Here is a 72,089-nt window from a genome sequence, read left to right on the forward strand (position 1 = left end):
GCACTATTGTAACATCTTGCATCTGCTCCTCATATATTATCATCTTGTTGGCTACTGTCAACACTCTTGAAAAATACTCAAAGACTCCTTCTCCAGTTTTCATCTCTAGAGTTTCAAACTCTCTGCGGAGAGCTTGTAAGTGTGACCCCTTGACTCTAGCACTCCTTTCAAATTTCTTCTTTATAGACTCACAAATTTGTTTAGAAGTATCATTCACAAGGATGGTCTCCAATATCATCCGATCAATGGCCTGGAATAGAAAGTTTTTTACTTTCATATCTTTCAGTTTCAATTCTTCTAGCTTCTTTCGTTGTGCCTCTGTTTGCACTGATTCATTTGTTGGCTCCTCATAGCTAGTCTCTACCAGTCCCCATAATTCCTTGGATCGTAGGAAATTCTCCATCAACATGCTCCAATGATCATAGTGACCATTAAAGCGGGGAATGGATGTTTGCACAAAGCTCCCTTCAGTTGTCATCTTGCTGTTGCAGAGAAGTCAAAGACTACTGCTTTGTTTTCGTCAAGTCCAATGGAGGCTCTGATAACAGAATGTTGAGAATAGAAACACAAAGTAAAAGGTACTAAACAATTATGGAAGTGACTTAGCTTTTATTGGACAAACTTAGGCTTAAATAGCCTTTACAAACTTAACAGAAAATGAGAAAAACCTGCTCACGTTCAACTACTTAACGTGATGAGTGCAACAAAGAAAATGTAACAAATATCCTAAAGACTAGCTTATTCAAATAAAAATCTTAACTGAATCCCTAAACTTTCTCTTCACACATATATATCCACACAACTAGAGAATACTTCCTTAAAAAAAAGGTAGTTTCTGTTGACATGCGAATATAGAATGAGAATATGTTATATTATTCTCATTCTTATTATATTTTAGATATTATTTTATTTCTTGTATTATAGAGATTGCATCAATATTATAATATTTTCTATCATTATATAGCTATCATGTTTTTTTTTTGTATAAATAAGTTGTATATACTCAACATAATTCAATACATACAATTGAAGATCGCTATCTACACAACTTGCCACTTATATTTGCAAAAGCAATCTCTTCTATCTCTACAAGAATTCACATTTCCATATGCTCATCACAATCACCAAAAGATCATCACCAAAAAATCTTCAGAAACAGCTGCTGCAAATGCCAAAAAAAAAAAAAAGGCCAATTAAAAATTGCTCAATCTGTAGACTGTTGATGACCCCCACGTCCATTCCCTAGTCAAATTGTTTTTCAAATTAGTATTGTGTGCAAAGGGTTGAATTTTACATATTAGTTGTTGATCTAAATTAAGTAAATTACCTCCTGAAGCTGGCTAATGTGTGAGGTTTGACATTTGGCTTGAAGATTCACCTATGCCATTTCCAAAATCTATTATCTATTAATTAGAGAAAGATTTAGTAATTATAATAATGTATAAAAAAAAAAAACGAATATTGAATATAAATTACACCAACTAATTAATGAACTATAAATTATGGAATAATGCTACGGACACCGATAATTTGCACCCAATTTTTGTACCGACGTACATGACATCCAGTCAGATGAGGCCACGTTGGAGACAAAACAAGTCTTTCGTGAATGAACGACAATCCAATAATTATGGACGTCCGTCCATATTTGATGAACGAACGTCCACGAAAAATAACAATGGACTCTCGTCCATATTATATGAATGAGAGTCAATTTCCCGTCCATGGTTTTTTTTTTTTTAAATATAATAATGGACGCTCGTCCATATTATATGAACAGGCGTCCATTTAAAATGGACGGCCGTCCGTATTATATGGATGACCGTCCATACTAAAGATGTTGGTTTCATTGAGTTCTTAATTTGTGAATAATAAATGCAGATTCCAAGTTAAGGCAAGGCTGAACAACCACTTGGAATTGTGAGTTCCAATGAATTGAAAAAAAAAAAAAAATTATCCTAAGGCTAACTACTTGGAATTTATGGCTAAAATTAAGCCAAATTACTATATGTAATTAAACTGTGAGCAAAGACATGTGATATTAATTGCATTAACCATTGGAAGGAGAATTTGGAAGCATATGATTTAACTTTCTCTATGGCTACATCATTTCTCATTTATCCGGCTATTTCCTCCATATAAGATAGACGCTCGTCCATTATTTTATTTTTAAAATTTTATGGACGGGCATCCATATGAGGTAAACGCTCATCCATAGTGAATGGACTTCCTTCCATATTATATGGACTGGAGTCCATTGTTATTTTTCGTGGATGCTCATCCATTTGTGATGAACGGCTGTCTATAATTGTTGGACGGTCGTTTATTCACGAAAGACATACTTTGTCTCCAACGTGGCCTCATCTGACTGGATGCCACATACATCGATACAAAAATTCAGTGCAAATTTTCGGTGTCCGTAGCATTATTCCTTGGTATATATGGTCAGCCTAGTGCCTAAATTGGCTTCAAAATTCGTTATGTTTTAGATCATGAAACAGTTCAATGCATGTATACAAGGCATTCCAGAAATCTACCAAAAATTTTACAACCACATTCTTGATCCTGCAACTTTAGAGTGTAATTCTTACTGGGGGTATTGTTATTGTCTGTTACTTCAAATTCATCACTACCACACTACAATTTCGAGCCTTTTCAATCATACCATTTAGCTTCCTATGAATCACTGGTGGTACGTTGTTACCCATTGAGTTCCATCTTGTTTTTTAGCTTACATCCTAATCATAACCCTTCTTCTATAAAGTTCAAGCAAGCTCAAGATGGGTATTCCCTTTCTTCCCCTTACCAACTATTAAAACACTCAATCATGGTCCGATTTTGCATCTATGTCAAAAGCATACCTTCACCAATAATTTGGCTCATTATCAAGAATCCACTTGTGTGCCCTTTCATCAACCTTTTTGATATCGTCCATGGCTATCTGAAATTTCAACCATGCGAAAGACATGTGGCAATCCTAAGATAAAGCTTAGAAAGGAAGCTTTGCTACGTATTACGGTTAACCTGACAACTTTAAGGGGGCGTTTGGTTCAGGAATGTTAGATTACTGGGAATGTTGGATTACTGGAAAGATAAATTACCTTGGAAGATTACTGGGAATCTTTAAGAAAATATGTTTGGTTAGTTGGTGGGTATGTTATATTAATATGTTTGGTTATGGGAATAAATTGGTGGGTATGTTATTTAAATTACTAAATTGACCCTCTTTTAAATATTAATATAATATTATTTTTATTATTAATTTTTGAATAATTCTTTTAACCCCCAATATTTCAGATTTAGCTCAAACACCCCCGCTTATAAAAAACTTTAATTTATGACGAAATCACCCCCACCTCCTGCCGCCACTGCGAACCACCGCTGAAAAATCGCCGAAGCCCCTAAAAAAGAAGAAAATTATGTGGGAAGATCCGGAAGGCTTCGTTATGGCTGTTTCCGGCCATATTGATGGCCGAAAACGGCCATATCAGGCCAGATCCGTGGCCATTAGCAGCCAGTTCTGGACCAGATCTGGCCGTTAACGGCCAAATCTATTCCGGCCAGAATAGATCTAGCCGTTAACGGCCATGTCCGTGGCCGTTAACGGCCAGATCTGGCCCAGACCTGGCCGATAATGGCCAGGGATCTGGCCGTTAATGGCCAGATCTGGCCTGATATGGCCGTTTTCGGCCATCAATATGGTCGGAAACGGCCATAACGAAGCTCCTCGGAGCCTCCCACGGAATTTTCTTCTTCATTAGGGACTCCGGCGATTTTCCAGCGGTGGTTGGCCTACTGTCGGCGGTGGTGGCTGGGTGGCAGTGGTGGTCCGTAAATAATTTTAAATATAAGGGCATTATTGTCCAAAAATTTAATTAAACAAGGGTAAAATTGAAATAGGATATTAATGTAAATTTGTTTTAACGTAGGGTATTATTGTCTAAAATTTTTATTAATAAGGGATAAAATTGTAACAAAAAAAGATAACCCTGGTAATCTCAGAATACCTAAGAAAATGGAGGTAATCAGATTACCTCTGATATTACCAATAGTAACCACTATTGATATTTGAAGATAACCGGTATCTGATATTACTTGACAACCAAACATGGTAATCAAGTAAAATAAGATGACATTACCACAGTAATCCCACTTAACCCCCAACCAAACGTTCCCTAAATGTTAAGGTTTTCAAGGCAGAGAAAAATGACTTCATTACCCTTCTCCCGTCAATTTTAACGTCTTACTTTTAATTTTCAGGTGGGAGGTTGATACTTTCTGAAAACTGGGTTGGATAAATGATCTATTACGATACTTAGGGTGGGCATATGTAATTCAACCTATTCTTTATGTATTTTGATATTTAATTTTAAATACGAAAACAACATCTGTCAAGCCGTAACTGAATCGATGGAATTGATGGCACTCAATGTCTTTCAACTATTCAATGCCAAAGTCTTCACTCTTCAGTAGTAGTCACTAGTCAATCGGGCCACTTCTGCTTTGACATCAAATCTCTGAACTAAGTAACATATTATATATTAATTTATGATTTATTCAAATTCATAATAACACTCTATTTTAATTTTTTATTCAATTAAACGTCAACTAATTATACTGATATTAGATTCACAATAGTTTAATACAAAAAAATACTTTAAAAAAATTATAAATAAAAATAAGAATATGAAATCTTGTAAGTAATGGATTTACTTAAGTTCAAAACGCTTATAGATTGTTAATAAGAGTAATTAAACATTAAAATTTTTACTAGATTGATAATTTCAAAGTCTTAAAAAATTAGTTAAAGTGTATGTAAACTAGTTTAAACATTTTGATTATATTAAAAAAAAATAATAATAAATACAGTAATGGATTTAGCTTTGTTGGGGCGAGTGGATTAGGTTTGTTACATAAGCGAGTTATGAAAATTTTAGGTACGTAAGGAAGGCATCATAAATGATGATAAAAAGGCATTAGGTGAGCGGCAATGCTTGGTGGGTTTTATCTGTTTTTTGCTTTGTAAGGGAACTGTGGAATGTGAAATGTTTTGTGTAAGATGAAACATATTAAAATCAAAACTTCTCAATCTCACCAACCCACCACCAACTCAAGTGGGTCCTATAATCAATCCTTTGGATCATGACCCACCCGTCCACACCCTATTTATCAAACCAAACCCATCAACTTATAAACAACAAAATTGACCTACTCTTTGTATCACCTTATCCATGGAACCATATCCTTTTACTAGAGCCAATCATGCATTGAGGCAAATTTCAAATTAGCTTTCATAATGTCTCTCAATTTATGGAGATGAAAATTTAGTCTTATATATAACAATTTCTTAATGTTTGGCGTGGAAATTTATGTATAATTGTGACACAAATTTTAATAGTATCATTATGTGGCCTCCATATTGAATGTTATTATTATTATTATTATAACCAAAGATGTTTAGGTTAGTTTACATACACCTCAATTAATCATTTGAGATCATAGGACTATCAGTCGAGTATGAGGTCTAGTAACCACTCCTATTAGTAATCATAGAACTCAAACTCAGGAGATCATATTAGATCATCCTCTTACTTTTTTATTATTAAAGAGACTCGAACTTAGAAAATCATGTTAGATCACTCTTTATACTTTTACTATCAGATCATCCAATGATGATTTGTTGAATGTTATTGTAATCAAAAGGGCTCAACATTTTGGAAGATATCGAAGCCGGCTACGGGAGTTGAAATCAAAGAAATATTATGCAGTTGCCAATTGAGTGAAAACGTAAAATAAAAGATGGATTTTCTTTCATTTCCCTTTTGACGTTAATATCCAATCAAATGAATGATAAAATGTATTAACGATGTAAATTGACAAGTGCAGTTTATCCTTCTAGTTTCTTCTATGATCTTCTTACACCAACTCAGTAATGTAAATGGCTAATCCTGTGGGCTTCATTAATTATTATATGTGATTCATTACTCATCATTCCTTTCTCTCCACGCTATAAAAAATTTCATCCTTTCCCTTTCAGTTTTAAACTGCCAACTTTACTCCCAAATTAAATAATTTATTACTTTAATGTTAAACGGTGCAATAAAGTTTTTCATTATATTATCTTCACTCACCTCCAACCATATCATGCCGTCTCAATTTCACAGAAATTGGGGGTTAACTTTTTCTAATTTTTACGAAATAAAATCTGTAATATTTATTTCATCATTTTGGTTATTTGCAATTCCTCTCCATCACAAAACTCAATCCACTAATTTTTGTGTATTAGTAAATCCATTTACGGGGGTGTTTGTTTTCCCGGATTGTACTGCATTTAAGTCAAGTTTGCACAGATTATTTTAGAGGTGGACTAATTTTGAGTTACACGTCACTAACGTCACCGCACTGAGGTGGGTCACGCTTTAGTGCGCGCAATGCACTCTTCTTCTCCCAATAAGTGTATTCCATAAAATAATTTAATTATATTACAATTATATAACTAGATTTAAATTGAATATTTAAGAATTTAATTAATTTTTGTTCAAATGAACCTAATGGGAAATTTTTAATTTATTTGATAATGTAAATAAATCCAATACAATACAACTAGTATAAATAATAAAACAATAAATCTAGTAAGCGTGCCAAACTCAAATTTATCTTTAATAATTTGATTCGAGCATTATAAATTTGATTATTAATGAGTAATTGACTTTTTCCCTCCCAAATAATGATTTAATGATAGTTTTTCACTCGCAGACTTTTAAATTACCACTTTGCTACTCAAATTTATATTTTATTTCTGATTCCGACATTGTTGTGACCTCACACCATCATTATTCTCTTTCTCAATCATCACTCACCAAAACCCCTCAAATCATAATTTCGCAGACCCCTCCAATTGCTGGCAATTAAGCGATTAGGGTTTGCACAACCGTTCGTCTCAAGTTAAATTCCGATCAATCTCAACTATCAAAATCTAATATTCCACCACTAAAAGACTCATCGGTCTTTCCCCTTAAAAAACCATAATAGTTTAGGACGAGTTTGCTTTCTGTATACTGCTAGAATATAGATTTAGATAATAAAGTAACATTTTAAAAATCTATGGATAAAAAAATATCATCAAACTATTATTTGAGTAGAAAAAAGTCGTTAACTCTTTATTAATTGAACAACAATATGAAATTAGAATATATAGTGTGAATGTCAATTGAAAAATATGAACCAAAATTATAGTACAAAGCTTGTGGTGTTTTACTACAGGTTGATGACCAAATAATCAATGGGCGAAGAATAGAAGTCTTCACTGTTCCACCTCACCAACCTTTGATTCCTCTCAAGTCCAAATCCTCGTTAAAGTGTCTCCCTTCACCAACCACCTCACACCTACTGAAAACATTCCCCACTCTCACCTCCAATCCCACGCGCCATTTCATTGGCAAAGACACACCAAGAAAATGCCTAAACTACCCCATACTATTTGCTGAGATGTGTAACATTTTCATTGGTCATCCATCCCAACTACAGAGTACTTTAATTTGTGACTTTCTCATGCAAATTCAATTTCACCAACTCCCTATTCCCTCGCTCATATATATCAAACTTAGCCTTAACATTTCTTTCCCTAACAAAACATCCCTTTGCCTTTCAAACATGGCTCTCCCTCTCATACTTTTATCCATTCTCTCCATCTTTCTTGCTTACAAATTATTCCAACGCCTACGATTCAAGCTCCCGCCGGGGCCTCGCCCGTTGCCCATTGTCGGGAACCTCTACGACATAAAGCCAGTGAGGTTCCGCTGCTTCGCCGAATGGGCTCAAGCGTACGGTCCAATTATATCGGTTTGGTTCGGTTCGACTTTGAACGTTATCGTGTCAGATTCAGAATTGGCTAAAGAAGTGCTGAAGGAGAATGATCAGCAGCTGGCTGATAGGCATAGGAGTCGATCAGCTGCAAAGTTTAGTAGAGATGGGAAGGACCTTATATGGGCCGATTACGGACCTCACTATGTAAAGGTTAGAAAGGTTTGTACGCTTGAGCTTTTTACACCAAAGAGATTGGAAGCTTTGAGACCCATCAGAGAAGATGAAGTTACCGCCATGGTTGAATCCATTTTCAAGGACTGCACCGATCCTCGTATGTTTCCTTCTTCTTCTTCTCCTTTGCTTTCGTTTGTTCGTTCTTTCATTAGTTTGGTGTATTGATGAACCTAATTTGTCAACTGTAATTGACTTACTTGCAGTTTGGGTAAAGTGTTAGCCTAACAAATGTGCTAAAGTCCAGTAGGGAATATATAATATAAAAAAATAGAGAGCCTTTTTGCGGAGGTAAATAGAGATGCAAAATTTAACATATATATATTAATCTATGTAATTAATCTTATTATTAAAAGATTAAAGGATTTTTTTTTTTTTTTAAAGAAAAAAGAAATTATAATATTGTCAGTACTTTCCAAAATGGAAGATTGCTACTTTGAATTATTATGTCATTGGTCAATTAAGGAATAAAATCCATACGAAAATTAAGACCTTTCTAATAATCAAAGGGTATTTTGGTAATTACAAACATGTTACTACTGGTGGTGGTACTCTTTTTTCTCTTGACCTATTTCACTACTGGATATGCATTTTCGTATAATTAATAGAATTGGTCTAATATTTTATACAGTTTTAAGAAAACAATGTATATTCTACTGAGATAGATGTTCTCATATCAGTATTATATTATTTTCAAGTATCAGACAAAAAATGGTTCAAATCTCAAAAGAATATATCAGATTCTGGATTCTCATACGTGTAGATTTACAGTTAACCTAATTTTATTAAAAATATTATTGTATAAAAGAATGATTTCATACAGTCAGTAAATAGAGTTGGTTAACTAGTTCATTTCCATGATTTTAATCTTCACAGAAATCAACAAGTTGGCCACCCGTACCACTTTTTTTCTTTTTTCTTTTTCTTTTTCTAATTAAAAGTAGGAGACGAGTATGAATTCCGGCTCCTGAATGGACCCTTTTGTAACTATTTTATAGGCGCATTAATTGACTAACACTTGTGATTTATCATTTATTCATTTATGAACCAGCTCTTTTTCTTTTCTGCATTAACAAAAAAAAAAAAAAAAATCAATTATTGCCTTCATGTTCAACTTTCAAAACAAATAAAATAATTAGGCAGAGATGCTTTAATTACCTTAATTATGAGATATCCCCACATAATTATTAGAAATAAAAAGCCGCAAATTTTGGAAAAGATGGTTTGGATGACAAAAATCTTTCAATAATTCTTATCTCATCTGTGGCCATTTACATACATGCTAACTGTTTTTTTTTTTTTTTTTTTTTTTTTTTTGGCCTCTTTGGTGGTTAATATGCAACATTTATCTCTCTTATTTGTATTTTACCTTATTAATATAAGACTATTTACACAATTAAATTAATGTAAATATGGGCCTATGCTAATTTATTTTTAACACATGTTGTTCCAGAAAATAATGGAAGAATTTGTTAATAAGGAATACTTGGGGGCAGTGGCATTTAACAACATAACAAGGCTAGCATTGGGAAGAGGTTTGTGATTCAGAAGGCGTGTGGATGAGCAAGGTTTAGAATTCAAGGCAGTAGTAGCAAATGGGCTTAAGCTTGGAGCATCATTGGCCATGGCAGAACACATTCCATGGCTCCGTTGGATGTTCCCATTAGAGAGAGGCTTTCGCTAAGCATGGAGCTCGAAGAGATCGTCTCACCAGAGCAATCATGGAAGAACATACTCTTGCCCGCAAGCAAAGCGGCGGTGCCAAGCAACATTTGTTGATGCTTTGCTTACCTTGCAAGAAAAGTATGACTTGAGTGAAGACACCATCATCGGACTCTATGGGTATGTACATTCAATTTAATTTTAGTTTATAGTGGGTTTGTAACATCTCAATCCACTGTTGAATATTTTTCACGTTGATTAGTTCGATCGGTAGTTTTGATTTTTTTACAATGATATAGTCATGGGTTCAATAAAAGGGATGCAATTAGTCAATTGAGGTTAATTTCTTGATCAGTGCACCAGGTGTTACAGGATTATTATATGAAAATTAACATTGAGTTGAATGATTTGCACTTGGACAGGACATGATTACAGCAGGGATGGACACAACAGCTATCTCAGTGGAATGGGCTATGGCGGAGCTGATCAAGAACCCAAGAGTCCAACAAAAGGCCCAAGAGGAACTAGACCGGGTGATTGGATTGAACGTGTGATGACAGAGTCTGATTTCTCAAGCCTCCCATACTTACAATGTGTAGCCAAGGAGGCACTAAGGCTGCACCCTCCAACTCCACTAATGCTGCCTCACCGTGCCAATGCTAATGTCAAAGTTGGTGGCTATGACATCCCTAAAGGATCAAATGTTCATGTCAATGTATGGGCCGTTGCTCGTGATTCGGCCGTGTGGAGGACCCATTGGAGTTCCGACCAGAGCGATTTTTCGAGGAGGATGTGGACATGAAGGGCCATGTAATAGGCTACTTCCATTTGGTGCAGGAAGAGGGTGTGCCCAGGTGCACAACTTGGATAATTTAGTGACATCTATGTTGGTCATTTGTTACACCATTTTTCATGGGCACCCGCTGAGGGAGTGAAGGCAGAGGAAATTGACATGTCAGAAAATCCAGGATTGGTGACTTACTGAAGACCCCAATACAGGCTGTGCCTACTCCGAGCTGCCTTCACACTTGTACAAACGTGTGGCTGTTGATATGTAATTTTGCTCTTTGCCATTTGGGGTTGCTTATCTCTGATTTTAGGTGGATTTTGAACTTATAATGATATGGTAACATTTTGTTAAAAGATGTTGTATTGGTCCAAAAGAAGGCCAAATAAAGCAATATGATTTATGTAAGTGGCATAGAGTTTTGTTCATTGTTTGGTAATCAACTTATGAAATGCCTGCAGGATGACTACTTTAATTAACCCAATCAACTGAGAAAAAACTTTGTGAAAATTTAAATAAAATAATATTTTCCTAAAACATTTAAAAAAAAAAAAAAAAACCAAGCCATTATTTCATTTACTAAAACGAATGAGAATTATAATTAATTAAAACAAGAAAGGGGAAAAAGAGAGAGATTATATCTTTAAAAATTCGAGAAATTTGTGAAGTTCGAACAACCCAAGAATAAATTTCAACACGTCAAGGTTACCAAATATGGCTAAAGAGGGTTAGAATATGTTATTCTCAATCAAGTTGATAAATAAATAATAAACGAAGGATTTTAAATAGCTTCGTTAACTAAAATAAATCCCTGTGGGTTTTTGGTTGGCAGCATCCATCATATTCAAATTGAAGTAGAAGGAAAAACTCATAGATTAGATTTGAATTCACCGCAAAATTGGATGGCGATAACCACCCCAATCATTACGATCCTAATGATTAGGGATAGATGTGCTTAAAGCTTTCAAGTATGAAGAAAACCATTGACAATATGATTGTATATGGTTGTGCGAGGATGTACGATCAGCTCGGAGTAAAAGTGGAATAAATAGGTCAGGTTAGGCGGGTCAACCCTAACTCGGTCTGCATTAAAGAGGGTTCAACTCGAACCGTCAATAAGACGGGTCGGGTTGAACCTGACCTACATGCAACCCACGGGTTGTTATTTTGTCCTTTCTAAGAAAGGACTGCCAACCCCCCGAGTTGCTATTGCCAACTCGGTGGGTTGGCTGTTGCAACAACGGCCAACACGCCGGGTTGACCCACGGGTTGGCCAAAAAAAAATAAAAATAAAAAACAAAATTAATTTGTTTTTTTGAATTTCTCTTTTACCCTTGAAATATAGTTATTTTATAGTAGTTGGAGGGGTCTTTTTCATCATTTTTTTCTTCTATAAATTAGTCCTAAACTCTCATATTTTCTCACAACTCAAATTCTCTCATTCTCACTAATCTCTATTGAAATCTCTCAATTATTCTCTTAATCTCTTTGTTATCAATTTGCTCTTATTTTAATTTTTATTAGTTTTTGTAATTTTCAATTCATATTTCCAATTTTCCATATTCCAATTCTCCTTCTTTAATTTTTTATTTCTTCTACATCAATTTTTTTTTTTCAACTACAATGGATAGATATTTCTCTCCTATCAATTTCAATGATGAAGGAAACTACTATCCTAGTCGTAGTCCCGCTGAATTTACTAATATGAATGCAGGAGGAGATTCAAATAGTCTTGCTCTCCCAGTCTCAAAATCTGATACACCTCAAAATATGCCCCCGATTCCTCCCCATGCTGCTACACCTACAGCTCTCGGTGGTTCTAGAAGTCGTCTTTGTCCAACTTCATCTCAAGCTGAAGCGGGTTCATCAACTGCTGTCGAAAGCGACGACAGACACACATCAGACGTTTGGACGCATTTCGATAAGTTTTACAAGACAGAAAATAGAGTTCAAGTGAAGAAAGCAAGATGCAAGCATTGTGAAAATGTTTATAGAGCTGATTCAGATAATGGTACTAGTACTTTAAAAATGCATGCTAATAAACATATTACTCAACATGGAAATAGAGAAACCAATCAAACTCAAATAACTAATATAGGTACTACTTGACATTATAATTATGATACATATAGGGAATAATTAACTTTATATATTGCTGCAACTGATCAACCTATTAATATGGCTGAAGATGAATACTTGAAAGATTTATTAAAAAATCATTTTTTCCAGGATTGAAAAGTTATTCTAAAACTGCAACTAGAAATGATTTAATAAAATTGTTTAGGAAAATGAAATTAGAATTAAAAAATAAAATACATAGGTGTCAAGATAGTGTGGCTCTAACTACCGATATTTTGAGTGGTAGAGCTAAACAAGATTATATTTGTGTGACTAGTCATTATTTTGATAACCAATGTAAATTAAATAAATCTTTATTAAGATTTAGATTAATGGATGTGGATCATAGTGGTCAACAAATTTATAATAAAATTGTTGAAGTTTTAGAAGATTATGATATTGTTACTAAAGTGATAAGTTTAACTTTAGATAATACAAGTGCTAATACTACAGCTATAGATTTTTTTCAAAGTAATTATCCTTTTTATAACAATTTGAAGTTTTTTCACCAGCGTTGTGCATGTCACATTATTAATTTAATTGCTTAATCTGGAGATCATGGCCATGGCAGAACACATTCCATGGCTCCGTTGGATGTTCCCATTAGAGGAAGAGGCTTTCGCTAAGCATGGAGCTCGAAGAGATCGTCTCACCAAGCAATCATGGAAGAACATACTCTTGCCCGCAAGCAAAGCGGCGGTGCCAAGCAACATTTTGTTGATGCTTTGCTTACCTTGCAAGAAAAGTATGACTTGAGTGAAGACACCATCATCGGACTCTTATGGGTATGTACATTCAATTTTAATTTTAGTTTATAGTGGGTTTGTAACATCTCAATCCACTGTAAAGAATATTTTTCACGTTGATTAGTTCGATCGGTAGTTTTGATTTTTTTACAATGATATAGTCATGTTTCAAATAAAAAGACATGCTATTAGTCAAATTGAGGTTAATTTCTTGATCAGTGCACCAGGTGTTACAGGATTATTATAAATGACAATTAACATGAGTTGATGATTTGCACTTGGACAGGACATGATTCACAGGGATGGACCACAGCTATCTCTGGAATGGGCTATGGCGGAGCTGATCAAGAACCCAAGAGTCCAACAAAAGGCCCAAGAGGAACTAGACCGGTGATTGGAGTTGAACGTGTGATGACAGAGTCTGATTTCTCACGCTCCCATACTTACAATGTGTAGCCAGGAGGCACTAAGGCTGCACCCTCCAACTCCACTAATGCTGCTCTCACCGTGCCAATGCTAATGTCAAAGTTGGTGGCTATGACATCCCTAAAGGATCAAATGTTCATGTCAATGTATGGGCCGTTGCTCGTGATTCGGCCGTGTGGAAGGACCCATTGGAGTTCCGACCAGAGCGATTTTTCAGGAGGATGTGGACATGAAGGGCCATGATTATAGTTACTTCCATTTGGTGCAGGAAGGAGGGTGTGCCCAGTGCACAACTTGGATAAATTTAGTGACATCTATGTTGGGTCATTTGTTACACCTTTTTCATGGGCACCCCTGGGGAGTGAAGGCAGAGAAATGACATGTCAAAATCCAGGATTGGTGACTTACATGAAGACCCCAATACAGGCTGTGCCTACTCCGAGGCTGCCTTCACACTTGTACAACGTGTGGCTGTTGATATGTAATTTTGCTCTTTGCCATTTGGGGTTGCTTATCTCTGATTTTAGGTGATTTTGAACTTAAATGATGTTAATTAAAAAAGTCGTTAACTCTTTATTAATGGAATAACAATGTGAAATTAGAATATATAACGTGAATGTCAATTAAAAAATATGAACCAAAATTATAGTACAAAGCTTGTGGTGTTTTACTACTAGTTGATGACCAAATAATCAATGGGCGAAGAATAGAAGTCTTCACTGTTTCACCTCACCAACCTTTGATTCCTCTCAAGTCCAAATCCTCGTTAAAGTGTCTCCCTTCACCAACCACCTCACACCTACTGAAAACATTCCCCACTCTCAGCTCCAATCCCACGCGCCATTTCATTGGCAAAGACACACCAAGAAAATGCCTAAACTACCCCATACTATTTGCTGAGATGTGTAACATTTTCATTGGTCATCCATCCCAACTACAGAATACTTTAATTTGTGACTTTCTCATGCAAATTCAATTTCACCAACTCCCTATTCCCTCGCTCATATATATCAAACTTAGCCTTAACATTTCTTTCCCTAACAAAACATCCCTTTGCCTTTCAAACATGGCTCTCCCTCTCATACTTTTATCCATTCTCTCCATCTTTCTTGCTTACAAATTATTCCAACGCCTACGATTCAAGCTCCCGCCGGGGCCTCGCCCGTTGCCCATTGTCGGGAACCTCTACGACATAAAGCCAGTGAGGTTCCGCTGCTTCGCCGAATGGGCTCAAGCGTACGGTCCAATTATATCGGTTTGGTTCGGTTCGACTTTGAACGTTATCGTGTCAGATTCAGAATTGGCTAAAGAAGTGCTGAAGGAGAATGATCAGCAGCTGGCTGATAGGCATAGGAGTCGATCAGCTGCAAAGTTTAGTAGAGATGGGAAGGACCTTATATGGGCCGATTACGGACCTCACTATGTAAAGGTTAGAAAGGTTTGTACGCTTGAGCTTTTTACACCAAAGAGATTGGAAGCTTTGAGACCCATCAGAGAAGATGAAGTTACCGCCATGGTTGAATCCATTTTCAAGGACTGCACCGATCCTCGTATGTTTCCTTCTTCTTCTTCTCCTTTGCTTTCGTTTGTTCGTTCTTTCATTAGTTTGGTGTATTGATGAACCTAATTTGTCAACTGTAATTGACTTACTTGCAGTTTGGGTAAAGTGTTAGCCTAACAAATGTGCTAAAGTCCAGTAGGGAATATATAATATAAAAAAATAGAGAGCCTTTTTGCGGAGGTAAATAGAGATGCAAAATTTAACATATATATATTAATCTATGTAATTAATCTTATTATTAAAAGATTAAAGGATTTTTTTTTTTTTTTAAAGAAAAAAGAAATTATAATATTGTCAGTACTTTCCAAAATGGAAGATTGCTACTTTGAATTATTATGTCATTGGTCAATTAAGGAATAAAATCCATACGAAAATTAAGACCTTTCTAATAATCAAAGGGTATTTTGGTAATTACAAACATGTTACTACTGGTGGTGGTACTCTTTTTTCTCTTGACCTATTTCACTACTGGATATGCATTTTCGTATAATTAATAGAATTGGTCTAATATTTTATACAGTTTTAAGAAAACAATGTATATTCTACTGAGATAGATGTTCTCATATCAGTATTATATTATTTTCAAGTATCAGACAAAAAATGGTTCAAATCTCAAAAGAATATATCAGATTCTGGATTCTCATACGTGTAGATTTACAGTTAACCTAATTTTATTAAAAATATTATTGTATAAAAGAATGATTTCATACAGTCAGTAAATAGAGTTGGTTAACTAGTTCATTTCCATGATTTTAATCTTCACAGAAATCAACAAGTTGGCCACCCGTACCACTTTTTTTCTTTTTTCTTTTTCTTTTTCTAATTAAAAGTAGGAGACGAGTATGAATTCCGGCTCCTGAATGGACCCTTTTGTAACTATTTTATAGGCGCATTAATTGACTAACACTTGTGATTTATCATTTATTCATTTATGAACCAGCTCTTTTTCTTTTCTGCATTAACAAAAAAAAAAAAAAATCAATTATTGCCTTCATGTTCAACTTTCAAAACAAATAAAATAATTAGGCAGAGATGCTTTAATTACCTTAATTATGAGATATCCCCACATAATTATTAGAAATAAAAAGCCGCAAATTTTGGAAAAGATGGTTTGGATGACAAAAATCTTTCAATAATTCTTATCTCATCTGTGGCCATTTACATACATGCTAACTGTTTTTTTTTTTTTTTTTTTTGGCCTCCATGGTGGTTAATATGCTACATTTATATCATCTTATTGTTATTTTACCTTATTATATATATAGACTATTTACACAAATTAAATTAATGTAAATATGGGCCTATGCTAATTTATTTTTAAACACAATGTTGTTCCAGAAATTAATGGGAAGAATTTGTTAATAAGGAAGTACTTGGGGGCAGTGGCATTTAACAACATAACAAGGCTAGCATTTGGGAAGAGGTTTGTGAATTCAGAAGGCGTGATGGATGAGCAAGGTTTAGAATTCAAGGCAGTAGTAGCAAATGGGCTTAAGCTTGGAGCATCATTGGCCATGGCAGAACACATTCCATGGCTCCGTTGGATGTTCCCATTAGAGGAAGAGGCTTTCGCTAAGCATGGAGCTCGAAGAGATCGTCTCACCAGAGCAATCATGGAAGAACATACTCTTGCCCGCAAGCAAAGCGGCGGTGCCAAGCAACATTTTGTTGATGCTTTGCTTACCTTGCAAGAAAAGTATGACTTGAGTGAAGACACCATCATCGGACTCTTATGGGTATGTACATTCAATTTTAATTTTAGTTTTATAGTGGGTTTGTAACATCTCAATCCACTGTTAGAATATTTTTCACGTTGATTAGTTCGATCGGTAGTTTTGATTTTTTTACAATGATATAGTCATGGGTTCAAATAAAAAGGGACATGCTATTAGTCAAATTTGAGGTTAATTTCTTGATCAGTGCACCAGGTGTTACAGGATTATTATAAATGACAATTAACATTGAGTTGAATGATTTGCACTTGGACAGGACATGATTACAGCAGGGATGGACACAACAGCTATCTCAGTGGAGTGGGCTATGGCAGAGCTGATCAAGAACCCAAGAGTCCAACAAAAGGCCCAAGAGGAACTAGACCGGGTGATTGGAGTTGAACGTGTGATGACAGAGTCTGATTTCTCAAGCCTCCCATACTTACAATGTGTAGCCAAGGAGGCACTAAGGCTGCACCCTCCAACTCCACTAATGCTGCCTCACCGTGCCAATGCTAATGTCAAAGTTGGTGGCTATGACATCCCTAAAGGATCAAATGTTCATGTCAATGTATGGGCCGTTGCTCGTGATCCGGCCGTGTGGAAGGACCCATTGGAGTTCCGACCAGAGCGATTTTTCGAGGAGGATGTGGACATGAAGGGCCATGATTATAGGCTACTTCCATTTGGTGCAGGAAGGAGGGTGTGCCCAGGTGCACAACTTGGGATAAATTTAGTGACATCTATGTTGGGTCATTTGTTACACCATTTTTCATGGGCACCCGCTGAGGGAGTGAAGGCAGAGGAAATTGACATGTCAGAAAATCCAGGATTGGTGACTTACATGAAGACCCCAATACAGGCTGTGCCTACTCCGAGGCTGCCTTCACACTTGTACAAACGTGTGGCTGTTGATATGTAATTTTGCTCTTTGCCATTTGGGGTTGCTTATCTCTGATTTTAGGTGGATTTTGAACTTATAATGAGATGGTAAATTTGTTAAAAGATGTTGTATTGGTCCAAAAGAAGGCCAAATAAAGCAATATGATTTATGTAAGTGGCATAGAGTTTTGTTCATTGTTTGGTAATCAACTTATGAAATGCCTGCAGGATGACTACTTTAATCAACCCAATCAACTGAGAAAAAACTTTGTGAAAATTTAAATAAAATAATATTTTCCTAAAACATTTAAAAAAAAAAAAAAACCAGCCATTATTTCATTTACTAAAACGAATGAGAATTATAATTAATTAAAACAAGAAAGGGGAAAAAGAGGAGATTATATCTTTAAAATTCGAGAAATTTGTGAAGTTCGAACAACCCAAGAATAAATTTCAGATTGAAGTTACAGTAATAACTTATTGAATAGATCACCACTAGCCACCCTTTATCAATTATTTCCATAGATGTTGTTGATGCTCGTTTCGGCACCACCCAATTCTCCACGTTGATATTGCTATTTGATGAAATTCCACACGTGATGAGGATGCTGAAGTGAAATAAATGCAAAGAAGACTTTTAAAGTGGTTCGGATGCTAAGGTAGCAAGTCTTCCGTCCACTGATTTGTATTGATGTTAGTGTGGGTCAGGTCGCGGGCGACTGACGTACATGAGAGTTATCAAAAGTAAGTGTTTTTTACAAGAAGAGGTAGTTTTTTGTAAAGAATGGCCGAATCCCCTTAATGAAGGGTCTTCTTCATTTATATCAATTGAAGTGTGTAATCATCATTAAATCCATGGGTTGGTGTGATTGTCAGGATATAATCCGGCTTTACTCCCATTTCCCTTTTTCCAAGCTGACTTCGCACGACTTGCTGCAGAGGAATGGACGCGTGTGTGAGCTCCACATTATTTTGCAGGTCTGACGTGTGCATGTTGCCCTGACGGGAGCAGGTCACCCTTCACGTGCCTTTCCCGTGCCAGCCCTTTGTTTACCCGGGCATAACGAAGCCCCCTAGTTTTTAAGGTTTGAGGATCGAACCTTGGAAACTAAGTTATATTGGAGGATTTGGTCGCTCCGACCTGTATGGGATGAGCTCCACAGGACTTTTGGCAACACGATCTCGCGTAATCCCCTGCCTAAGCGACCTGACAATTCTCATCTTAGCGACCTGGACTTGACGGACGCTTCTTTCTGTACCTTAGAGGTTCATGAACCTGGCCTGCGCTGTCAGGCGCTCTGCATGCGTTACTACGCTTGTCAACACATTAAATGCGTGGTATGATGACCCGACGCCGTTTTGACAGCATGTGACGTGTAACACATTTGAAACGACAACCCTTATTACTGCATTTAATGCGACGTGGGTTTGAAACGACGCCCCTTTTCACTACATTTAATGCGGGGGGAGAGAGACTGCCGTTTCGGTTCCCAGGGGCGGTAACCGTCGATTCGTAATCCTTATAAAAACTTGCATTTTTCATTGAGGTCCCCGAAATTTCTTTCGCTTCGATGACAAACTTCTCGCAAACCGGAATCATTCTCTCCCTCTCGCGTTCTCAGCAACCAGAACGAGTTTCGGCCCCAGCTCCATATACCACAGAGTAAGGCTCCCCTTTCCTTTTTTACTTTGCACTGGTTTGGTTGACCACGGCGTTGGGTCTTCCGGTGTTTCACTGGAGTCGCGACGCCGTTATTGGATTCGAGCCGTGGATGGCGGCTTGAATCACCGCTAGGTTTTAAGTTTTTTGTCCCCTGCCGCCGACCGAGACAAACACGAAGGCCTAAATGACCGTGTCTGTCGATGTTGTAGACTGGAATGGAACCGTCAACACCCAGGAGAGGGAGGAGCCAGCTCGTCCTCGCGGGGAGCTCCCAGGAGATGCACCTCTCGATTCTACTCGGTTCTCACCTCCAGGAATATGATAGAATAAAGAAGCAGTTCGACATCCGCACGGAGTGTTCCTCGCCACACTAGGCCGTCATGGCGTCCGGCCGACGGCCTTGCCGCGATCTCTGAGGAGATCTTCAAGGGTGGAGGGAGGATTCCCTTCCATCCTTTTATTAGGTCGGTCCTGGATCATTTCGGATCGCACCGATGCAGTTACCGTCGAATGCGTATGTCATCGTGGTCGCGATGTACATCGCGTGCTGCGAGAACGGCTTAGGAAGCCAATGGCGGTCGAGCTCGGGTCGCCTACTACCTTAAGAAGAGTAGGGACAAGGACTCGTACTACTTGTCTCGGCGCCTACCATTACGCGGGGATACACAGCTATCCCAGCAATGCGGGGCCTACGAGACAAGTGTTTTCTTTTTCTTTATACGGCCACTGCCATTTTCAGGATCCAGTATGTTTTCTTTGTTTGGTGTTATCTGCTCCTTGATCTATATAAACGACCTGTTTTCTTTTGCAGTCAATGAACGCCGAGGAAAAGCTACTCGCCGATCCAACAGACTTGTATCTTTCGGGGTACTGGACGAGGAACAACGAGACGCAGGGAAGCTGTGACGACCGCGAACCTGCGGAAGTACGGTTTTTTCAGCGACAAGGCGTTGTTAGAACCCTCAGAAGGTAGTTTACGTGTCCTTTCTGGTCGTGGAGTAAATTCCCTTACTGACGAGCTAAATGCAGAGACACTGCCCCCAAAGGAGTCCGGGCAGTCCCCCGAGCACCATTTGTTTTCCCTCGATCAAGAGGGAGAGGGAGGAGGAGAGGGAGAGGGAGAGACGGCCGAAGCTGCCCGTGCAATTCCCGCACAACCGCTGCGAGCTTCTGCGCCTCGCAACCCCGTCCTGCGCAAGAAACGACCAGGACAGAACAGTCGCTCAGGCACCTCCTGCTCGCCCGACGAAAGGCTCCGGCCCAAAGGTCCAAGAAGAGGAAACAGGTCCAGGTCGAAGAGTCTGAGACCGAACCAGGAGGAGCCTCTGAGGACGCGCCGAATCCAGAGGTCGGGAAAAGAACCCGCGAGCGAGGCGGTGACTGGCGACAAGGCGAAGACGTGCCTGTTCTGGACTCGTTGGGGAGTCTGTCCGATACCTGCAACCAATTGTCTATGGCCTGCTCGAGTGCGAGCTATCGGAATCGTACGGCGATTTGCAGACACGGCGACGACCTATGGCAACGTCGTTCCAGCATCGGAGCAAGGTAACAGCTGTACTCGAATTTCATTTTGATTTATTTCTACCTCCCTGCTCGCAGGGGTTGCTTGCTGAGGATGTCCATGGAGAAGATGCGGCTGGGGCCCGCAAAGGGGAAAGCGACCTGAGGAGAGTTCGCGAAGCTGAGATAGAACCTGGAATCCGTTGAGGCGGAAAGAACTCAAGCGTTCGAAGCGGCAAACAGGTATCTGAACCAAAAGACGCTGTTCAGCGAACAGTGGACTTCCAGAAGGCGAGCTAAATCGTCGTGCGAGGAAGTCAAGGAACTTCAAAGACCACCGCCAGGCTCTCTAGGGAGATCGCAGAAGACCAGAGCTCCGCGACCTTCGCACGGGCTCAGCGAGCTAAAAGAGACAAGGGCTCTCGAGGCGAGCTCCAGGAGAGTCGGGACAAAATCGCTTCCTGACTGAAGAAATGCGACCGTCAGGAGCTGGAAGAAAAGGCCGCGGATTGGGCGACCGGTGTATCTACCCCCTGCACAAGGAACCCGATTTGGACGTGTTCCGCCTCCCGGAGGGTTGGCAGAGCGACTTTGCGGATCATGGCCGAAGGACGACTGGAAGCCGCGGGCGCCCAACAACCCGACCAGGCAGGGGGTTCTGGATCAAAGGATCCCCCCGACCAGCCTTAAGCGTAATGATTGTCCCCGTTGTAATCGGGTCTTTTGACTTTGTAATGAATGAAATCATCTTTTCAATTTGCAGTTCGCTTTTCTCATATATTGTGTGTACAATTTACAATTTGCGATTTACATAATTGCTACAATTTTTACATGCGAACAGAACACATACGAACTGTTTTAAGCGAACAAAGTAATACTAAAAAAGAAATTAACAAAAAATGAAACTGAGTTCAAGATTACTGGTAGTACGGCCGGAGGTGCTCGGCGTTCCAAGCTCAGGGTACTTTGGAACCGTTCAACCTTTTGAGATGGTAGGTCCCCGGTCGATTATTTTGTCGACCCGGTATGGACCTTCCCAGTTAGGTCCTATTACCCCGCGCTTGGCTCTCTGGTTCCGAGAAGAACTTCCTTTAGCACAAGGTCTCCGACCTGGAAATCTCTTCGCTTGACCTTTGAGTCGAAGAATCTTTGCTCGCTGTTGTAGGCCGCTATCCTCAGCGAAGCCTTGTTGCGGTGCTCTTCGACCAGATCCAAACTTGCTCTCATTAGTGCTTCGTTTTCGTCCTCATTGTACAAGTCCCTCCGAAGACCCGATTCCGCCCTCTACAGGGATCATTGCTTCACAGCCATAGGCTAGCGAAAATGGAGTTTCCGGTGGAGGTCCTTGGAGTTGTCCTGTACGCCCACAAGACTTGGGAGGTCGTCAGCCCAATTTCCTTTGGCTGCCCCGGCTTGGCTTTCAAGTGTGCTTGATGGTCTTGTTGACTGCTTCACTTGGCCATTCGCCTGCGGTCTGGCGACTGAGGCAAATTTTTTATGGATGCCCACTCATCGCAAAACTGCTTGAACTCCTCATTATCGAACTGCTTTCCATTGTCTGAGTGAGGGTGTGAGGAATTCCGTAGCGGCACTATATTCTTGAAAACGAAGTCTTTCAGCTTTCTGGTCGTGATCGCGGCTAGCGGCTCGGCTTCGACCCATTTCTTGAAGTAATCTACCGCGACCACGGCATACTTGACCCCTCCCTTTCCGACCGGCATGGGGCCGATAGGTCGATCCCCCACATGGAAAACAGCTAGGGGCTAGACATAGTGATCAGCTCTGAGATGGAGCTCGCGGTGTTCGCGAATCGCTGACACTGTGTCGCATCTCTTGACAAAGTTGTGCACATCCCCGGATTCGGGGCCAATGTATCCCTGGCGAACATCTTATTCGCAAGAGACCAAGCTGCTGTGTGTTACCGCAGATCCCCTCATGAATTTCCCCATGATGTAGTCTGCTTCTTCGCTGGTCACACATCGGAGGAGTGGGGCACTGAATCCTCTCCTGTACAGCTGATCCCCGATGAGTGTGAGAGCAAGACCTTACTCGTAGGACCCTTGCTCGACCTTGTCGCTGGGCAAGGTCCCATCCTTGAGGTACTGGACATGGGAGTCATCCAGAATCTGGCCGAACCTCGTTCACGGCCTGTTCGGCCGAGCTGATAGTTTGAAGCATTGACAAAAACACAGAATGCTATCAGGAGCCTTTGAATCTATGACGAGGCTATCTTTGCTAGGCGTCCGCTATTGAGTTGCTCTCCCTGGGGATCTGGAGCGATCTCGAGGTGCTTAAACGACCCCAGAGAGACCTAGCTTCTTTCAGGTAGCGGACCATGTTCTCTTCCTTACTTAGTATTCCCCTGGGATCTGTTGACGACCAGCATAGAGTCGCTATAATATGATCGCGGTTGCACCATTTCTTGCGAGTCACAACCCGGCGAGCAGAGCTTCGTATTCGGACTCATTGTTGGTCGTTTAAACCCGACCCGGAGAATACCATGATTCGGATCCCCTCGGGACTCACCAGGAGAAACACCGTACCGCCTCTTTTCCTATTCGATGACCCGTCGCCGTAGATGTTCCATGCCGACAGGTTCTGGATAGTTTCTTGCCCACTTCGCTAGACTGTTGCTCGCTTGGGAGATAGGAAAATTCCGAGATGAAGTCTGCAACAGCCTGCCCTTTGATAGTCGACCTGGGCTTGTACCTTAAGTTGAACTGGCTCAGCTCCATGGCCCATTTGAGCATTTACCCGAGGCCTCCGGCTTCTGGAGGACCTGTCTGAGAGGGTAACTCTTCATTACATTGATTGTATGGGCATGGGTAAGGTCGCAGCTTTCTGGACGCGACCAGCAGGCAAAAGCTAGTCGTTCCATTTCTGGGTACCGCATCTCGGCATCCATAGACGCTTCCTTGCATATATACCGCCACTGAACTTTTTCCTCTTCTCGTATTAAAGCTGCACTGACCGCGAACTGAGACACGGACAGGTAGATGAGCAGGATTTCTTGTGGAAGGCTTAGAGAGGAGCGGTGGCTTCCCAAGATGCTCTTTTATACTCTGGAATGCCTGCTCGCATTCGGAAGTCCACTCTTTCTTATTGGCTTTCAGAACATTGAAGAAGGGTAAACAGCGGTCTGTTAGCCTCGATATGAAGCGACTAAGTGCCGCTATTCGCCGTTCAGACTCATGACCTGCTTTTTACTGGTCGGCTCTTCCTATCTAGCAGAGCTTGAACTTTCCGGGGTTTACCTCTATGCCCCGCTGATTGACCTATATCCCAGAACTTTCTGACATACCCGAACGAACATTTGAGAGGGTTCAGCTTTTCTGTAGAGTCGGAGTATGTCAAACATCTCAGCGAGATGTGAAAATGATCTGTGCGACCTGGGATTTGACCAGCATGTCGTCCACATAGACCTCCATTGTCCTCCCCGATCTGGTTGGGAACATTCGGTTGACCAACCTCTGGTAGGTCACACCTGCATTCTTGAGGCCGAAGGGCATGACTTTGTAGCAGTATAGCCCCCGGTCCGTAATGAAGGTCGTATGCTCCTCATCTGGCTTATACATCGGGATTTGGTTGTACGAGTATGCATCCATGAAGCTTAACGCTCGTGCCCCGAGGTGGCGTCAACGAGCTGGTCGATTCTTGGAGGGGAAGCCGTCTTTCGGGCAGCTTTATTCAGGTCGCTGAAGTCTACGCAGGTCCGCCACTTGCCATTTGTCTTCTTGACCAAGACCGGGTATCAACCCAGGTCGGGTAGAGAGCCTCGGCGAATATCCATTGCGAGAGGTTCTCCACTTCTGATTTTAATGCGCGTACCGCTCCGGATCCATTGCCCTTCTCTTTCGGCGAACTGGCTTAGCTTCACTGTTGACGTTTAGTGAATGGCAAATAACTTCGGGCTGATCCCGACCATATCTGCAGCACCAGCGAACACATCAATGTTCTCCTTCAAGAAGCTTACCAGCTCGAAGCGAGCTGAGGGTTGAGACAGCTTCCGATCTTTAGCATCTCGACTGGCTCTTTTGGATCAACCGAAACTTCGACAGATCCTCAACCGGGCCGCTTGGGATTTCCTGAACTCGCGGATCTATGTTATCCTCCCCCGGACCAGGCTGTGGCTCGATCCGGCTGATCGCCATAGCAGTGGCGGGTGCACACCGCGAAATGCCCTTTCCTTTGTCGGCCATCTGACTGATTTTCATAGCATTCGCGAGATGCGCTTTGCGACCCGCTTACCTCCCCTATCCCCGTTGGAGTGGGAACTTCATCTTGAGATGATAAATGGAAGTGACTGCCCTGAGAGGTTCTCATAGAGGTCGCCCCAGGATTCCATTGAAGGCCGACGGACAGTCCACGACCAAAAATTCGGTAACCCTAGTCACCTCGTCGTAGTCGCCGAGCGTGACTGGGAGCTGGATTGTTCCATTGGGATCATGTGATCCCCTGTAAAACCATACAGAGGGATCGAGGCCGGTTTCGTCGGCCTCGACCAGGTTCATTCGTCTAAAGCGGTTAACACAGAGTGTTCACAGCGCTTCCGTTGTCTACAAGCTTACAGACATTATGACACCCTATCAGGGCGTGATTACGAGGCATCCTCTGAGGATGGTGCAAGCGAGCTGCCTCTTTCTCGCAGAAGGTGATCGGTTCCTCTTTTCGGGCTTTTGGAGGTCGCTGCGAGTATTCATTACTCTAATCGGGTCGTGGCGAGCTTCACGAGCATATCTTTCCTGCGCTCCTCGGTGTTTCTCGCGAGGTGCGGACCTCCGAAAATTATGTTACCACTATCGTACCCCTGCGATCACGGCGCTTTTCTTGCCCGCTCCCTTGGTTTTTCTTTTGGGGAGTCATCATGTACTCCTTAAGTGCCCATTCTTGATGAGCTCTTCGATAGCCTGCTTTAGAGCTCGGCACTCTCGGTGATGCCCATTTTCCCATGATAGCGACAGTACTTTTTGTTTGTTTCTAGCCGTAGCGGGGGTTTTCATTGGTTCGGGCTCACCGGCAGGCTAGCTTCCTCGGATTTGTCGAGGATCGCAGATATGACACATTCAATGAGTGTATTGGGTCCCGTCAGGGTCGCGACGGGGGACAGGAGCATAGGACTTTTCTGCTCGTAACGGGTTTCTTCCCTTTTCGCTGATTGTCATTGTCTCCTTTCGATCACTCGCCTATTGTCTCCCCGACCTGACATACTACTGGGATGCGTGATCGCGACGGCGAGATGGCCGCCAGCGAATTCCTATTCGGAATACTTTTCTGCCAGGTTATAGAATCTGGTAGAGATATCGTCCTCAGCCTGCAGTTCTTTCCACAGTTCAGTTTGCGGGCGAACTCCAGCTATTAGAGTTCGGATGGACTCTTCTGGTGCGTGAGCCACTTTGTTGAGCTCCTGTGGAAGCGTCAATGTAAGACTGCAGGGATTCGTCTCTCTCTTGCCTTATATTGCTGAGGTAGCTCAAGGCATTGAAAATTTCCGGTTGGCTTGGAAATGCCGCAGGAACTCGTCTCATCTGAGGCCACGAACCGATAGATCCCGCTGGAGCGACCTGAACCAACGCTTCCGCGTGAGAGGTCAGCTTCACGGCCAAACAGCGGCACTTCGCAAGGTCCGAAACCTGGTGGACTCCATCAGGTCGTTGAACTCATATAATGATCCTGCGGATCATAGTTTCCATCAAACGGCCGCATATCTGGCATTCTACCCCTGGTGGAAGTGGAGAGCTAGCACTTCAGGAGAAAATGGGGATGTAGAGGCACCTGCGCCTGTTCGTTTCGCTGCTCCCGTACCCTGTCCAGAGCTCGCTGCACTCCTCAATTTGTGGTAACGGAGCCATACCTGGGTTGTTTTCACCCATGCGAGCCCGACCTTCCCGGTTGCGGTTCAGGAGAGTTCGGAGGTCGGATCCCTCCTCACCTCGGCCGGTTTCCAGCCGCGCTCGACACACGCTGACTAGAGGCGTGTGAAGGCGATGTATTGTGCGGGGCATTCACGACCCTCGCGGTGGTACGAACCGCCCCGCGAGGTGTGGGGGCGCACCGCATGGGAACGATCGGGGTCGTTCTGTTGGTGGTGATAGGAATCATCGTCCGCATTTCCGCTTGGGTTTGCCTGCGACGTGGCATGGGACAGCTCGGAATCTACTTTTTCACCGAGTCTCACTTTGCCGACCACCCTGCTCGGGCGCCTTTTGTATTCGTGCCCTTGGGAGCCCGTAGGCTTACTTTTTGCCACTTGCTTACCCTTGCGTTTACGCGCTGCAGTGCTCGCGGCACGGCTATCGCCCTTTGCCGCGCTTTTCGCGCGACCTGCAGGCGTTTTTGGCGGTTGTACCGCTCCGGCTGTCGCGGACGACATGCCTTGGTCCAGACGGTCCAACCTCTGGTTGAACGTCTGGAGAGTATTGTCGAACCTCTCCAGGTAGCTTCGGATGGCAGGGTCCGTTGCGGAGGCTGCGGGTATTCCCAACAGCATTTGGCGAAACTGGAGGTATGTTGAAGGGGTGTCCCTGGGCTGGGGGTCTCCTTCAGCATTGGTTCACATGCTCAGTTTCAGATTGGCGGGCCATTGTAGCTGTAACCAGTAGGTCAAAGATTCTCCTGATGAAGGGTAGACGCTAAATCAGGTCCTTCCTCTAGCGCCAAACTGTTGATGCTCGTTTCTGGCACCAACCAATCTCACTTGTATATTGCTATTTGATGAATTAACACACGTGATGATGGTGCAGAAGTGAAATAAATGCAAAAGACTTTTAGTGGTTCGGATGCTAAGGTAGCATGTCCTACTTCCACTGATTTGATTGATGTTAGTGTGGGTCAGGTCGCGAGGCGGACTGACGTACATGAGAGTTATCAAAAGTAAGTGTTTTTACAAGAGAGAGATGGTTTTTGTAAGAATGGCCGAATCCCTTAATGAGGGGTCTTCTTCATTTTATATCAAATTGAAGTGTGTAAATCCTCAGTAAATCCATGGGTTGGTGTGATTGTCAGGATATAATCCGGCTTTACGTCCCATTTCCCTTTTTCCAAGCTGACTTCGCACGACTTGCTGCAGAGGAATGGACGCGTGTGAGCTCCACATTATTTTGCAGGTCTGACGTGTGCGTGTTGCCCTGACGGGAGCAGGTCACCCTTCACGTGCCTTTCCCGTGCCAGCCCTTTGTTTACCCGGGCATAACAATTGTATTTCTCTTTAAAATTTAATCTGGTTTTTTAAATCTTTGTGAAGAACAATTTTTTAAATTTACAATTATATACTTATTTTATAATTTTGCCTTCCTAAAAAGGAAAAGTGGCGACTACTAATCAATTAATTGCGGTTTAAAAATTATCTCCCTTTTTAATATCTAAACCTTGATTTTTCATGATTTTTTTTGTTTGCCCAAGGCTTAACTCCTCGATCATCTGTTTTTGGGATTATTATCTAAACTCCCCAAGGTTTCCTTGATAAATCTAAAGCCCCTTGGGCATAGGAATAACCCTAAGCCTCCCTGTCGTTGCCCAAACATTATGGTTTTATGTTAAGTGAAAGTGATAAGAGCAAAGTAGTAATTGTCACTATAAAAATTTCTATAAATGAAAAACAAAAAACAAAATAAAAATTCGAAACCAACGGCCTACGACAATCGTTCACCTTTACCCAAACCACCACCGTTCTACACCCTCACCTCTTCACCGTCCTTATAGCCCTTTCCCCATCTCAATCGTCACCGGTAAGCCTTATGAGACTGTCAAAGTGCGTCGTACAGACAATACACAATTGAGTAAAACATTAATGTCACCTATCTTTTAGACATTATTCCTAATTAATGTCAACACATCAAGGTTACCAAATATGGCTAAAGAGGGTTACAATATGTTATTCTCAATCAAGTTGATAAATAAATAATAAACGAAGGATTTTAAATAGCTTCGTTAACTAAAATAAATACCTGTGGGTTTTCGGTTGGCAGCATCCATCATATTCAAATTGAAGTAGAAGGAAAAACTCATAGATTGGATTTGAATTCACCGCAAAATTGGATGGCGATAACCACCCCAATCATTACGATCCCAATGATTAGGGATAGATGTGCTTAAAGCTTTCAAGTTTGAAGAAAACCATTGACAATATGATTGAATACGGTTGTGCGAGGATGTACGATTAGCTCGAAGTAAGCACTAGCATGAAGTGCACTGTAGCTCAAAGTAACTTATGAGACGACAACCAAATTGAAGCAAGCTGCTATTAGATTGAAGCAAGCTGCATTCTGGGTGAAACGGGCTGTTGGGTAGTTAGCTTCTAGATCATGGGATTGATTCCCTAAAATCAAGCCATTATCTCGAAAGTTACTACTATACCCGTTGTCTTCTTACATTGTATAAATACCATTGAAAAATTAGTAGAAGGGGTGGGCAATTTTAGAGAGAGAGAGATCATTATTGTAACGCTAAACACTTTAAATAAAATAATAGTGGACGTAGGCTAGATTTAACTTACCAAACACTTTAAAAATTGTTTATTGTTTTTTCTTTCTTATTTATTGTTGATTATATTAATCACGCTCACACTTTATTCAAATCCATCAAGTTCAATGAGTATCTCGAGTTGTTACAAATTTTCATAATAACAACTATGAAGTCCTTGGCTCACTAATTTTGTGGTTGAAGGGAAAATCTTCGAACATATATCGATTGTAAACCTAAGAAATATGTTACAAGGTCGATACATATATCTCTCATTTGTCTTTTTATACAAATAATTAACCATCTTTGATAATTCATTTGACATTCCAAATTCATATCTTTATTGGGTCAACTTTATGTTAAGAGGTTTGGACCCAAAGAATATCTAGAGGAATCTTTCTCGAAGACTCCTTCACCAAACATATCTATTAGATAACTCCTATATGTGATAGAGACAGGCGCTAGGATTTAGATAAAGTTTTATATCACTTCAAGTTTAATCTTGGTCATCCATTATTATTGGATATGTATAATCGACGCTGTTGGATCTACTTACAAACGTATATAAATATCTAATTAGATCATTTAATTTATTGAATCAGTATTCTTTTGAGAATAATAGTAATACAAAGTCAGAAATCAGCTGATTTAATTATATATATAATACCAATCTCTAAATTTCGTTATATATATAATACCAATCTCTAAATTTCGCACTAGGGGATGAAAATAGGAATTGTCAAAGAAATTTTTCATGCATGAATGGGTTATTAATAGGAAATCAAAGACAAGAAGCCCAAACTTGAACCCAAATACTGGAAGTTAATAAACTGCAAAAATTGCCCACTAAGCTCAACTAAAACAACTAGCTCAAGAAATAGTAATACTATATATATAAAATATATCTCATACAATATTATGTAACAAAATATAATTGATTGATTTTAAATTAAAATTAAACTTTTACACAATTATCTTTTGCCCATAATATTGTATGTGTGAGAAATTGTAAATCTAAAGCAATTGGAGCATCATATAAAGGGAAGGGAAAGGATTAAGCCAGATATCTAAAATCATGCACAATATTTAAATACTATAGCCAAAACACTTTTATTTCACTTCAATCAAACACTTAAGCATCATACCAGGTGCACTACATTTAGTGTCTCTTAAAGCTACATTCAAATTGTTGGATGGTACTAAGTTAAATCAGTTAATTTGAGATATGAGTTCAAGAGTTTTTACGCAAAGTCCAATTCATGAAGAGCTTGATAGCATGAAGAAATTACTTAACACAAGCGTGGAAGCATTTTATTAAAAAGTTAAAGATACACCGTTTATAAAATTCCGTTGTCGTCCAGCGGTTAGGATATCTGGCTTTCACCCAGGAGACCCGGGTTCGATTCCCGGCAACGGAATATGGCTGTCTTTTTCTTTTTTATTATAGCTTGTTTTGCACATGTGGTTATGTTGTGAAAGATTATTGCTTGTTTTGTTTTTTGTTTTTTGTTTTTGCTTTTTTTTTTTTTTTGGGTATATTTTCTGTCAAATATGTTTTTTTTTTTTTTTTGGGTATATTTTCTGTCAAATATGTGTATGTTTAATTAGAGAAGCTTTGACTTCCCTGAGAAAATGTCATAAATTTGGAACTCGGAAGTGAACCATGGTGTTGATTTTCCACTGGTTCTTCATCTACCTGTATCCTGCAACTTCAGGATTTTTTTATTATTTGAATAAGAAAAATCACATAAACCTACCTCAAGTATAGTCTGCTGCTGCTAGTCCCTGTCGTGTTTGATGTTGTGTGTCTGTGTGCCTGGTGGTTCGTTTGGCTGTTGCTGGAGAGTGCTGGTTTTCTTTATTTTTTTGTGGCCTTGTGGTTGCTTTGTGACTAGGCTGTTTGTGTTTGTTTTTGCTGGTTGTGTGGTGGCTTTGCTGTTCGTTTTCTGGGTTTTGTTCTCCCTTGCTCCAGGTTGTTTTGGGTGTCCTGTTAGTGGCTGCTGTTTTTTCTCTTGCCGTTTCTTTTTCGTCGTCCATGAGTCGTGTTTTGGGTGTGATAAAAGGTGCTGTTCTGCTTTGTTTAGCGTTGTCCCTTGTTTGTAATTCTTTAATCTTAATAAAATTACTAATTACCTAAAAAACAATAACCTACACAACATTTAAAAAAATAACATACCCATCCGTAATGAAAGAGTTATTTATTGCAATTACAAAATACTCCCATAATATTGATTTTATTAATGGGGGAGTTAGGGTCATTTTATTCTCAATATTAATTTAAAGGGTATTTTAGTAATTGTAACAATGTTTAACTCTTTTTTTTTTTTTTTGTTTTTTGTGATCAGAGATGTTGGGTCAGCTTATGTGCACCTTAACTAATCCTTCAAAACCTTGAAGTTGACAGCCGAGCCTCGAGGATTAGATTATGCAATATATTGTGTAATTAGTCATGTATTTTCCTAAATGTTAGGGTTTAGTGTGTTTTTGTAAAATGTTGGGTTTGGTTGAGTTCGATTTTTTGTGATTATTTGTTGAAGTTATAGGTGTTTCGGTTATTGTGTTTGATGTGAATAGAAGTGTATTGTTTGTGTTTTTTGTTGATTGGAGGATTGCAGGCTATTTGACTCTTGGCGTGATTTTTCTTCTTGCATAAAAAATCGCGCCAATTGAACGGGAACAGAGAAAGGGCAAAATTTGCCTCTTTTTGTTGGTGTGGTTTTTACGCTAATAGTGTAAATTCATGCCAACAGCCCTATTGGCGTAATTTTCTCCCCTAAGCGTAAAGCTTCTGTTTGTTCGCGTATTTTAAGTGAAAAATTCCGCCACCCAATAACACCTATCAAATGGTCTATTTTCACCTAATGTATTTTTTTTCACGCCTAGTGGCATATTGATGCAAACTTTGTTCGTTTTCACCCTTTATTTTTCTGTACTTAACTCTCATGTTCATCTTTTGGTGATGACAATAGCATCCACGATATGCATGTAGGAATACGGTTCACACTACGATTATGATACAGCATAATGATCTGAAATCATTGCTAATTTTCAACATCACCTATGCAATCCCTTATTTTGTTCATGAGCCACGTCCGAGTCACTTTCCTCTATCTCTCCCACGTTGAAAGCTAACAAATATATCTAACTATTACCGTTTTTCGCTACGCAAACAACAATGTCCCTAGATACCTCCCCTTTAAAAGGCATCATCCACACAAATAATAGGATGAATGCGATCCTTGAAGGCTCTTATTGAACAACCCAATGATATGAAGAAGTTTTAAAACGATTGTCGCCAACAATGTCAATTTGAGTAACCTTCCCTAGATTACGAAGTGGCAGGTTATAGTGGAACTCGGGTAATAGCATAAAAGACTTTTCTGGTGTACTTCTTGTTAGATGAAAAAGGGTAGTAAACTTCTTGCCATTTTACTTTTCTGTTTTACCTTTTATGTCGTTTAAGGAGTTTATTCTTTAATTCTTTATACAGCTGTAATTATAGAATTTGTTATGCTTTCTGTTAGTTGTTACAGAGCACCCTTGTATAAAGGCTACGGCCTTCTTCCTTTTTCCATACAAACAGTAAGCAATATACAAAAGCTTCATTGAACCTCCATTACTGCTCTCGCTTCTCCTTTCTTTTATTATCAGTTTACTTACATGGTATCAGACAGTGAGACAACGATGGACGACCTCAACCGCATACACCACCCGTTCTCCAACCCATTTAAACCTTCACACAAACCCACTCTCCCGATACTCAATCTTGCTGATCCCACAAGCCCATACCGATTAGATCACGGTGATAGTCCTTCAATCACTCTCGTTGGTGATTTGCTTACCACTGAAAATTACCTACCTGTTCCCGTGCGATAAAGCGTGCCTTCGAGCTAAGAACAAGCTCGGCTTCACGATGGAACCCAAACCAATCCAGTCTTCCCGATGACTCTTTACTTGATCTCTGGCATCGTTGTACGATATGGTATTGTCATGGATTCAAAATTCCATCACTCTCTCTCTCAAATCAAGTGTTGCCTTCGTCGCGACGTGCAAATGATATTTGGCTGGATCTTCATGAGCGCCTCTCTCACCAAACGGGCCCCGATTTTTAAAGCATGAATCTAACTCAGACGGATGCTTCATAGATTTGAATACATCAAATTCTACTTGCTCATCCTCTACCCTTAGATCAATTTTCCTTGGTGCATCTATCAATGTTCTACCCGTGGCCAGAAAAGGTCTCCCTAAAATTAAAGGTATTTCCCTATCTTCCTCCATATCTAGCACTATGAAATCTACGGGAATATCAGTTTATCTCCCTTAATCAGGACGTCTTCGACTACCCCCTCTAGGATATTGTGATCGATCTATCACTAATTGGAGAGACACGGTGTGGCTTTACTTCCCCCATCCAAGTTTCCTGTAATGGAAAACGGCATTAAGTTAATACTAGCCTCTAAATCGCATAGCACTTTACAAAATAACAACTACCAATAATACAGGGATAGTGAAACTCCCTGGATCTCGTATTTTAGGTGGTAGTTTCTTTTGAATCAGCGCGCTGCATTCCTCTGTCAGCATGACTTTCTCGTGTTCCTTGAATTTTCTCTTGTGCGTGAGGATCTCCTTCAAAATTTCGCATACTTTGGCATCTGTTCAAGCATATCAACAAAGGAATATTAATTGTAAACACGAACATGTCAATGAATTTACCGAATTGCTTGTCGAGCTTCTGATTCTTTAACCGTTGTGGGTACGGCAGTTTGCCTGACTCAAAGGAGTTTTCTGCTCATTGTACGGTCGCCGCGGCCACCAGATTCATCGCCGCGGCGATCGTAGATAATCCTGACGAAATTTGAATATTTTTTCACGGTCGCCGCGGCGACAAGTTTCATCGCCGTGGCGATCGTCCTTCTTCTGACGGGTAGTTCTTCCTTGGCACGCTCGCCATGGCCATCATCTCCATCGCCGCGGCGATCGTTCTTCTGATCATCCTTCAGGTTTTGTTCTATCCTCTGTTTTTCACCTTGCGAATTTTCCAAATTTTTTCCACCCTCGGGTGATTGCATGTGCCTGTTCCTTGGGATTTTTCTCCGTATCACTCGTTAAAACCCCTTGACCTCTTCCCGCCAATATTTTGTGAATCTGCCCATTTGAGTCTTAGGTTCCTTATAGATGCAGATTGTTTTTTGAACTAGACGTCGGTCTTCTCAAACCTCTTGCTTGTCTCCTAATGAACTTGGTTAATGCATTTTTCCAAGTTTGATTTGTGCTCTTGAGGTTGAAAAACAGTGCTTGTTTTTGCTTATTGTTATTGCTCCATGAAAAATTGGGGTGTTTCCTCCATGCTGGATTATACGTATTGAATACGGATTCCTTTGCCCTCTTTGGAAATTGTTGACGTAGTTGGCTTGTTCATGTTGAGCAAACTGGTTTCCCTCTTGGCAATCGCTTGACGCATGATTTCCTGCCACAAAAGTCACATGTTAGAGATGACGATTCAATTGCATTTATTTTTAACACATTACCTAATTGCTTCTGGATGTTTGAAAGTTGAGCAGCCAATGCGGTGTAACTGTCAACTTCGTGCGCTCCCGCTGATCTCCTTGCTGAATTCTTTCTGAGTCCTATATAGTTGTTATTCGCCATCACCTCGATCAGATTGTATGCTTCTTCTGGGTGTTTTGGTGTTCAATGCTCCCCCACTTGTAGCATCAATCAGGCTTGAATGTTTGGTAGCACACCTTGGTAGAACGTTTGCACTTGTGACCAGATGGTATACCATGATGTGGGCACCTCCGTAGAAGATCCTTAAACCTTTCCATGCTTCATACAATGACTCTGAATCTTGTTGGTAAAAGTTGGTGTCTCACTCCTCAGTTTGGCCGACTTGGCAGGTGGAAAATTTAGTGAGGAACGCTTGAGCCAACTCATTCATGTCGTGATGCTCCCAGATGGCAAGGAAATCACCAAGCCACTTTATCCCGTAGAGAGAATGGGAAAAGCCTTAGTCTGATTGCATCCTCGGATACGCCATTATGCTTGAATGTGTCGCACAACTCAGGAAATTTGCGATATGCAGGTTGGGATCATCATTTGGTAACCCAGCGAATTGGATTGACTGCTGAATCATTCCAATAATTGCTGGCTTAATCTCGAATTGTTCGCTGATGGGTGGTCTCCTGATACTGAATAACAACCATCAATAGTGGACTAAATAGTCCTTAATCGCTCGGAACCACTGCTACTCCACCCATTGCATTTCCTCCCAAATTATCCCATTCTCATTCCTTGATTTGCATATTAGGATTGACAACTCATGTGTTAGCCATTGCTTGTTCAGATTCAGCTTGCCTCTTTTCTCTTCTCAACTGTTTTGCGGTTCTCTCGATCTCAAAATCAAGTGGATTAAGATGACTACGACCTCTAGAGCGTAAACTCTCCAGATTCTAGCTGAAAACCACAATAAGACAAACAAAAATACAATTAATCAGTAAATAGAAATAAACAATCAAATTAGCAACTAAATATTTCGTATTGATATTGGTAAAATAAAATAGTTCCCGGCAACGGCGCAAAAACTGACAGGCTATTCGCAAGTGTACAAATCGTGCAAGTAGTAAAACTCGAGTAAACGAGTGTCGAATCCTAGAGAACTACCTACCAAGTACCAAACTATTATATTCTATTGCTATTTGATTAAACTGAAGTTTAAGAATGAATTTAATAAAAAGTAAAATAACTAAAACTAAGTACTAAATAAAGGGCAGATTTGTAAACTTTGAAGTGAAAATCAATATGACTAAACCTAGGCATAGATTTCATACCAATTTAATCCTATCATTGACATTTGTTGTTAACCTATCAAGTGTATTCTAAAAGCCAAATCCCCTATTATTCCACTAACTCTCCTTGAGCAATTAGCAATTAACCCTTAACAACAACCCAAGATATCTCTAAATTGGATTTAAGCTAAGAGATCATTAAGCTCTATGGAATTTACCGAGCCTCACAGATCGCGTAACCTATCTCTACGTTCGCTCAATCTATGTTTTTATTACCTAAGATAATCAGGTTTCATCTCTCGATCTCACACCTAACCCTTGAAATCATTCAACCCTCGGGCCCTTGAGAATGAAAGCATTATGCACAGTAATAAAACTTAGAATTATAAATACATAAGAATTAACACACATTCAATGTCAACACATATTCATAAATCGGGCTACATCTTAGCCCTAGACAAGAAAGTTAGTTCATAATGAAATACCAAAACCCATCATTCTCATTAATGACATCAATTAAGAAAAGATAAACTTCTCTAATCGGTGAACGAGCTTTCTGGATCCTGATCTCCAAATTGGTAGCCGTCTCTTCCTCTCCCAAATCTTTTTTAAAACTAATTAAAAATCCTTATTTATAGTCTAGGGTTTTCAGTTACTTAGGAAAATAATTAAACCTTAACCACTCAAATTCGGATTAGGAAATGCAATAACCCAAACAGGCCCGAGACCCATCGCTGCGGCGATGAGAAACGATCGCTATGGTGATCGTTCTTTCTGTTTCCAGAGTCCGTGAAATTCAGAATTTGGTAAAGTCATCACATGAACTTTGTAGCTCTTTGAATAAGCTTTTCAACGCCACCAGAATCGTTAATTTCCGATTCCCCAGCTCAAGTTATGATCAAAACATCGAAGCATGCTCATCTAAAAGGATTTCCAGATTTTATGTTGCAGTTTCGACGAGTCACAACTTTCTCGTTTCAACTCTGATTCTTGCACCGTTTGTTCCTACTTGTCACGAATTCCATCGCCATCATTCTTTTTCCTTCAAATATCGGTTTGAACCTGAAAATACTCAAAATACACCCGTGATCCTGTAAAACGTATTTATGAAATAATAAATTCAAATTCCAACAATTAAACCACCTTTTTCCACAAATAATCCAATTGAATCACTAATAAATGTATACTTTCAAGCTCTTATCATGGTGCATTTAATCGCCCATCTATACCTTATGTTTAAAAACTTTAAATTGAAAACCAATCTCCAAAGCGTGACTCTTTAACACATCTTTTAGGACCTCTTTGTTTTCAAAAATATTCATGACTCGCAATCACATAATACTCTTATTACATCATCAGATATGTATTGTTGGTTACTCAAGAAAACGAGGTTCAGGTTTAAGATTTAGTGTCATGCTTACCTCAATCTTCGTGTCATCAATTGGTGGAACTTCATTAATGGTTCTAGTGTCACATGCAAATAATCGTGTTGGATGGGGAGGACGTAGGATATCAACTACACTAAAATAACAGTGCATTGTCTCTTCACTTTCTGGTTCATCCACAGAATATTTGTGCATTTCATCACCACACTCAAAGTAACTCCAATTCAAACCTTTCACTACTCCCTACTAACCTAACCTCAATAGTTTCCAATAAGTCTAACCATGTACATCCATAACATTCGGATTCCTCAACCTCTACCATTAATATTACCCTCTTTCGCATCAAACCAAGGGGTTCATACCCCTCTGCACCTTCTTATGAGGTTCAACTTAATAATTAGCCCTTAGGGGAAACGACACTGGCTCAATAATTCTATATTAGAAGGTTCATTGGTTTAGGGTTCACTAGTTATCTGTGTGAAATAGTAGGAATGAAAGAGTTTACGTTGTTCTGACAAAAGGCAAGTTAACAAGCAACATCATTATCATCCTCGATGTCGTAGACATTCTATTGATTACATCCTTGGGTTTCATAACTATTGTTAATGTTAGTGTTTTTTGATCTTATGATCTTGTTTTGAGTCCTGCACTATCTTTTTCCTTTCTGCCAATGTGGGCACACTCTCTAAAGGTGATCACTTTCATAGTGTGAGCACTTTAGAGTCTGTATGCTCACATGCATCTGATAGATTTTTTCTTCAATCGCACATCACGCACCCACCCTTTGTTTTTTGACAATATATTCATTGTTGATATTTTGTTTTGTGCCTTTCCACTTGTCTACTTTCTATTCTTTGTGTGAGAAAATGAATATTGCTTTTGTTTGTGGTCCTAATTTTTTTGTGCAAAAAGAAAAATACAAAAGTTTTACTTAAATTTTTTGTCCCCCATCACGCACACCGTTTTGCTTTTTGGACAATATTATTCCTTGTTGATATTTTGTTTTGTGCCTTTCCACTTGTCTCTTTCTATTCGTGGTGTGAGAAAAGGATATTGCTTTGTTTGTGGTCCCAATTTCTTGTGCAAAAAGAAAAATACAAAGTTTTACTTTAACTTTTTTGTCCCCCAACCCTAGTAACTTTGTTCTTTAATATTCATACTTTTCTGATTGTCTCCTTAAGAAACCTAATATCTTTGATTCATCACTGAATATCCTCTGAGGTTTTTGTTTTCATCTATGGTTTCTCATATTCTTTGGTAGGCGTAAAATTACCATTTTCACTTGTCCTTGTGTGATGACTTTGGATGTTTGATTCCATAGTGATAGAGCTTGTGTGTAAGCTGTTGTTCCGAAGTTGATTCTTCGCTGTTGAAACTTGAAGAAGCTCAAGTAGGACCTGTGATCTTGTGTGTGAAGCTTACTATGGTGGCTTGAAGTTCAACCGAAGAAGTGAAGATTGATGTGTTGAGAACAAGAGTGTTTTGCAACTATCTTTTCTTGCTTTGTATTTGAACTCATAAGTTTACATAGTGGATTTGGTTCTTCTGGACTTGGTATCATGGATGTAGGCATGTTGCCGAACCATGTAAAAATGAGTGTGTTCTTTTCTTCCTTTGATGGATGTTTCATTTATGCTTTGAACAACACTTATGCACAATATGAACAAGCACTCATTCCACATAAGTTTTAACACTTCGTATCCCCTTCAAAACTTTCAGTTAGTATTTCCTCTACTGTCAACACCTGGACGATCCTTAACAACTCAACCAATCCATCGTATGTCACATCAAGATGGATTTTAAGCATTTTTTGTTTTCCTCCAACACAACTCATTGTATTATCGCCGTCGTTGTCTATTGCCCTTTGTACCCAACCAAATAACCACATGTGCCATTGTAATCAATCTTGTGATACAAATATCAATAATACTATACTTACAAATAAATCTTGTAAAGATTTCCATACAAAGTGAGGTACAAAAATGAATGAAGGAGTAAACAAAAAGTCAAAATCATTAGATTCACTTTTCATTCATTTTTTGCCACATCACTTTGTTTAGAAATTTTTGTAAGTTTCTTTGTAAGTGCAGCATTCCTTGATAATAATAAGATATAAGAAGATTTGACTTAGCAAAAGTGAAAAACTAAAAAAAAATTGAGTTGGCATGATTTTTCAGCGTTTAGCGTGAAATCTCTGAATTAGTATGAAAATCATACCAACTGGGGAATATCCGTAAACAATTCCCCAATTGGTGTGATCAGTGGTAGATCCGATTTTGTCGAGGGGGGCCTCCGCGGTTCTGTCATTGTTTGCTAAACACACTAATAAAAACTTTAAAAATCATCAAACCTTAAGAAAAAAAATATAATACAATATCAAAAACCTGAAATAAAAGAATGCAATAACGCAATATTTTCCTACTTGAATAAATCCTTGAGAAGCAAAATTTTGAGTAAATGGGTTAGTAAACCTTGAGCAAAACTTTCTTTTAATTTTTTTTTTTTTTAAATTTTTTGGCTTCCAAAGATTATAATAAAATTTTCATGGTTTGACCAAACCTATCCTACTAAAGTCAACCCAAAATTAAATCAATCAATCATTGCGTTGACTTTAATATGATTAATTAAAAAAAAAGGAATTTTCTTGATATAAACATAGATAGTAACTCAATTTTTTTAACTATTTTGAGTAGCAGAACAGTGACGTTTGAAATGTAGGAAAGTGGTGGGTGAAGTGAAGAATAACATCTTTTAAAATATATTTGATGTTTATTGGGAAAGCAAGTTCATTCTTAGATACAAATCACAAATAAACTTACATGATTCATGTCTTTTCCCCTCAAATTTGAATAAAAAACCTCCAAAAAAAAAAAAAAAAAAGCAAGATTCAACCCTAAATAAACTAATTCAAATGAGCAATACACATACCTAAAACTGATAAAATAGAAAACAGAGTTAATTTTGACACCTTGAGTAGTAAAGCTTTAACATTTTTAGTCTTCAAAAGTTTAAAATTGATAGCATGAGGAAGAGAAAGAATGAAGAGTAAAAATTTGGGGGATAAATCATAGAAGCAAGTGGAGCCATGGAGAAGAAGAGTGGAGAGAGTTTTAAACTGTATGTGGTTTGGAATATATATATTAATAGCAAGTTTTTTAAAGACCTAGATACATGTTAATAATTCTCATTTTTTTAAAATCCGAAGGTGGGTCTAAGTATATGATTATAGCAATTTTTTTGGATCTATATATTATAATTTTTTTTTGAGTAAATGACATATCCCACCCAAGGTTTGACGAAATCCTAAATTGGTACCCCAAGTTTCATTTTTTCTAGATTCCCACCTTAAAATAACTCTGTTACAATTTTGGGTAGTAGGGTGCAATTACCATAATACCTTTACCCTAAATTGATAAATTATGTTTTAACCCCCTAAATTACGAAAATTATAAATTAACCATCTTATTTGAAATTACTTCAATTATACCCTCAGTGACTGTGCACCGTCTCGGTTTTCACCGATCTGGGCTGTTTCCGTGGCGGCGAACCCCTGGTCACCCTCCATCACCTTCCCATCGTCCGTCGTCCAAAACCCCTCTGGTTTCCGACTCATTGCCCCCAATCGGTCGCGTGTCAAGCTTAGGTTTTTATCGTTCTTCGCTAGATTCCGGCGACGAAAATGAAATTGGACATCACCACTTCAACTAGCATCTCCAAATCTACAAAACCCCTATGTCCCCAGCAACCGTTTAGCGGCCATTCGCCAGTGAGACCGACGAAACCAGTCCGTCTGTGGTGACTGTCGTGGCTGGCGATCGACGAGTGATGAGGGTTGTGAAGGGTACGGTTTTGTAGAGGGAGGATGAGGGTTCGAATGGTGGTGACAAGGGTTATTTGGGTGGAAAATCGCTGGAAAAGAGCAAAAAACGTTGGCGGTGGTGTTGGCTAACATGCACCGAAGCTTTGTCAAGGGTACGATCTGCTGATGTGTGTACCTCCTCTGCAAAATGACCAATTTACCCCTAAGCCGTTATATCTACCATTTTCCGTTACTTATTAGGGTGGGACCTGGAATAAATGGACCTTAGGGTACCAACTTAGATTTCATCAAACCTTGGGTGGGAATATGGCGTTTACTCTTCTTTTTTAAAAACTTGAGGGCCTGATACTTCTTTGCCAACTACAATTTTTGCGCCACTGTTGGGATTTTCTCCTATCGTTGGTTTCTTGGATAATGCTTGCTAAATCTATTTTATTACCACAACATAACAAACATTACACTATTTATTTACTCTTAAATCTTAAAACAACTTATATTACAAAATATAAACACAATAACAAAACACAACCCCTCAATTTAAAATTTCAAAATGATAGATCTAAGAATTTAAAGTTAAGATTGATCTTAATACCTAGATATACTAATTTTCCTTGCTTGATATCATATTTTGGGTGTGACATTTTGCATAAGACTTAGAAATTGTTAGGGTTATAGATAAAGCGTTGGGAGGTTAGGGATGAGGATAAAATGGTATTTAATTAGTCAGTTGGTTAATTGGCATAGGGTTTAGATTTTGCCAATTACTAAAACCCCCAAGATATGGTTATTTCATTTAAAAACCCTTTTAAATATTTTCAAAAGCACTAAAACGAATTTATTAAAGAAAACAGATCCTAAAAATTCTTTTCTATTCATTACTAAAAGAGTGACTAGCTTTTCATTGTTTCCGGCTCGAAGAAATTTTCGATCCTGCAATACGCTTAGGTATATATTGGGCAATAAAGCTACACACGCCGAAAAATTGTACGAAATTGTGTACCAGCCTACGTGTACACCTCCTCTGATTTTTTTAACAATTTTTTTTCTAGTGAACACCGTCCATCAAATTTGAACGGTCGTTCACTCACATGGACATCCGTCCATATTATATAGACGAGGTCCATATACAACGGCGGGCGTCCTCATTTTGTTCAGAGAAAATCCCCTTTTTTTGTAGTAATGTTTCGAGAGTGCCGCCGTCCATGTACTCCATCACCATGCAAATCCCCTGACGGTTTTTCAAAGACGGCCGTGGCACTGGACGACGAAAGAGTCGGTACGGCGAGGATTTCCATTTCGCGGAAGACTTGGCGGCGGAGGGTGGAGTCGCTCTCGCCGCTGGACAACTTTCAAAGCAAATATCTTGTCAGTCCGTTTATATACGACTTGTAGACAGTTCCACCATTTCCGTGGCCGAGGACTTGTAGCCTCCAAGTCTGCGCATGTTATGGCTGCGGCCACGGCCGCAGATTTCCGAGGGGGCGACAGCTGGAGGGAGAGTAGGGGAAACTTGGGCAACGGTCGGATTCTGGTAAGGTGCTAACCGTGCTTCTCTTGACGGTGGAGCCTGGCCGGGCCATAAGTGCGGACAGTTTGACTCAGCTCTCGCTCACTGCTTGGAGTTTCTCACCGGCTGACCAGGCCCCTTACCGTCCTGCTGCGACGGTGTCAGGAATCTGAAAGCAATGACTCCAACCACCGGTGATGAGAGAGCAGCCTGTGATTGTATAAAGAGCCTGCCGGTCGCTATGCCAGCCTCAAGCCGACAAGGCCAGCCAACTTCCACAAGCTTGTGGCGTTCAGATCGGCGTTCCCATCACCAAGGACGTCGATTGTAGCACGTGAGCTTCTGTGCATTTGCATTCTGCATAATTCTAACATTCTACGATATAACATAATATTCTCTTACATTTTAACGTCATTTTAACTTCTTTTTTTTCGTTATATGCGATGCTATTAAATTTGGTTTGATTGTTGGGCAGTGTTCCTTAGAAGTTAGAAGCGATGAAGATGTGTCGTGAGTCGTGACAGCTCTATATATGGCGCTCTCATGGAGGACCACGGAATATTTCTGTATCGAGCTACTTGTAATGCATATATTACAAGGTAAGGGGAAACGTGGGCAACGGCACGGTTTGCAGATTCAACTGTCTGCGCTGCCTGACAACTGCCATTAATACAACTAAGGCTTCCAATTCAGGGTTTGACAGATAGATGAAGTGAAGCGAGGATTATAATAAAAATTTTGAAAGGAAAGAATGATGATTAATGAAGTGAGAGAGCTAATTGGGAAGTTGAGATATCCATGGATATTTATGGACTGGAGTCCGTCTCATGAATGCGCTTTTGAGTACGGTTAATCAATGGTTTAGTTTTACTTGCATGAAAAATCAAGGTTGCTGTTGTTTATTTGTTATCAGAGATTTGTTCTAATAATTTATCCTCTGGTTAAGTTTGCTGTATGTTTTTGTTATCAAGAGACTGGAGCTCTTAGTGATCTCTGTACCACTTTATTATTTTACTGATTAAAAGTTTTTTTTTTGGGGTTTAATTTTCTAAGTTTTCGTGTTTAAAGCTAACTAAAAATGATAGTTTCTGTTGGAGATAGCTTAATGTTGCTATAAGTTTTAGTTTCTCAAAATTTATGGTTCGAGTAAAGGAAATGGATGCTATAAGTTTTACTTTTGAATCATGGTCTGGACCAAACGCCAATGTGCATATGCTTTTTGGGAGCTTCCCAGCTCAGAAAGATCGTCAAGTTCTTGCAGGAATTATCTCATTCTTGTGGTTTGGGTAGATGTTCTGAGAAAAGTAATTCCATGGATGATGCAAGCAGTGCATCTCAAGGTCTTGGGGAATGGGGAGATGTTCTTGCAGGAATTTTCTCATTAAGCGAGGAGATGGGGAATGAAGACAAAAAAAAAAAGAGAGGAGATGGCGAAGAAGAAGAGGTGTTAACAGGTTTAGACTTTAGAATGCGCATTTTTTTTTTTTTTTTTTTTTTTAAGTAGGGACGGAATGGACGCCCGTCCAAACTTAATGGACGCTCGTCCATTCCTAATGACGCCGTCCAAACTTAAGGGATGACCGTCCAAAATTTATGGACGGTCATTCCTAAATATTTTTTTTTTATTTTCATATTTTGGTTAACGACGGTCATTCTTTATTTGCGGATGCCCGTCCAAAATGAAGGGACGATCGTCCATAACAGATGAACGACTGTCCCTAATTTTTATAAAAAAATTTATTCTATTTTATTTATGGACAGGCGTCCATTAAATGGGGATGCCTGTCCCTGTTATATGGACCCCCGTCCATATGAGTGAACGGCTGTCTAAATTGATGAACGACCGTTCACAAGAAAAAAATTGTTAAAAAAATAAAAGACATTATACGCTCTGTTTTAAAAACCGGACCGGACCGGTTGGACCGAGAACCGGCGGCTTCTCTGGTCCGGTTTAGGTCTCAGGGGGTTTTTAAAATATTTTAAAATTATGAGGGTTACTTTGTAATTTTATAGGGGTATTTTGGAGATATATCAAAANTCGAGGGATTAGATTATGCAATATATTGTGTAATTAGTCATGTATTTTCCTAAATGTTAGGGTTTAGTGTTTTTGTAAAATGTTAGGGTTTGGGTTGATGTTCGATTTTTTGTGATTATTTGTTGAAGTTATAGGTGTTTCGGTTATTGTGTTTGATGTGAATAGAAGTGTATTTGTTGTGTTTTTTTGTTGATTTGAGGAATTGCAGGCTATTTGACTCTTGGCGTGATTTTTCTTCTTGGCATAAAAAATCGCGCCAATTGAACGGGAACAGAGAAAGGGCAAAATTTGCCTTTTCTTGTTGGTGTGGTTTTTTACGCTAATAGTGTAAAATTCATGCCAATAGCCCTATTGGTGTAATTTTCTACCCTAATAGCGTAAAGCTTCTGTTTGTTCGCGTATTTTTAAGTGAAAAATTACGCCAACCAATAACACCTATCAAATGGTCTATTTTCACCTAATGTATTTTTTTTCACGCCTAGTGGCATATTGATGCAAACTTTGTTCGTTTTCACCTTTATTTTTCTGTACTTAACTCTCATGTTCATCTTTTGGTGATGACAATAGCATCCACGATATGCATGTAGGAATACGGTTCACACTACGATTATGATACTAGCATAATGATCTGATATCATTGCTAAATTTTCAACATCACCTATGCAATCCCTTATTTTGTTCATGAGCCACGTCCAAGAGTCACTTTCCTCCTTATCTCTCCCACGTTGAAAGCCAACAAATATATCTAACTATAACCGTTTTTCGCTACCGCAAACAAACAATGTCCCTAGATACCTCCCCTTTAAAAAGGCATCATCCACTCAAATAATAGGATGAATGCGATCCTTGAAGGCTCTTATTGAACAACCCAATGATATGAAGAAGTATTTAAAACGATTGTCGCCAACAATGTCAATTTGAGTAACCTTCCCTAGATTACGAAGTGGCAGGTTATAGTGGAACTCGGGTAATAGCATAAAAGACTTTTCTGGTGTACTTCTCAATGCATTCAATGCCCATTTTTTTGCCCACCATGCTTGCGTATATGAACTCACTATCTTGTACCTTTTTGCAAAGTCAACCATGATTGTCTTAGGTATGTTTATCCGATCCACCATTATAAACATCATTTTCAATATTTGTCCAAATGGAAATGTGCCTGCCTCTCTATGGTAGAACATAATTTGATGCTTAGAGCAAATGTGATGGTTATCTATAAGCTGGAGTTGAAAATGTTCACAACCTTCTAACTTTGTCGCCCTTGCACACCATTTACACAATTCATGGTGGCATTTAATCTTCCATCTATACCTTGTGGATTTAAAAACTTTAAATTGAAAACCAATCTCCAAAGCGTGACTCTTTAACACATCTTGTAGGACCTCTTTGTTTTCAAAAATGTTCATGACTTGCAAATCACATAATACTCTTACTACATCGTCAGTAATATGTATCGTTGGTTACTCAAGAAAACGAGGTTTAGGGTTTAAGATTTAGTGTCACGCCTAGCCTCAATCTTCATGTCATCAATTGGTGGAACTTCGTTAATGGGTTCTGGTGTCACATGCATTATAATCGGTGTCAGATGGGGAGGACGTATGATATCATCTACACTAAAATTAACATGCATTGTCTCTTCACATTCTAGTTCATCCACGAGAATATTATGCATTTCATCACCACACTCAAAGTAACTCTAATTCAGAACCTTTCACTGCTCCCTACTAACCTAATCCTCAATAGTTTCCAATAAGTCTAAACCATGCACATCCATAACATTCGGATCCTCAACCTCTACATTAATATTACCCTCTTTCGCATCAAACCAAAGGGGTTCATTACCCTCCTCTGCACCTTCTTGATGAGGTTCAACTTAATAATTAGCCCTTGAGGGGAAACAACACTGGCTCAATAATTCTATATTAGAAGGTTCATTGGTTTAAGGTTCACTAGTTATCTGTGTGAAAGTAGAGGAATGAAAGAGTTTACGTTGTTCTGACAAAAGGCAAGGTAACAAGCAACATCATTATCATCCTCGATGTCGTAAGACATTCTATTGATTACATCCTTGGGTTTCATAACTATTGGTTAATGTTAGTGTTTTTGTCATCTTATGATCTTGTTTTAAGTCCTGCACTATCTTTTCCTTTCTGCCAATGTGGGCACACTCTCTAAAGGTGATCACTTTAATAAGTGTGAGCACTTTAAAGTCTGTATGCTCATAATGCATCTGACATATATTTTTTCTCAATCGCACATCACGCACCCGTTTTGCTTTTTGGACAATATTATTCATTGTTGATATTTTGTTTTGTGCCTTTCCACTTGTCTACTTTCTATTTTTTGTGTGAGAAAATGAATATTGCTTTTGTTTGTGGTCCCAAATTTCTTGTGCAAAAAGAAAAATACAAAAGTTTTACTTTAACCTTTTTTGTCCCNCTGGATCCTGATCTCCAAATTGGTAGCCGTCTTCTTCCTCTCCCAAAAGTCTTTTTTAAAACTAATTAAAAATCCTTATTTATAGTCTAGGGTTTTCAGGTTACTTAGGAAAATAATTAAAATCCTTAACCCACTCAAATTCGGATTAGGAGAATGCAATAACCCAAACAGGCCCGAGACCCATCGCTGCGGCGATGAGAAACGATCGCTATGGTGATCGTTCTTTCTGTTTCCAGAGTCCGTGAAATTCAGAATTTGGTAAAGTCATCAACATGAACTTTGTAGCTCTTTGAATAAGCTTTTCAACGCCACCAGAATCGTTAAATTCCGATTACCACAGCTCAAGTTATGATCAAAACATCGAAGCATGCTCATCTAAAAGGATTTCCAGATTTTATGTTGCAGTTTCGACGAGTCACAACTTTCTCGTTTCAACTCTGATTCTTGCACCGTTTGTTCCTACTTGTCACGAATTCCATCGACATCATTCTTTTTCCTTCAAATATCGGTTTGAACCTGAAAATACTCAAAATACACCCGTGATCCTGTAAAACGTATTTATGAAATAATAAATTCAAATTCCAACAATTAAACACCTTTTTCCACAAATAATCCAATTGAATCACTAATAAAATGTATACTTTCAAGCTCTTATCATGGTGGCATTTAATCGCCCATCTATACCTTATGGATTTAAAAACTTTAAATTGAAAACCAATCTCCAAAGCGTGACTCTTTAACACATCTTTTAGGACCTCTTTGTTTTCAAAAATATTCATGACTCGCAAATCACATAATACTCTTACTACATCATCAGTAATATGTATTGTTGGTTACTCAAGAAAACGAGGTTCAGGGTTTAAGATTTAGTGTCATGCTTAGCCTCAATCTTCGTGTCATCAATTGGTGGAACTTCATTAATGGGTTCTAGTGTCACATGCAATATAATCGGTGTTGGATGGGGAGGACGTATGATATCAACTACACTAAAATAAACGTGCATTGTCTCTTCACTTTCTGGTTCATCCACAAGAATATTGTGCATTTCATCACCACACTCAAAGTAACTCCAATTCAGAACCTTTCACTACTCCCTACTAACCTAATCCTCAATAGTTTCCAATAAGTCTAAACCATGTACATCCATAACATTCGGATCCTCAACCTCTACATTAATATTACCCTCTTTCGCATCAAACCAAAGGGGTTCATTACCCTCCTCTGCACCTTCTTATGAGGTTCAACTTAATAATTAGCCCTTGAGGGGAAACGACACTGGCTCAATAATTCTATATTAGAAGGTTCATTGGTTTAGGGTTCACTAGTTATCTGTGTGAAAGTAGAGGAATGAAAGAGTTTACGTTGTTCTGACAAAAGGCAAGGTAACAAGCAACATCATTATCATCCTCGATGTCGTAAGACATTCTATTGATTACATCCTTGGGTTTCATAACTATTGGTTAATGTTAGTGTTTTTGTCATCTTATGATCTTGTTTTGAGTCCTGCACTATCTTTTCCTTTCTGCCAATGTGGGCACACTCTCTAAAGGTGATCACTTTCATAAGTGTGAGCACTTTAGAGTCTGTATGCTCACAATGCATCTGATAGATATTTTTCTTCAATCGCACATCACGCACCCGTTTTGTTTTTTGGACAATATTATTCATTGTTGATATTTTGTTTTGTGCCTTTCCACTTGTCTACTTTCTATTCTTTGTGTGAGAAAATGAATATTGCTTTTGTTTGTGGTCCTAATTTTTTTGTGCAAAAAGAAAAATACAAAAGTTTTACTTTAAATTTTTTGTCCCCCATCACGCACCCGTTTTGCTTTTTGGACAATATTATTCCTTGTTGATATTTTGTTTTGTGCCTTTCCACTTGTCTACTTTCTATTCGTGGTGTGAGAAAAGGAATATTGCTTTTGTTTGTGGTCCCAAATTTCTTGTGCAAAAAGAAAAATACAAAAGTTTTACTTTAACTTTTTTGTCCCCCAACCCTAGTAACTTTGTTCTTTATATATTCATACTTTTCTGATGTCTTCCTTAAGAAACCTAATTATCTTTGATTCATCACTGAATATCCTCTGAGGTTTTTGTTTTCATCTATGGTTTCTCATATTCTTTGGTAGGCGTAAAATTACCATTTTCACTTGTCCTTGTGTGATGACTTTGGATGTTTGATTCCATAGTGATGAGAGATTGTGTGTAAGCTGTTGTTCCGAAGTTGATTCTTCGCTGTTGAAACTTGAGAGAAGCTCAAGTAGGACCTGGTGGTCTTGTGTGTGAAGCTTACTATGGTGGCTTGAAGTTCAACCAAAGAAGTGAAGATTGATGTGTTGAGAACAAGAAGTGTTTTGCAACTATGCTTTTCTTGCTTTGTATTTGAACTCATAAGTTTACATAGTGGATTTGGTTCTTCTGGACTTGGTATCATGGATGTAGGCATGTTGCCGAACCATGTAAAAATGAGTGTGTTCTTTTCTTCCTTTGATGGATGTTTCATTTATGCTTTGAACAACACTTATGCACAATATGAACAAGCAACTCATTCCACATAAGTTTTAATCACTTCGTATCCCCTTCAAAACTTTCAGTTAGTATTTCCTCTACTGTCAACACCTGGACGATCCTTAACAACTCAACCAATCCATCGTATGTCACATCAAGATGGATTTTAAGCATTTTTTGTTTTCCTCCAACACAACTCATTGTATTATCGTCCGTCGTTGTCTATTGCCCTTTGTACCCAACCAAAATAACCACATGTGCCATTGTAATCAATCTTGTGATACAAATATCAATAATACTATACTTACAAATAAATCTTGTAAAGATTTCCATACAAAGTGAGGTAACAAAAAATGAATGAAGGAGTGAAACAAAAAGTCAAAATCATTAGATTCACTTTTTCATTCATTTTTTGCCACATCACTTTGTTTAGAAATTTTTGTAAGATTTCTTTGTAAGTGCAGCATTCCTTGATAAATATATAAGATATAAGAAGATTTGACTTAGCAAAAGTGAAAAAACTAAAAAAAAATTGAGTTGGCATGATTTTTCACGCGATTAGCGTGAAATCTCTGAATTAGTATGAAATATCATACCAACTGGGGAATATCCGTAAACAATTCCCCAATTGGTGTGATCAGTGGTAGATCCAAGATTTTTGTCGAGGGGGGCCTCCGCGGTTCTGTCATTGTTTGCTAAACAACTAATAAAAACTTTAAAAAATCATCAAACCTTAAGAAAAAAATAATAATACAATATCAAAAACCTGAAATAAAAGAATGCAATAACGCAATATTTTCCTACTTGAATAAATCCTTGAGAAGCAAAATTTTGAGTAAATGGGTTAAGTAAACCTTGAGCAAAACTTTCTTTTAATTTTTTTTTTTTTTAAATTTTTGGCTTCCAAAGATTATAATATAAATTTTCATGGTTTGACCAAACCTATCCTAAACTAAAGTCAACCAAAATTAAATCAAATCAACATTGCGTTGACTTTTAATATGAATTAATTAAAAAAAAAAGGAATTTTCTTGATATAAACATAGATAGTAACTCAAATTTTTTTAACTATTTTGAGTAGCAGAACAGTGACGTTTGAAATGTAGGAAAGTGGTGGGTGAAGGGTGAAGAATAACATCTTTTAAAATATATTTGATGTTTTAATTTGGGAAAGCAAGTTCATTCTTAGATACAAAATACAAAATAAACTTACATGATTCATGTCTTTTCCCCTCAAATTTGAATAAAAAACCTCCAAAAAAAAAAAAAGCAAGATTCAACCCTAAAATAAACTAAATTCAAATGAGCAATACACATACCTAAAACTGATAAAATAGAAAACAGAGTTAATTTTGACACCTTGAGTAGTAAAAGCTTTAACAATTTTAGTCTTCAAAAGTTTAAAGATTGAATAGCATGAGGAAGAGAAAGAATGAGAGAGTAAAAAATTTGGGGGATAAAATCATAAGAAGCAAGTGGAGCCATGGAGAAGAAGAGTGGAGAGAGTTTTAAACTGATGTGGGTTTGGAATATATATATTAATAGCAAGTTTTTTAAAGACCTAGATACATGTATAATAATTCTCATTTTTTTAAAATCCGAAGGTGGGTCTAAGTATATGTATTAATAGCAATTTTTTTGGATCTATATATTAATAATTTTTTTTTGAGTAAATGACATATTCCCACCCAAGGTTTGACGAAATCCTAAATTGGTACCCCAAGTTTCATTTATTCTAGATTCCCACCCTTAAAATAACTCTGTTAACAATTTTTAGGGTAGTGAGGGTGCAATTACCATAATACCTTTAACCCTAAATTGATAAATTATGTTTTAACCCCTAAATTACGAAAATTATAAAATTAACCATCTTATTTTGAAATTACTTCAATTATACCCTCAGTGACTGTGCACCGTCTCGGTTTTCACCAGATCTGGGCTGTTTCCGATGGCGGCGAACCCCTGGTCACCTCCATCACCTTTCCCATCGTCCGTCGTCCAAAACCCCTCTGGTTTCCGACTCATTGGGCCCTCCAATCGTCGGCGCTGTCAAGCTTAGGTTTTTATCGTTCTTCGCTAGATTCCGGCGACGAAAATGAAATTGGACATCACCACTTCAACTAGCATCTCCAAATCTACAAAACCCCTATGTCCCCAGCAACCGTTTAGCGGCCATTCGCCAGTGGAGACCGACGAAAACCAGTCGTCTGTGGTGACTGTCGTGGCTGGCGATCGACGAGTGATGAGGGTTGTGAAGGGTACGGTTTTGTAGAGGGGAGGATGAGGGTTCGAATGGTGGTGACAAGGGTGATTTTGGGTGGAAGAATCGCTGGAAAAGAGCAAAAAACGTTGGCGGTGGTGTTGGCTAACATGCACCGAAGCTTTGTCAAGGGTAGCGATCTGCTGATGTGTACCTCCTCTGCAAAATGACCAATTTACCCCTAAGCCGTTATATCTAACCATTTTCCGTTACTTTAAGGGTGGGAATCTGGAATAAATGGAACTTAGGGTACCAACTTAGGATTTCATCAAACCTTGGGTGGGAATATGGCGTTTACTCTTCTTTTTTTAAAAACTTGAGGGCCTGATACTTCTTGCCAACTACAAATTTTTGCGCCAACTGTTGGGATTTTCTCCATGCGTTGGTTTCTTGGATAATGCATTGCTAAATCTATTTTATTACCACAACATAACAAACATTACACTATTTATTTACTCTTAAATCTTAAAACAATACTTATTAACAAAAATATAAACAATAACAAAACACAACCCCTCTAATTTAAAATTACAAAAAATGATAGATCTAAGAATTTAAAGTTAAGATTGATCTTAATACCTAGATATACTAATTTTCCTTGCTTGATATCATATTTTGGGTGTGAGATTTTGCAAATGAGACTTAGAAATTGTTAGGGTTATAGATAAAGCGTTGGGAGGTTAGGGCTGAGGATAAAATGGTAATTAATTAAGTCAGTTGGTTAATTGGCATAGGGTTTAGATTTTTGTCTAATTACTAAAACCCCCAAGATATGGTTATTTCATTTAAAAACCCTTTTTAAATATTTTCAAAAAGCACTAAAACGAATTTATTAAAGAAAACAAGAGAATCCTAAAAATTCTTTTCTATTCATTAACTAAAAGAGTGACTAGCTTTTCATTGTTTCCGGCTCGAAGAAATTTTCGATCCTGCAATACGCTTAGGTATATATTGGGCAATAAAGCTACACACGCCGAAAAATTTGTATCGAAATTGTGTACCAGCCTACGTGTAACACGTCTCTGATTTTTTTAACAATTTTTTTCTAGTGAACGACCGTCCATCAAATTTGAACGGTCGTTCACTCACATGGACATCCGTCCATATTATATAGACGAGGTCCATATACAAGGGACGGGCGTCCTCATTTTGTTCAGAGAAAATCCCCTTTTTTTGTAGTAATGTTTCGAGAGTGCCGCCGTCCATGTACTCCATCACCATGGCAATATCCCCTGACGGTTTTTCAAAGACGCCGTGGCACTGGACGACGAAAGGAGAGTCGGTACGGCGGAGGATTTCCATTTCGCGGAAGACTTGGCGGCGGAGGGTGGAGTCGCTCTCGCCGTGGACAACTTTCAAAGCAAATATCTTGTCAGTCCGTTTATATAACGGACTTTGTAGACAGTTCCACCATTTCCGTGGCCGAGGACTTGTAGCCTCCAAGTCTGCGCATGTTATGGCTGCGGCCACGGCCGCAGAATTGCCGGAGGGGGCGACAGCTGGAGGGAGAGGTAAGGGGAAACGTGGGCAACGGTCGGATTCTGGTAAAGGTGCTAACCGTGCTTCTCTTGACGGTGGAGCCTGGCCGGGCCATAAGTTGCGGACAAGTTGACTCAGCTCTCGCTCACTGCTTGGAGTTTCTCACCGGCGGACCAGGCCCCTCACCGGTCTGCTGCGACGGTGTCAGGAATCTGAAAGCAATGACTCCAACCACCGGTGATAGACGAGCAGCCTGTGAGTGTATGAAAGAGGCTGCCGGTCGCTATGCCAGCCTCAAGCCGGACAAGGCCAGCCAACTTCCACAAGCTTGTGGCGTTCAGATCGGCGTTCCCATCACCAAGGACGTCGATTGTAGCACGTGAGCTTCTGTGCATTTGCATTCTGCATAATTCTAACATTCTACGATATAACATAATATTCTCTTACATATTTAACGTCATTTTAACTTCTTTTTTTTCGTTAATATGCATGCTAATTAAATTTTGGTTTGATTTGTTGGGCAGTGTTCCTTAGAAGTTAGAAGCAGATGAAGATGTTCGTGAGTCGNTAACACTGTTAATAATTTTTAGGGTAGTGAGGATGCAATTACCATAATACCCTTAACCCTAAATTGATAAATTATGTTTTAACCCCTAAATTACTAAAATTATAAAATTAACCATCTTATTTTGAAATTACTTCAATTACACCCTCAGTGACTATGCAGCGTCTCGGTTTTCACCGGATCTGGGCTGTTTCCGATGGCGGCGAACCCCCTGGTCACCTCCATCACCTTCCCCATCGTTTTCGTCGTCCAAAACCCCTCTGGTTCCCGACTCATTGGGCCCTCTAATCGCTGGCGCTGTCAAGCTTATGTTTTTGTCATTCTTCGCTAGATTCCGATCGATTCCGATGACGAAAATGCAATTGGACATCAGCACTTCAACTAGCATCTCCAAATCTACAAAACCCCTATGTCCCCAGCAACCGTTTAGTGGCCATTCGCTGGTGGAGACCGACAAAAACCAGTCACCTGTGGCGGCTGTCGTGGCTGGCGATCGGCGAGTGATGAGGGTTTGTGAAGGGTACGGTTTTGTAGAGGGGAGGATGAGGGTTCGAATGGTGGTGACAAGGGTGATTTTGGGTGGAAGAATCGCCGGAAAAGAGTGAAAAACGTCAGCGGTGGTGTTGGCTAACGTGCGTCGGAGCTTTGTTAGGGGCAGCGATCTGCTGATGTGCACCTCCTCTGCAAAATGATCAATTTACCCCTGAGCCGTTATATCTAACCATTTTCCGTTACTTTAAGGGTGAGAATCTGGAATAAATGAAACTTAGGGTACCAACTTGGGATTTCATCAAACCTTGGGTGGGAATATGTCATTTACTCTCTTTTTTCAAAAAACTTGAGGGCCTGATATTCTTGCCAACTATAAATTTTTGCGCCAACTGTTGGGATTTTCTCCATACGTTGGTTTCTTGGATAATGCATTGCTAAATCTATTTTATTACCACAACATAACAAACATTACACTATTTATTTACTCTTAAATCTTAAAACAATACTTATTAACAAAAATATAAACAATAACAAAACACAACCCCTCTAATTTAAAATTTCAAAAAATGATAGATCTAAGAATTTAAAGTTAAGATTGATCTTAATACCTAGATATACTAATTTTCCTTGCTTGATATCATATTTTGGGTGTGACATTTTGCAAATAAGACTTAGAAATTGTTAGGGTTATAGATAAAGCGTTGGGAGGTTAGGGATGAGGATAAAATGGTATTTAATTAAGTCAGTTGGTTAATTGGCATAGGGTTTAGATTTTTGCCTAATTACTAAAACCCCCAAGATATGGTTATTTCATTTAAAAACCCTTTTTAAATATTTTCAAAAAGCACTAAAACGAATTTATTAAAGAAAACAAGAGGATCCTAAAAATTCTTTTCTATTCATTAACTAAAAGAGTGACTAGCTTTTCATTGTTTCCGGCTCGAAGAAATTTTCGATCCTGCAATACGCTTAGGTATATATTGGGTAGTTAAAATAAAATAATTCCCCATCACAAAAGCAATTCCTGAGACCATTTCATTCTATCTGTGATCAAGGATAACCGATTAGTCCAGGTTTCCAAGTGATCAAATCAACCATTAATTGCAAATGGTCCATTTTGCATCAATTAATAATAAAGAAACCAATTCTCTGAAGGGTGAAACCCACAAACTAAAAAGAGTGCATCATAACTTCCATGATCCTCCACCAACAATATGAAGGTTGGTGACTCACATATATAGTTCTAGACACAAGAAGAATATGAATATAGTTGGCTCATATATATACACATATATAACACTATATAAAGAGGATATCAACACATTATTACACCGTAGACGTTAAATTTACATATTTACAATAAAAGTGTAGTTATTAATTTGTCATTTTTATTGTTCCAATCGTATGTAGTAGATAGCAAGCCTCAATCCATGGTTTTAAACATGTTAACATAGTATGCTAAATCCAGGAGTAATAGAACTCCATCTAATTCAAATGAAACTTTCCTTCACTGTTCTTTATTACTTCAACACAGAACTTCTCTTCTTTAATTCCCCGCCTCAACTTCAGATGCAGCTCGAATCTGGCATAATCTTCAAGGACCTGCATTTAATCAAGATTACTTCAGTAAAATACAAATTTATATATTTGTAATTGGGCAGGCTTTTAACAGATGAGCAAAACCCTGGCCTAGGAGAGAGGGAGAATATGTTGGTTGAAAGAAAAGGAGTTAACCAATCAATTTAATTACATGATCCCTTGGACGAAGATCCAAGGGTGAAAAGTAGTATGATTCATGGTTATATCATCAAAAAAGATCAAGAATCCAAAGTTGCATAAAATACTAATCTAAAAACAAATATTGCAAAACAATGTGAAATGCCAACCTTGGCCTTAGCATGAAGGATCTCTAAAAGCTCATATGGAAACAATGAGTTGGACCTCTGCTGGATGGACTTCACAGCATGACTTGCTGCACTTTGGACCTCAAAGTCATTTGTTGGCACTGCCTGCCATTCTAGACCATGGCCATCTGATTTTAAAAAATGCATCCAATCAATCACTACTTCTTCCTTGTTTCTGTGTTTCTTGTCTAATAACGGAATTAATGAATGCTGAATGGAACTCTCAATTCTCAAATAATAAAATAGAAGAGGGAAAACATCTTGTATTCAATAATATGTTGCAATGTGACTAGCAAAATATTTGCACATTATAAGAAACTATCTTAAGTATGCAGTATTCATGCCCTTTTCTTTTGTAAGAAGGATCAAATTCATTAAACTCTTAGCTGGGGGTCAAGATACAGGAATTATGTGACTTAATACCTCCTCACAACATATATCATATAATGATCTTTAACCCTGTGGCAAATAAAAAGACAGAAATAGCCTATACTCAAACTAGGTCTAGCAAAGATATGATGAATGATTAACAAGACAGTTTTGAAGCAAGTGTCTTACAATCGCAAGACAATTTCTTGGGTATCCTGGAACACATAAGATGTATTGAAAGGTTTGCAAAGATGGTGCAAGAGTTGCAATATAGTCTCTTGGCTTTATTCTTTTGGTTGCTTTGGTAGTAAAGAGGATATAATTGTCATTTTCAAATAGGAAAGAGTTAAAAATATGAGGAAGTGTAAAAGGAGTTCAAAACTCATAAGAAGGCTCCCAAGAGCATCATTTGAATAAATAAATAGATCAAGACTCAGTATTTATTGTTGGGAGTTAAAATATGTCATTCCTAAGTTTATCTCGGTTAAAAACTAGCAGTGGAATTATATAGTTACTCTTTGTCTTCACCTCATTTGATGATACTAAATGTTTGCAGTTCATAGTAATGGTTCAGATATGACCAAGAGAATAGCAGAAAAAACAGGTTGAGGAAGCACGCAATACCCCTACACACTTCTACAAATAATACAAGGATAACTGAACATTTAAAGACAATTAGAAAGAAGACCAAAGCCTACCATGCCCACTCTAGAACCAAATGAATGCCAACCAAGACCATGCAAGTACTATAACCATCTTAAAACAATACAAAATAAATTACCTTCCACGTCACAGCCTCCATCTTTTAATGTAAAGTATTAGTATGAAAATATAATGGTACACATATATATAATGTAAACACCAACAAAGAAAATGACCAAGTGAAGTTTAATTGCACAAGTGTTGAGGAGTTAATTCTGCAGTAAAGATTTAAAGAACTTCCAATACAAATAATTGCTTAACTTATTGTTTTCTTTTCTTTATCCTTTTTCAAGATGGATCCCTAACAAAGGTACTAAAACTTGATTCGATGAAAATGCCTCCCCCACTTTTATAGAATCAACTAAATCTAATCTAAGCCTATTTCTTTGAATTATACGATGAACCCATCAGAATCCTGAAAACTTAAAGAGATGTTATGCCCTAAACCAAAGATTAAAAAAATCAATTAGAAGAGCTTTTACAAGCACCTAAAACAATGATAAGTCCCAATAGGATTTATTTCCTTGGTTTCCCCACACAACCAGGTCAAAGTTCTTTCTAAGGATAGATTTAAATTGGTTAAGCAGTTTCTAAGGATCAAAAGAATTAAGCATCACAAGCAACAAAGTACATATTTGTTGAGTATAAATTAAGTCTCAAACAGACTTCGTTGCTACAGACAAACAAGCTATTTAAAACATCTACTAACATCAGGCATTCCAATAATACGAGAAAAAAATAACAAAAGCACTCTTTAAGTCTGTTACAAACAGACATCTGATGTAGGTATCAGTATGGAACTTCAAGATATAAACACAACTAAAATGATCCATTACCTTGTTTGACGCCGAGGTCTGAAGGAGTGAATGAAGGCCCATCATCAGCATGCTTAAACTCCTCTAACTGCTTGAAGTTCATCCATGGCTTCACCCACACTTTGGCTTCATATATCTTCTTCTTGCCAGCATCAACTGCTTCGAGAGTAAGATGATACATCATGCCAGCAACCACCTGTTCCCTGGCCTTCAACACCCTTGCGAACTCAAGAAGAGCATTCTGTCAAATTCAAAAATTAAGCAATTAATACATGATATAAGATTTCATATCAAAAAATAAAAAAAAAACAAAACTGGAATTGCACAATTTTTCATTAGAAAATGAATGAACTTCACTTAAAAGATCTCCATCAATAAACTTCATTAAATTTTTCTTCCCAGTATTCCCCCAATACAAAAATTATATTCCATAAACTACTCAATTTTACATATGTTTTATTCACATCGGACTGTTAATTAATACTTCCAGCAAAAATTGCAAATCATTAAACAAAATTAGCAAAGGCATCAACATAATTATACTTCAGATTCCCGAAAATAAAATTTCAAACAATCAAACTAAAAGGACTCCAGAACGACACAAAAATAAAAACCCAAGAAGAATATAAAGATGAGAGAGAGAGAGAGAGAGAATATATTCTAATCAAGAAAACCAAAAATAAAAAACCTCTTTCTTGTTGTGTTCTTGAACAGCGAATCGTGCAAGGCTTTCGATCTCAGCGCTGTTTTGGGAGCCCTTGCAATCGTGAACGCCTCCGAGCTTCATCTTGATGAAACTGTCGTCTTGAGAAAGACCCAATCCAAAGAACCCACAAAGCAAAACGGTAGCACTCAATAATATCAACGTATACCTGTTCAACCTCATAGTTAAACACAAACTTTTGCTTCTCTCTGGCTTTCTGTTTCAACCGCAAACACTAGGTTATAGTTATCTTAAACCAAACCCCCCTTTCGAATGTTAGTTGGTGACTTAGACGTAACAAGTAAGTTATTTCGTGATTCCTTTACCATTAATTGGGCTTTAGGTAAAATGAGTTTGCTATGACTCGACCCGATTCATTGGGCTTCATGGGCCTTACGATGTTTTTGTTTTTAACATTGATAGAATTTTAAAATCATTTCCTAAAATAAATTTAAAATATTATAAAAGTTTTTTTTTTTTTTTTTTAAATTTAGTTACAATAATATATTTCATAAAATTACTAAAGATGGATCTCTAACAAGGTACCAAAATGCCTCCCCACTTATATAGGATCAACCAAAATCTAATCTACCCTATTGCTTTGAATTATATCATCAATCCAACGGAATCCTAAAAACTTAAAAAGGGATGTTATACCTTAAAACAAAGAGTTAAAAACTTCAATTATGATTAGGGCTGTGCAAAATTGGGCACCTGAACTAGTTTTGCAATTTTCTGACCCAACCTGAATATTCAAGTACCCCAATTTTCTGACTCCACCCGAATATTCAAGTACCCTTGTAAGTATACTCGATAACCAAACCAAATTTTAGGGTATCCGAAAATTTCAATTCAGTTCAATTCAAGTATCATAATCAGTTCGAATAGTGAATAATTTTGCACAGCCCTAATTATGATAACTTTTACCAGCATCCCCAAAGGACTTCTTTTCTTTCCTCACATTCACATACAACCAGTTCAAAGCCATTTTTAATATTATATTTAAAAACCATTTTTAAAGTTAAAATGAAAATAAAGAAAAGATTTCACTGAAACCGTTTCAACCAAACAACAGTTTCTTAATATTTTATGTGTTTTACTTAGAAAAATAAAAGGATTTTTCATACTACGATATCAATCCAATAATGTTAAAAAATCTTATTTCTCATATCATTGGTGAATCTTTGTTTCATTATACAGTGAAACAAACACAACAGTGCTTCTGTTTTGAGCCAATTGGAAATACAAAAGCCTAAATTGCAAAGACCTACCCTAAGGTTTTTCCAAATTCTAATTACAACACCTGGTTTGGAAAACATAAGAAACATCCCCTGTAATCTCAAAAATATTATTTCAAACCTGAGGTGCATTTTTGTGTTTGTGGGCGTAATACCCAAATTTCTCCAGTTTTTGGCGCAGTTTAACTTATAATCAAAATCTAGTGTACAAATTAAAGACTTCAATCACTTAATTTAAGATCCTGCATAAAGTTGGTAGCACCGGAAACTCTCATCTTAGAACAACATTTAACTTCTTCTCCACCTGGTCCCTCACATTCCACTGCATTCACAGTCATGGTTCTTAATAAGTTGAAAGAATATATATCAAACGCATAATGAGGAAAGGGTAAATGAAGTACACAACATAAAAACCTACCTGCAACTCGTTAATTTCATCATCTGTAAGTGAACGCTCCATTGACCGATATGCGATCCTATAACAATGGCTAGTCATTCCTTTCTTGTTGGTAAAATTGTCTATCAATTGAACCTGGCAATCACAAATGAAGTTAACAATGAAGGTAAATTCAGAGAAGAATACTTATTATGCCAAGAAATATATAGCAGTATTTATGGAAATATTCCCCAGGTTACAGATGGTCAATAGACACATCTTTTTATTCATTTCTATCAGTTATTCTAGAGATTTGTATTACATAATCCAAGACCCTGCAGTCTCATAATGAAAGATTTTTCCAAGGATTTCTAAGCCATGCCTTCACATCTTCTCCATTCAAGCCACTTTCACATCTGTCTATCAACATTGGCTTCACTAACTCATCTACTCCTAAAAAAAACTGCTGAAAAGAAGAGACGGATGCATTCAAGGCCTGTTTTCCTCTTCTCTTGCACCATTGTGATTGTTGGTTTCTACACTAAGGCAATACTAATATGCATATCTGTGTGGGAGGGTATGACATGGAAATAAGCTGAAAGAAACATGCCCGACTTAAAGTAAGAAATTGAAAAAAAAAAAAAAAATCTTAAGGTGCACAGGATAGAGGAATTCAAGGCTATGTTTCAAAATCTTCCAGTATTAATCACTAGGAGGGAGACATACTGCCATGTTATGGCTCATCACTTCAGGCGGTTACGACATCGATGGATAGGGATGATGTGTCAGCAACTCAATTAACCAGAGAGACTTATATTAGTGTGGGTTCAAACTTTTGAACAATAAACTTGATTTAGATTCAATTGTACGGAGTTTAGACACTTCCTAGGTGGATCATCAACAAACTCCAATAAGTACTCAACACTAGAAACTGCATAAATAGTTTATTTTTCTCGTTTTAGTGGAGAATGTACAACTTTATGGCTCCAGGAGAGAGAAAATCTAGCAAAAAGACTTACCTCTTCAACAAGATCCCCTGCAACTCCTCTTATAACCTCACATAAATTGTTTTCAGTGAATGATTCATTGATCCAAAAACTCATGTCTTTGTAGCAAGGAGGAAACTGCAAAAGACAATTCAGCTTCTAAGTATGTGTTCACATGCAGCTATAACAGTTCCATGCACATATCTACATAACTGTACTCCGAAGTAAAATAGCTGTAACACAGATTTGGCTACAATTTAAAGAAACAAAGACAAACTGCATTAAGCAACATCAATAATGTAAGCAAGAATGTGATGCAAAACTTGTCAATCAAGATTCACAAAAAGAACAGAAAAAACATAATTATACCTTCGAAAATGGCTTGAATTTGATCCCCAATTGGCCCTGGGAAAACTGCATTAAAATAGCTGTATGTTAGTGATCTAGGCACACTGGATCACAAATCCTTTTTCAGGAAAGAAGAAACAAACAGTCAACTTCACAGATAATAATAATACAAACTTGGACTTTATTTAAAAAGATTAAAACATCTGTAAAACATAGGATGGGGAAGAAATAACAAAAAATTTATAGAAACTCTACCTGAGAGGTAAATCGCTCATCAGTTGACCAGAAAAGCCGGATATCTGGTATGTCAAATAAAACCATTGCTAGCCTCTCCAATCCAAGTCCAAAAGCCCAAGCAACATTATTCGATCTTCCACCTCTCTTCAATATTTCTTGCTCAGTAACCCCACAGCCCAAAACCTCCAACCACTTTTCCTGACACATAATTTGATATCGGCTGGTGAGTAACATGAAGAATAAAAGGTACCAGATGAAGTAATTCCAAGCACAATAATTGTTCAGTTTAAAATAGAAATGAATACAATAAAATTTTGCGAGAATTAATTAAAACAAGATTAAGACATATTCAAGCAGGTACTAACTACAAAAATTGCAAAAATTTAGTAATTTGCAAATCAGAAATCTCCAAACCTTGATTTAGCAAACAGAATTTGTTTTGTTTTATTTTATTTTAAATAGAAAACATGAAATAGAACTCAATAAAGACAAAAGATATACTAAGTACAAATAAATCACCGGCAATCTACTGAAAAGATCAAAACATACTACAAAATACAAAATCAAAGCAAAGAACCCCAAACTTAAGCTAAAACAGACTGCTTATCTCTAAGAACAGAAAAGAAAGTATCACAAAATTCTTTTAGATACTGAAACCCACAGTTGGCTAATCGTGCAAAATTAATTTTGTTTAATCTTGTTCACATACTTAAAATGCATTAAAGTTTAATTGTGCAAAAAATGCAATTAGTCACTCTAAACCCCAATTCAACCCCCTGTGGGTGGTTACCATATTTTGGGTAACAACACCAAGAAAAAAACTGCACCTTACACTTGATTTTCACCTCCCACATCGACATGATTGAAATCAAGGAAGTGAAAGAATCATCAATGATCTATTTAAAAAGGCAACTTCACAAGGGAAATAACCAAGACTAAAGTCTCCAAACAATAAAATCCCTTTTCAATAAATTTAAATCAACATTCTCAAGCAAATGGTAAAGGGAAAACAGCTTTACCTATTTCACAAAGAATAAACTACTCTATTTTCCATAGAAACATTATGATATTTTCAAATCATATAAAAACAAAGAAAATAAAATACAAAGTGGAGTTTCAAAGGAGAGAAAAGTACAGGAAAAGATTGAGATACAAATTTCCACAGGCTTACACAAGAACTGTTCAATATCACATCAGAATTTAACTCATTTGCTTGATCCATTTTCTACTTGATAAAAAAATCTTTTATTTTTCTCAATCCAATTACCCCAAGAATAGCCCTCAAGCAATGCCATATCACTAAGATTTTCTTTTACCTGTTACATCTTTATGACTTCCGATCAAAAAAGATCACACAACCTCGGCAACACCCAATAAATCTTGGAAGTGAAGTAATAAGTTGAAACAAAAACTTAGAACGCTAAGGTAGTGTAGGTAGAAATGATATATGCATTCAACTTTTCCATGCATATAATGCACCGTGAGGTGCTAAGGCGCATCCTCAATCTTTCCCTTTGCATGGTATCATTTGTATTGCTCTTTCTCTAATCAACAAGCCAAGCCAAAATCTTCACCTTATAAGAGACTCTAGCCTTCTAAATACACTTGGAGGCATCAAAAAAAGGAGCAGATCATGCTGGTGAGTTAAAAGCTGGTGTCAACACTTACTACACTCCAAAATCTAATTAGCAATTAGAGCTACATCCAAGGTTTGTCAATTCTTGCAAAAGTTCCTAATGTTGTATAAATAGTCTTGACTCCTCTTTTATTCTTGAGAGGAACACTTTTGCAATCATCTTATAAAAGGTGGCAACAAAGCCTACAAATCTACACTCATGAAAGAAATTCAACCCCGCTCTCTTTTCTAATAGACACCAAAAAAATATTCAATATCATGAGAACATCCACAAACCAATTCCATAATATTTATAGATAAAATAACTTGGTCATGATTAAATCACCCACCATTGCAAATTCTTTTCCATCTCTGCTACCTTTTTTGAACACTGCACTAAAAATTCTTCACTTCCTCTAGTACTTAAATGTTACTTTATTCTCCTTTCTATATGGGTGATTGTTAGCTTTAAAACACAAAATTCACATCTCTTAATTTCACAGATCTCATGTTACCCTTAATTTATGTAATTCACCTTTTATTACATGAAAGAACTAGTCTTTTAACAGAAGGACCAAGTGGTCTTATAGAATGAGTAATATAAGATGGAAAAAATCAAATTAGTCTAAAATAAATGGTTCAAACCTTATAGGAAAATCAAATAGCTAGGAAGTTATCTTACGAAGATAATAATAATTGTACCTTAAAGTATATCTCTAGTTCATATGATGGATTGGTAAATGGAAAATATGCATCAATCCATTGCATTTCCACAGAACCTGAAATGTAAAATTTGGCATAATAGGATCAATAAATAGTGTGTTTAGCAAGTAGGTAATAAACCCAAATACAATAAAAACCAGTCAAATATTATGGCATACTCCATCTAACTTTCAAAAGAGGTCTAAGATTCTTTACATAATTCATACACTATTCATGATAGAAATTTCAAGAATTGCATTTTTCACATAGTGCTGAGAGTGTGATTTCAGTTGTATATAAGAAGGGGGCGTTGGGGGGAAATAGCTGGTTAAGAGAAACTATTGTCTTAACAATTGAAGGATCACCCTTGAGTATCACCCGTTTCCCTCCCTTATCAAACGCCATGGGCAAGTTGGAACAAACATCTCCCAAGGTGCTTAACCAAGCAATCCCTAGGACCATATCGGCCCCACCCAATTAAAATGGAAAAAAGTCTTGTTGAACTTCCATCCCTTGCACGTTTTTTTAGCAGTATCTTGATTTAACTCAAGAATTAAAAAAACATAATTAATTTATCTTACAAAATAATTGAATATTTAATGGCTCCAATGTCCACACATTAAGAGTTTCAGAGATGCATTCGTACAAAAACATGATTTGTTACTTTTTCTATGAAATGTCAATTTCAGCAACCTATGATTTTTATTGCACAAGGTCCCACACAATTTTCAATGACATAAGACTCTATGATGCTGGATCCCTGGATGATCTACTGTGAAAGAAACAATAGGATCTCCAAAGATGTTAAAGGAGAAGATACCAGCATACTACGTTACAAAGTATATTTTTTGCCTCTCTATGAGCTTCAACTTCAAAGTGTTCAGAGACACCTAATTCTTCTTGATTCACCTTAACTGATTTGGATTTTAGACTAAATTTTGGATTAGTTCTGAGGTTGTTTTGCCTATACAGATCCTATAGTTTTGATCTTTCGTATGGATTTGTGTCCCCTTTTCAAGGGGAATTTTGACCTCATTTAGAAGACAATTGTCCACTTTAGAGTTGCCCTCTTTCTCTTATTAACATACTACTTCCTGTGGGAAAAAAAATGCAAATCATAACCAAAAGAAGAGTTCAATAAATGCCAATTTATTTTATCAACTGAATTCTAGCAAAGCATCTATGGCCTCTCCAAGGCTTATCTCTATTAAAATTTTATGGATAATAAAAATTTGGAATCTTCAAGTTGCTTGCTTACATTGACCCACTTCACTTGACAACAAATTTCAATTAGACATCGATATTAGAGAAAAGGAAGTTGCAGTAACAGAAGAAGAGTTTTATATGTTGTTTAAGCATTTTCAAGCTTCAAGAATTTTGATAATTTTATAATATATATAATGAAATTGAGTTTTTTCTTACCATGAAGAATGAAAAAATGTAGAAAAAAGCTTTTGCAAAGAGCACTAGTAAATTAAATTTTGATAAGATGTTGTTTCTGCTAAAACCAGTTATGTCAAATTGATTCCCAGCTTGAAATTTTTTGAAAATCAAACAATGATTAACTGAGGCTTAATATTGTTTTTTGTTCACAATATTACTTTAGAAGTTACAAGTATATCTATATACAAGAGTTGAATTTAACTTATATGTCATTTGATCAAGTGGAAATTGAATTATTTGATATTTTATTTTGCCTTAAACTGGTTTAGGTTATATTTGCTGATTAAGACTATAATTCCCTTATTAATCTTGTTAGTAAGAAAGAGAAGACCATAAATGCCTTAGTGGATTTGCATCAAGAAAAAAAAATAAAGTAAGACCAAGAGTTATTTTGGTTTCTTGCATCACTTTCTCGATTTGTTTTCCTCTAAGCATGATCTATTTTATTTCATTTTTCTCTAAATTCTTTGTTCAATTCTACTTTTCTCAATCAGCCCAATGGACTAGCTTCCACATCCAAGTTTAGAGAGAAACTTTGGTAGAACAAATGCATGTGCATTTGGCCAATCATTGGGCCAGTCTCATGCATGGTGCTTATTGGTTGGCCAAATCTACATACATTTGTTGCAGTGAAATTCTTTTTCAAAGCAACGTCTTTCTTTTGCAAGAAACCCTAAAGAGTCAACAATATAAGCAAAACTACATCATCAGGCCTATTCACACAAACATCGCAACATCTTTCTTCTACAAGAAAGCCCTAAAAATCAAGGATAGAAAGATTTTTTTCTTTTTGGGATAAGAAACATAAGTATTAAAGATAGCAAAGTGACAAAAATTCACAGCAATTACCAAATAAGTGGCGTGCCAAACCCTCCAAACATTTCTTCAGATCTTCCGCAGCATAAGCTGTGCCATCCAGACCAGAAGCCTCCCAATCCTCTGGAGAAAAAACTCGAACACCCTCCATCTGTGTGGCCACAACAAATTTATAAGAGGAAAAAGAGAGATTATCAAAGAGCTAATATTTTATCCAATGACTTAGATTAAAGATACAAAACCTGATGAAATACAGGATAGTGTGTTGAATCAATAGAATCTCTACGATAAACATCTCCAGTTACAAGAAAATGATTATGTCCCCCACTCAACAGCTCAGCTTGATGAGCACTAGTATGGCATCTCAAAACAGTTTGGGGGTCAATATAGTAAGTATCATTATAGCTCCTACTTACATGATCAGCAGGAACCAGGACATCATCAAAATTCTGCAAGAAGAAAAGGATGAACTATCATAAAATGCACAAAAAATCTTACATAAATTGACTACCATGGCAATATGTCAAAATCATGAAACATGAATGAAAACAAATTAAGTTAACCAAGAGAAATCTAATAGCTTCTTTATGAAAAAGATTGTACAAGGCATGCATGATGGAGACTTAATGAACATCTTGGACAAGATATAATATTTGCTACTATTGAATAGAAGTTTCACACACAACATGTAAAAGATTTTCCAGAAATGTCAAATGTAGTCTAAATGAAAAGAGAATCACATATAAGGGCAGAAAAATTCAGATGTTTTAGTTTTCAGCACTGATAATATTCAATATTAATCTGTCAGCATTCTTTTGATTTAATATGAAGAGTAGTGATAATTTATCCTTAAGAAATATTATCTCCAATCGCATTTGGACTAAAACAGGATCCAAGTCTAGTGTGAACAGTAGTAAGCTATACTTATTTTCTACTTGTATCACTTCCACTTTCATCAAATCTCTCCACATTGGCACCATCTTAAACGACTATTATGAATGGACTTAAACAGTAAATTAATATGAAGAGAAGTGATAATTTGACTAAACATAACTACCTAAAGACCTCCAAGCTTTTGTTCTTACATATGCGGATGAGAAAATGCCTAGCTATGATAGGCCACAAATTCAAACTGCCATCAATTGCAAACACTTGGAACAAATTCCTCACTATTGAATACTAATTAAAATCAACTGAACCACAAAATACCAAACCCACTACATTATAAACAAACATAAACATCAGAACATCCCAATTAAAACTAAAACTTGTTAAAAATAGCATACATACCTGTTTTACAGAAACAATTGGGCACAAATCATCAAATTTATCAAACTTATTCGGATAATTGGTATCGAAATACTCATAAATAGCATTCTTCAAAATCCCAATGGGATGCTGATTCCTCCTATGAAGTTGCATCCCCAGTTTCGAAAATATCGAATCCGGAACATTGTTTGTTGGATCATCCCTTACCACATCTGCAAAACCACCATCAGAAAATAATTATAAGCCCAAAAAGATATATCAAGCAGCAGTAATTCTCCTCGAAAATATAAAAAATAACGAGTTTAGTAGTTGAATACCATCTTTAGCAATCTTGACTCCACCAAACTCCAGCAATGAAGCCACCGGCTGCGTGAACTTCTTTTTAGTAGCAAGAGTTGAAACAGAAGATACAGGAATTCGAAAAGCGAAGCTTTTCAAGCCATTGCTGTGGTGAACGAGCGATGCTCTAGCGAAGCGAAAGGAGTGTGAAATGGCCATAACCATTTTTCTTAAACTATCGGGATGTTCGATTGTTCTGTGTGAAATGGCGTTTCAAGCTTTTATTGCTCTAATTCATTTTCAAATCAAAATTCGAAAATAAAAAAACGATAAGTGAAAAAAAAATGGAAACAAGAACAAAGAATGAATGGGGAAGCGCTTCAGTTTGAAGTGGAGGTGGTGGTGGTGGTAAGGAGTGTAGAGAGTGGGCGTGTGTGTTTTGAGGCAGTGAGGAAGTGTTGTGGATTAGTGTTTGTGTGTTGTGTTTGTGCTTGTGCTTGGGAATTTGCCATGTTTCTACACATTTAGCTGGTTTCGTTTGAAATCAATCCAACGGATGAGAAAAACAGATGAAGATATTGGGTTGCAAATACATAGGCATGTTTAAAAGAATCAGTTAGAACCGGAACGGGCGGATACCCTAGGTTTAGTTTCAGTTCCTACCCAGAACCAGTTGTCAATGGGTAGGTTCTAACTCTAAATTTTTAGAATCATTACTGTACAGTTTCGGTTCCAGTTCCTGTAGTTAAGAACCGGAACCAGAACCAAGAACCAGGAACTGAGACTAATATAGAATAAAATTAAAGATTAGGAGGATTAATAAAAACTTTTGTAGAAAAAGTAATGTGAATATATGTATATTTATATTTCATAACATTTAAAGTAAGTTGGTTTGACTTTTCAGAATCTACCTTTACAAAGTAATGGAGTTTGTAATTTTAAATTTTATTTTTGTTAACAAGTGTCAAGTGGGGGAGTATTTGTAAGTTTTTAAGGATTTTTTTACCATTTTAAAAACTTTTGGGGGTCATATAATTTTACAGGGTACCCAGAACCAGAACCGGAACTGGAACCGTTGTTACTAGGGGTGTTCAAAAAAATGCAAAAACCGAATCGAACTGCAAACAACGGTTTTGGGGGAAGACCAGTTTAAAATCGGTTAATCGGAAAAGCAATTCGGTCCAAAACAGGTTTTCCCCCATAACCGATTCAATTCCAGTTCAAAAAAATTCCATGAACCGAAAAACTCATTCGATTTAAAAAAGGGGTATTTGAACCAGTTAACCGGTTTTGAATACCCTAGTTGCAATTGATAATTTTTTTTGCATTTTCTTTTAAATGATTTAAACAATTAAAATTCGTTTATTATTATTGTATTTGTAAGTTTTTAAGGGTTTTTTTGCCATTTTAAAAACTTTTGGAGTCATATAATTTTATAGGGTACCAGAACCAGAACCAAAACTGGAACCGTTGTACTAGGGGTGTTCAAAAAAATACAAAAACCGAATCGAACCTAACAACGGTTCGGGGGGAGACCGGTTCAAAATCGGTCAATCGGAACAGAATCGGTCCAAAACGTTTTCCCATAACCAATTCATTCCGGTTCAAAAATTTCCATGAACCGAAAAACTCATTTGGTTTAAAAAAGGGGTATTCGAACCAGTTAACCGGTTTTGAATACCCCTAGTTGCAATTGATAATTTTTTTTGCATTTTCTTAAATGATAAACAATTAATAATTCGTTTTATAATTTTTTTACAATAATGTAGAGTACAAATAAATTTTATAAAAATTTGTGTACAAACTGATGTGATAGAAAATAAATAGAAGAATGAATATGATAAATTTGACTTTTTGTATTCACAGTTTGTACATAAATCTTTGTGAGTTATTTTGTACGTCTAATATTATTCTTTTTTTAAGAGAGCATTTAAAAACAAATTTAGATGGAGTTTTTTTTTTTAAATATTATCAATGCTATATAAATATTATAATAATTTCGGAATTAAAAAAGCAACTAATAAAAGGTAAAATAGTGATTTCTAGTTTTGACAAAAAGGTGGAAAAATGAGAAAATAATTGGTTTTTTTTTTTTTTTAGTTATTATGTACCTTCTTTTTTAAAAACCAACAAAAAATAAAAACACATACCAACCAATCATTTTATATTTTACAAAAGAATATAAAATAATAAACAATAGTGCCATATTGGCATCACGTATGGTGATGTTAGTGAACCCACAAATCCTTTTTAAGTCTAGTTTTATTGACATAAAATAGTTTATAAATGGAAAATTATGTTTAATGACCTCTTTAAAAAATCTTGCAAATAAGAGCCCTCACTAATTTTTAAAGACAAAACTGCCCTCTTATAAGGGCTATTTCATTCACTATACATTCGCAAATCAAGCAAAGTTTTCAAACTGTCTCGAGCTACTCATATTGCAAATTGAGAATCAAAAGTAAATTCATTCTTTCGTCTGTATTTGCGTTTCATAAATTCTTATACTTTTGGAGGACGTGGCTTGCGATTTTGTACGGGTTTGATGGTTGTTTAGATTTGATGGGCAATGGATGGACGACTACCGACGGCGATTGTGGTGGATGATGATCCGTTGCTGGAGGACCATTCCGCGTTGTCTAATAGGCATATCGTGAGGAAATTGGAAATTTTGTGATTTCTTGCGATGAAGTTGGATGAAAACTAGGTAGAAAGGATAATTGGGTATGTTAATAAATTCATCTTGTTTTTTGCCTTAATTTGACATTAAATGGAGCAGAGAGTTATATAAACAATTGATTTACTGATATCACTCACTATTCTATAACCTACGTTGTCCTATTATCTAGTGCTTTTGGTTGCTCAATACTCACTATCAGTCACAAAATCGATAAGACCCAAGAGTGCTTGATAAATAACCCATTTTGTGTAATTTGGTCCCAAATGATGTCAAAATTTAGTTGAAGGTTAAATTATTTTCCTTTATTAGTTTATTTCACTTTTCTTATAAGATTTTAGAAAGATTGTTCCTTTAAGAAGTATAATTAGTTAATATATACTTTAATTATTTTCTTATCTTTCTTATAATATGTTATGCCTGAAAAAGTAGGGCTAACGCAAAACCCAGTCAGCATAAAAAGTCGGAATTTAGGTAGGTCCGCAGCCAGTCAAAGGCAACCACGTCACACAATGACATGGATGGCATGCTCCTGTCAGAGCAGTGGATGCACGTCAGACTAGTAGGGGCAGAGTGATTCCACGTGTCTAATCCCTGCACCAAATCGCGTAAATCACTCTAGAAGGTGGGCAATGGGACATAAAGAAGGATTTGCACGGATAATCCCACCAACTCACAGATTTAGTAATCATAACCTTAACCCATCCCATTATAAATTGAGAGTCCCTCTCTCATTTGGGTGATTAGCTAATCTCTCTAAAGAAAAATAAAATTATTCTCT

General features: G+C 37.8%; 4 protein-coding genes, 2 non-coding genes and 2 pseudogenes across 7 annotated transcripts; 6 read left to right on the forward strand and 2 right to left on the reverse strand.

The window, feature by feature from the left end:
* The first annotated feature begins 7,575 nt into the window (after nt 1-7,575).
* Nucleotides 7,576-10,820, forward strand: LOC116130454 (annotated as a pseudogene).
* Nucleotides 10,821-13,162: 2,342 nt separating this feature from the next.
* Nucleotides 13,163-18,126, forward strand: LOC116130456 (annotated as a pseudogene).
* Nucleotides 14,789-18,126, forward strand: LOC116130453 (cytochrome P450 98A2). The gene is made up of 3 exons (XM_031416202.1): nt 14,789-15,326; nt 16,676-17,073; nt 17,327-18,126. The coding sequence occupies exons 1-3, from the start codon at nt 14,843-14,845 to the stop codon at nt 17,969-17,971; spliced, it is 1,527 nt and encodes a 508-aa protein (XP_031272062.1). The 5' UTR covers nt 14,789-14,842; the 3' UTR covers nt 17,972-18,126.
* Nucleotides 18,127-30,897: 12,771 nt separating this feature from the next.
* TRNAE-UUC lies at nt 30,898-30,969 on the forward strand. Its single transcript has one exon. It is a non-coding gene; the product is annotated as a tRNA-Glu (tRNA).
* A 4,360-nt stretch (nt 30,970-35,329) lies between these two features.
* Nucleotides 35,330-35,434, forward strand: LOC116130481. The gene has a single exon (XR_004128061.1). It is a non-coding gene; the product is annotated as a small nucleolar RNA R71 (small nucleolar RNA).
* Nucleotides 35,435-53,744: 18,310 nt separating this feature from the next.
* On the forward strand, nt 53,745-54,155 carry LOC116130458 (non-specific lipid-transfer protein A-like). The gene has a single exon (XM_031416203.1). It carries the CDS (start codon nt 53,745-53,747, stop codon nt 54,153-54,155), a length of 411 nt encoding a protein of 136 aa, XP_031272063.1.
* Nucleotides 54,156-56,123: 1,968 nt separating this feature from the next.
* LOC116130469 (cysteine proteinase inhibitor-like) lies at nt 56,124-59,572 on the reverse strand. 2 transcript variants are annotated; one of them, XM_031416212.1, is made up of 4 exons: nt 59,308-59,572; nt 58,641-58,860; nt 56,716-56,861; nt 56,124-56,431 (listed from the first exon to the last, which is right to left on the reverse strand). In XM_031416212.1, exons 1-4 carry the CDS (start codon nt 59,503-59,505, stop codon nt 56,315-56,317), a joined length of 681 nt encoding a protein of 226 aa, XP_031272072.1. In that variant the 5' UTR covers nt 59,506-59,572; the 3' UTR covers nt 56,124-56,314. The 2 variants fall into 2 exon arrangements, with proteins under 2 accessions (XP_031272072.1, XP_031272073.1); XM_031416213.1 differs by lacking the exon at nt 56,716-56,861 and having other exon boundaries at nt 56,295-56,431.
* A 913-nt stretch (nt 59,573-60,485) lies between these two features.
* LOC116130467 (phenylalanine--tRNA ligase, chloroplastic/mitochondrial) lies at nt 60,486-69,109 on the reverse strand. Its single transcript, XM_031416209.1, has 10 exons — nt 68,670-69,109; nt 68,374-68,564; nt 67,326-67,532; nt 67,117-67,234; nt 64,825-64,901; nt 62,526-62,705; nt 62,292-62,336; nt 61,956-62,060; nt 60,979-61,092; nt 60,486-60,882 (listed from the first exon to the last, which is right to left on the reverse strand). The coding sequence occupies exons 1-10, from the start codon at nt 68,854-68,856 to the stop codon at nt 60,832-60,834; spliced, it is 1,275 nt and encodes a 424-aa protein (XP_031272069.1). The 5' UTR covers nt 68,857-69,109; the 3' UTR covers nt 60,486-60,831.
* Nucleotides 69,110-72,089: the final 2,980 nt, after the last annotated feature.

Source organism: Pistacia vera, unplaced genomic scaffold (genome assembly GCF_008641045.1).
Source record: "Pistacia vera cultivar Batoury unplaced genomic scaffold, PisVer_v2 Contig221, whole genome shotgun sequence".
NCBI classification, from domain to species: Eukaryota; Viridiplantae; Streptophyta; class Magnoliopsida; order Sapindales; family Anacardiaceae; genus Pistacia; species Pistacia vera.

Excerpts from the sequence above, each read along its gene's own strand:
- LOC116130467 (XM_031416209.1), bottom strand. The coding sequence starts at position 68,856 with ATGGTTATGGCCATTTCACACTCCTTTCGCTTCGCTAGAGCATCGCTC. Across the intron at positions 67,235-67,325 it reads ACTATCCTGTATTTCATCAG|ATGGAGGGTGTTCGAGTTTT; the intron begins GTTTTGTATCTT and ends GTGGCCACACAG. Across the intron at positions 62,706-64,824 it reads AACTAGAGATATACTTTAAG|GAAAAGTGGTTGGAGGTTTT; the intron begins GTACAATTATTA and ends ATTATGTGTCAG.
- LOC116130458 (XM_031416203.1), top strand. The coding sequence starts at position 53,745 with ATGTTATGGCTGCGGCCACGGCCGCAGAATTGCCGGAGGGGGCGACAG.
- LOC116130453 (XM_031416202.1), top strand. The coding sequence starts at position 14,843 with ATGGCTCTCCCTCTCATACTTTTATCCATTCTCTCCATCTTTCTTGCT. Across the intron at positions 15,327-16,675 it reads CAAGGACTGCACCGATCCTC|AAATTAATGGGAAGAATTTG; the intron begins GTATGTTTCCTT and ends ATGTTGTTCCAG. Across the intron at positions 17,074-17,326 it reads CCATCATCGGACTCTTATGG|GACATGATTACAGCAGGGAT; the intron begins GTATGTACATTC and ends GCACTTGGACAG.
- LOC116130469 (XM_031416212.1), bottom strand. The coding sequence starts at position 59,505 with ATGAGGTTGAACAGGTATACGTTGATATTATTGAGTGCTACCGTTTTG. Across the intron at positions 56,862-58,640 it reads AGACCTCGGCGTCAAACAAG|ATGGCCATGGTCTAGAATGG; the intron begins GTAATGGATCAT and ends TTTTAAAATCAG. Across the intron at positions 56,432-56,715 it reads TCCTTCATGCTAAGGCCAAG|GTCCTTGAAGATTATGCCAG; the intron begins GTTGGCATTTCA and ends GATTAAATGCAG.